General features: G+C 51.7%; 19 protein-coding genes across 19 annotated transcripts; 11 read left to right on the top strand and 8 right to left on the bottom strand.

The window, feature by feature from the left end:
* Positions 1 to 375: 375 nt before the first annotated feature.
* OAF3 (Oleate activated transcription factor 3) lies at positions 376 to 2,322 on the top strand (the record flags this gene model as incomplete). Its single annotated transcript, XM_036635164.1, has 2 exons — positions 376 to 2,224; positions 2,315 to 2,322. The coding sequence occupies 2 exons, from the start codon at positions 376 to 378 to the stop codon at positions 2,320 to 2,322; spliced, it is 1,857 nt and encodes a 618-aa protein (XP_036499471.1).
* A 520-nt stretch (positions 2,323 to 2,842) lies between these two features.
* Positions 2,843 to 4,291, top strand: Xyl5-0 (Beta-xylosidase; the record flags this gene model as incomplete). Its single annotated transcript, XM_036635163.1, has 1 exon — positions 2,843 to 4,291. The coding sequence occupies one exon, from the start codon at positions 2,843 to 2,845 to the stop codon at positions 4,289 to 4,291; it is 1,449 nt and encodes a 482-aa protein (XP_036499472.1).
* A 379-nt stretch (positions 4,292 to 4,670) lies between these two features.
* On the top strand, positions 4,671 to 6,177 carry Carnmt1 (Carnosine N-methyltransferase; the record flags this gene model as incomplete). The annotated part of the gene is made up of 3 exons (XM_036635162.1): positions 4,671 to 4,820; positions 4,901 to 5,164; positions 5,224 to 6,177. The coding sequence occupies 3 exons, from the start codon at positions 4,671 to 4,673 to the stop codon at positions 6,175 to 6,177; spliced, it is 1,368 nt and encodes a 455-aa protein (XP_036499473.1).
* A 4,128-nt stretch (positions 6,178 to 10,305) lies between these two features.
* On the top strand, positions 10,306 to 12,836 carry CGCS363_v003312 (uncharacterized protein; the record flags this gene model as incomplete). The annotated part of the gene is made up of 7 exons (XM_036635161.1): positions 10,306 to 10,323; positions 10,840 to 10,883; positions 10,951 to 11,083; positions 11,136 to 11,567; positions 11,811 to 12,140; positions 12,200 to 12,265; positions 12,834 to 12,836. The coding sequence occupies 7 exons, from the start codon at positions 10,306 to 10,308 to the stop codon at positions 12,834 to 12,836; spliced, it is 1,026 nt and encodes a 341-aa protein (XP_036499474.1).
* A 1,239-nt stretch (positions 12,837 to 14,075) lies between these two features.
* On the bottom strand, positions 14,076 to 15,328 carry GNT1-0 (Glucose N-acetyltransferase 1; the record flags this gene model as incomplete). The annotated part of the gene is made up of 3 exons (XM_036635160.1): positions 14,076 to 14,816; positions 14,879 to 14,959; positions 15,020 to 15,328. The coding sequence occupies 3 exons, from the start codon at positions 15,326 to 15,328 to the stop codon at positions 14,076 to 14,078; spliced, it is 1,131 nt and encodes a 376-aa protein (XP_036499475.1).
* Positions 15,329 to 17,005: 1,677 nt separating this feature from the next.
* gms1-1 (UDP-galactose transporter) lies at positions 17,006 to 18,233 on the top strand (the record flags this gene model as incomplete). Its single annotated transcript, XM_036635159.1, has 4 exons — positions 17,006 to 17,071; positions 17,121 to 17,150; positions 17,208 to 18,044; positions 18,099 to 18,233. The coding sequence occupies 4 exons, from the start codon at positions 17,006 to 17,008 to the stop codon at positions 18,231 to 18,233; spliced, it is 1,068 nt and encodes a 355-aa protein (XP_036499476.1).
* Positions 18,234 to 26,237: 8,004 nt separating this feature from the next.
* CGCS363_v003309 (uncharacterized protein) lies at positions 26,238 to 27,941 on the bottom strand (the record flags this gene model as incomplete). The annotated part of the gene is made up of 7 exons (XM_036635158.1): positions 26,238 to 26,538; positions 26,590 to 26,649; positions 26,711 to 27,093; positions 27,160 to 27,227; positions 27,282 to 27,503; positions 27,579 to 27,714; positions 27,816 to 27,941. The coding sequence occupies 7 exons, from the start codon at positions 27,939 to 27,941 to the stop codon at positions 26,238 to 26,240; spliced, it is 1,296 nt and encodes a 431-aa protein (XP_036500494.1).
* Positions 27,942 to 30,228: 2,287 nt separating this feature from the next.
* betA-2 (Oxygen-dependent choline dehydrogenase) lies at positions 30,229 to 32,775 on the top strand (the record flags this gene model as incomplete). The annotated part of the gene is made up of 5 exons (XM_036635157.1): positions 30,229 to 30,278; positions 30,636 to 31,035; positions 31,098 to 31,178; positions 31,232 to 31,289; positions 31,346 to 32,775. 5 exons carry the CDS (start codon positions 30,229 to 30,231, stop codon positions 32,773 to 32,775), a joined length of 2,019 nt encoding a protein of 672 aa, XP_036500493.1.
* A 725-nt stretch (positions 32,776 to 33,500) lies between these two features.
* CGCS363_v003307 (putative acyl-coenzyme A synthetase) lies at positions 33,501 to 35,435 on the top strand (the record flags this gene model as incomplete). Its single annotated transcript, XM_036635156.1, has 3 exons — positions 33,501 to 33,564; positions 33,628 to 34,967; positions 35,115 to 35,435. The coding sequence occupies 3 exons, from the start codon at positions 33,501 to 33,503 to the stop codon at positions 35,433 to 35,435; spliced, it is 1,725 nt and encodes a 574-aa protein (XP_036500140.1).
* A 286-nt stretch (positions 35,436 to 35,721) lies between these two features.
* Positions 35,722 to 36,399, top strand: CGCS363_v003306 (uncharacterized protein; the record flags this gene model as incomplete). The annotated part of the gene is made up of 1 exon (XM_036635155.1): positions 35,722 to 36,399. The coding sequence occupies one exon, from the start codon at positions 35,722 to 35,724 to the stop codon at positions 36,397 to 36,399; it is 678 nt and encodes a 225-aa protein (XP_036500497.1).
* A 74-nt stretch (positions 36,400 to 36,473) lies between these two features.
* On the bottom strand, positions 36,474 to 37,067 carry CGCS363_v003305 (uncharacterized protein; the record flags this gene model as incomplete). The annotated part of the gene is made up of 3 exons (XM_036635154.1): positions 36,474 to 36,703; positions 36,764 to 36,938; positions 37,005 to 37,067. 3 exons carry the CDS (start codon positions 37,065 to 37,067, stop codon positions 36,474 to 36,476), a joined length of 468 nt encoding a protein of 155 aa, XP_036500496.1.
* Positions 37,068 to 37,382: 315 nt separating this feature from the next.
* Positions 37,383 to 39,071, bottom strand: CGCS363_v003304 (uncharacterized protein; the record flags this gene model as incomplete). Its single annotated transcript, XM_036635153.1, has 1 exon — positions 37,383 to 39,071. One exon carries the CDS (start codon positions 39,069 to 39,071, stop codon positions 37,383 to 37,385), a length of 1,689 nt encoding a protein of 562 aa, XP_036500495.1.
* Positions 39,072 to 39,862: 791 nt separating this feature from the next.
* ltnD-0 (L-threonate dehydrogenase) lies at positions 39,863 to 43,374 on the bottom strand (the record flags this gene model as incomplete). The annotated part of the gene is made up of 3 exons (XM_036635152.1): positions 39,863 to 42,499; positions 42,556 to 43,040; positions 43,098 to 43,374. 3 exons carry the CDS (start codon positions 43,372 to 43,374, stop codon positions 39,863 to 39,865), a joined length of 3,399 nt encoding a protein of 1,132 aa, XP_036500501.1.
* A 604-nt stretch (positions 43,375 to 43,978) lies between these two features.
* Positions 43,979 to 46,125, top strand: prtT-3 (Transcriptional activator of proteases prtT; the record flags this gene model as incomplete). The annotated part of the gene is made up of 3 exons (XM_036635151.1): positions 43,979 to 44,081; positions 44,182 to 45,411; positions 45,464 to 46,125. 3 exons carry the CDS (start codon positions 43,979 to 43,981, stop codon positions 46,123 to 46,125), a joined length of 1,995 nt encoding a protein of 664 aa, XP_036500500.1.
* An 863-nt stretch (positions 46,126 to 46,988) lies between these two features.
* Positions 46,989 to 48,780, top strand: prlL-14 (MFS transporter prlL; the record flags this gene model as incomplete). Its single annotated transcript, XM_036635150.1, has 4 exons — positions 46,989 to 47,165; positions 47,235 to 47,270; positions 47,477 to 47,834; positions 47,888 to 48,780. The coding sequence occupies 4 exons, from the start codon at positions 46,989 to 46,991 to the stop codon at positions 48,778 to 48,780; spliced, it is 1,464 nt and encodes a 487-aa protein (XP_036500499.1).
* Positions 48,781 to 49,297: 517 nt separating this feature from the next.
* On the bottom strand, positions 49,298 to 49,864 carry CGCS363_v003300 (uncharacterized protein; the record flags this gene model as incomplete). Its single annotated transcript, XM_036635149.1, has 1 exon — positions 49,298 to 49,864. The coding sequence occupies one exon, from the start codon at positions 49,862 to 49,864 to the stop codon at positions 49,298 to 49,300; it is 567 nt and encodes a 188-aa protein (XP_036500498.1).
* Positions 49,865 to 51,455: 1,591 nt separating this feature from the next.
* On the top strand, positions 51,456 to 52,958 carry CGCS363_v003299 (uncharacterized protein; the record flags this gene model as incomplete). Its single annotated transcript, XM_036635148.1, has 4 exons — positions 51,456 to 52,068; positions 52,127 to 52,565; positions 52,625 to 52,699; positions 52,751 to 52,958. 4 exons carry the CDS (start codon positions 51,456 to 51,458, stop codon positions 52,956 to 52,958), a joined length of 1,335 nt encoding a protein of 444 aa, XP_036499390.1.
* Positions 52,959 to 53,350: 392 nt separating this feature from the next.
* nlhH-1 (Carboxylesterase NlhH) lies at positions 53,351 to 54,310 on the bottom strand (the record flags this gene model as incomplete). The annotated part of the gene is made up of 1 exon (XM_036635147.1): positions 53,351 to 54,310. One exon carries the CDS (start codon positions 54,308 to 54,310, stop codon positions 53,351 to 53,353), a length of 960 nt encoding a protein of 319 aa, XP_036499389.1.
* A 997-nt stretch (positions 54,311 to 55,307) lies between these two features.
* Positions 55,308 to 59,018, bottom strand: CGCS363_v003297 (Bifunctional cytochrome P450/NADPH--P450 reductase; the record flags this gene model as incomplete). The annotated part of the gene is made up of 7 exons (XM_036635146.1): positions 55,308 to 55,986; positions 56,049 to 56,823; positions 56,876 to 57,701; positions 57,752 to 58,444; positions 58,507 to 58,542; positions 58,597 to 58,715; positions 58,781 to 59,018. 7 exons carry the CDS (start codon positions 59,016 to 59,018, stop codon positions 55,308 to 55,310), a joined length of 3,366 nt encoding a protein of 1,121 aa, XP_036499396.1.
* Positions 59,019 to 59,274: the final 256 nt, after the last annotated feature.

The following is a 59,274-nucleotide window of genomic DNA, read 5'->3' as shown; positions in this document are numbered from 1 at the left end:
AATCACCTAATCGAAAGCTATCAATTAATATATTTTTTATTTACGCGCATTACGTACGCATAGAGGTATTAGTAGACAAAGTTTAGGGCGATTTAGTGGTTTTTCGGTAAAAAGCCCCTTTTTTTGCCTTTTTCGGGCTAAAAACTGCGGGGTGGACGCTATCAACGCAACGGAGTGTAGCGTCTTTAGGCGCCTTTTCTAGGCCTTGAAGAAGGGTGTCTTTTCTCGAGCGATATTCCGCGACGTTTTCCCCATGTTTTTCTTTCTCCAGCTTCCACATCACTCACCCGTCCCGCAAACGAACGAACCAGCTGCTTTCCCCACAGAGTCGAACCATTGCAACCCGTCTGTTTTCCCCAGTTTATCTGTTACCTGATGGCTGACCCATCTCCCCCGGAAAACCACGTGTCGTTAGCGCCTGAAGAGGCGGTTCCGGACCGGAGCCAGCCGGAATCATCAACGAAGGCCAACACCCGTCCGTCGGCTAGGGGAACGGCATTCTATCAACGAAAGAGAGCTGTGAGGGCTTGTCAGGTGTGCCGGGCTCGAAGGACGAAATGCGATAACCTGAAGCCGTCATGCTCGTTCTGCCTCAAGGTCGGGGCGACTTGCATACAGTCGCCTGTCGACTTGTCCAGCTTTGACCCAGCAAGTCTGAAGATCTTGGAACGACTGGATGATCTAGAGGAGTTGATGAGATCCGTCTCGGTTGAAGGGTCTTCAAATAAGACGAGGGTAGTCGAGGCCCCGGCCGAGCCACGTCTCGAATTACCGCCGCCGGTGGGGACTCCGATTCAGCTTGGCATGATTATTCCCCCTGGCCCTGAAGAGGTCATGTCGTGGCACGTATTCCAGACGATGAGGAGAGAAGCCGCAGAGAACCACGGTGTGCTACACATCGATCACCCCACCGCCGCTGCGAGCTCGCCGGCTTCAGTGCTGGGCGCGCTCGACATGGAACCAAGAAGGGTCAACGATCTGCTTGATAGCTTCTTCAGCTATGCCCATGTCAAAAATCCCATCCTGGACGAAACCGCCACGAGAAAGATGGTGTCGACAACCATCATGAACGGCATCGACTGGTCTGCCGAGTCCTGCTTGTCTCTCCTGATTTTCGCATTAGGGTCCATCGCGACACCCTTCGGCCCGAGTCACGAGACCATGCCCGGGACCCTGGCCCACGGCAACGCGCAATCGTTCTTCCAGGCGGCTCAGAAAAGACTCGGGATCCTACTGTCGTCGGACGACATCATTGCGGCTCAGTGTCTCTTCCTGTCAGGGGTTTACATGATGTGCATCTTCCAGCCCGTCAAGGCATGGCGATACTTCGTGCAGGCGCTCGCCAGTTGTCAGCAACTCCCCTTTCTTACCCCTGAATCTCAGCAACGCTACCACAACTACGTCGAGTCGGGCAACGAATTACACAATTACTCCATTGACACACTCCAGCAAGCCATCTACTGGTCTTCATGGAAGTCCGAGCGGGAGATGAGAGGAGATCTCTATCTACCCGACTTCTCCCTCAGCGACAAGGAGCTCGCGTTCTACCCTCCCTTCTTCCCAACGCCACCGGCCCCGAGGGCTGAAGTTGAGGCTGCCAGTGACCCACGCCTGGCACGAGAGAGGACCTCCTGGTACTTTTACCTCTCCGAGATATCTCTCCGCAGACTCGCGTCCCGGATTAGCGCCGAGATGGTGGGTCTCCAAAAAGAGCATCCCACGCGCCAAGCATACCTCGCAGCCCTGGCCACGGCAGTCCCGCAGTATGAGGAACAGGCACGAGGTTGGATCGCGTCACTTACACCCGGGCTATCGTTCAACGAGCCTCCGGAACAGGACGACGTGTGCAGATTTGTGCTTAGAGGACACGCCATAAACCTATTTGAAAACATCTACTGGCCATTTGTCACTGCGTATCTTGATGGCTTGGGCGCGAATCCGAGCTGTATCAGCGGGCCTCTACCAGACTGTTGCATTGCCTTTGTGCAAAAGGGTCTCGAAATACACCTTGAACGGCTGAGAGTGAATCAACCGGGATACTATCATCGCCATCATGGAACACTTCCGCTGATGAGGTCTTGTTCACGAAGTGCGCTAGTCCTGACGGCAGCCGCTATGCTTATCGAGACAGGGAGGAGCAATGGCTCTGAGGAAACCTGTCAGATGCCCTCTGGATGGGAGACTGGTGTGGACGGGATCGTGGACCTACTCGCCTTTTGGCAAGGTGAGGTTCCACAGGTGTCAAAGATACGGAGGCTATTGGGAGAAACACGCGCGCTCGCACCCGGAACATCCCCGTCGGCATATCATTTAGGATCATAGACAATGGTCCAGATTCACGGGTAAAAGCCTTGAATTACCCCACATAGCAATTCAGCCTGAACACATTCTCCATCGACGCTCGGCATACGAAGCTTGGAAACGGAGCCGATGTGACCTCTCTAAAGCAACCCGATTGCTGGGTCGAGCATCGGGAGTGAGCTCACTCGGAACAACTAGCTCCCCCGCCAACACCCCGCTGCCATCCCTGCTCTTTGTCACGCGCGGGTGTCTGTACCCCAGATCCGGGTTCATCCAGTCTGGCGTCCCGAATAACTGGGGAAAGCGTTCCGGAGACGACCCACTTCCACCCTCCATCGCGGAATGTCGCACTTAAGAATCCGGGACACCTCACCACCTGATGCGCGATGACAAAAGAGTCCAAGGACGCCCTAGGGCCCAATAATCGGGACCGTTTCCCGGCCCGTTGAACTCAATGCAATAAGCCGGGTATAAAGGACTCCCCTCGAGAAGATTAAGAGGCTCTACAGGCCAAACCAAACCTCAGACCACGTCCGCAATCATGTCACCCACCACACCCAACCCCCCCTGCACGATGCTCCGCGTCAGCGGCACCAAGATCGTCAACGAGAATGGCGAAGAAGTCATCCTCAAGGGCGCTGCCACGGGCGGCATGCACAACATGGAGAATTTCATCACAGGTTACACCGGCCACGAGCACGAGCACCGCGAAGCCCTAACAGAGGTTCTTGGCAAGGAGAAGGCCGACTTCTTCTTCTCCCGTCTCCTTCACTACTACTTCACAGAGGCAGATGCTGCCCTCTTCGCATCATTAGGCCTCAACTGCCTGCGTGTGCCCTTTAACTACCGCCACTTCATGGACGACGACAACCCGAGCGTGATCAAGAAGTCCGGCTTCGAGCTGCTCGACCGGGTTGTCAACTTCTGCGCCAAGTACAACATCTACGTCATCCTCGACCTCCACGCTGTACCAGGCGGTCAGAACCAGGACTGGCACAGCGATTCCGGCATCTCAAGGGCGCTGTTCTGGGAGTTCAAGGACTTCCAAGACCGCGCCATCCAGCTCTGGGAGGCCCTCGCCACCCATTACAAGGGCAACAAGGTGATCGCGGGCTACAACCCCCTCAACGAGCCCGCAGACCCCAAGCACACCCGCCTCATCGCGTGGTACGAGCGCGCCGAGAAGGCCATCCGCGCCATCGACCCCGACCACATCCTCTTCCTGGACGGCAACACCTATGCCATGGACTTCTCCGCCTTCAACCCCGAAAAGACTCTCCCCAACAGCGTCTACAGCTGCCACGACTACAGCCTCTACGGCTTCCCCCTGCCCGAGCAGTACGACGGCACCGACGCCCAGAAGCAGAAGCTCCGCGCCAGCTTGAAGCGCAAGGTCGAGTTTATGCAGAAGGCCGGCGTCCCCATCTGGAACGGCGAGTGGGGCCCCGTCTACCAGGACCCCGCGACGGACGCCAACGCCGCCGCGACCAACGAGAAGCGCTTCGCGCTGCTCAAGGAGCAGCTCGAGATCTACCGCGAGTTCGGCGGCATCTCGTGGAGCATCTGGCTGTACAAGGACGTCGGCTACCAGGGCATGGTGTACGTCGACCCGCAGAGCCCCTACATGCGCCTCATCCGGCCCTTCATTGAGAAGAAGCAGCGCCTCGGGCTCGACTTCTGGGGCTGCGCCGACAAGAGCGGCATCGACGACGAGGTCTACGGGCCCTTCATCGCGAAGCTGAAGTCGACGCTGCCGGAGCACCTGCACAAGAAGAAGTACCCCAAGACGTGGACGTTCGATCGCCAGGTCGAGCGCGTGGTGAGGGAGTGCCTATTGAGCGAGTACCACGGCTGGGAGTTTGCGGAGCTGTTCAAGGGAAAGACGGAGGAGGAGTTGGAGGAGCTGGCGGCGAGCTTTGCGTTGGAGAACTGTGTGAAGCGCGACCGGTTGAATGAGATTCTGACGGCGGACGCTGAGAGGGGGAACTGAGGTAAAGCATGATTATGAAAGTGACGACTAAAGAGGAGAAAGATGGGGCTCTTACGGGAACTTTTGCAGCGGGATGAGCATCCAAGAGAAATGTCGCATGTCGGCTGGGTCGTTGGTGGTGATTTTTCACGTTGGTGGTCTTGGCGGCCATCAGGGTTCTCGATCTCATACAGCGCGCGTAATTCAAATTTTAGAAATTTCAGCCTCACTCACCACAACTTTCCGCTTTTCACTTGATCCCTTCCAGGAAGTCTGTTTGCTTCAATTCAATTGTCATTATCTCATTTAACCACCATTTGTTGTCGTCGCTGTTCACGAACGCCGGTTCTCTACCTCGTGACCCAACAGCCCACAAGCACGACGGCCTCTCCAGGCGACCATGAAGTTGTCTCATCCAGTCTCATGGCTACTCACTAGCTTCGCTTGTGGCGTTCTTTGTGCAAATGATGAGGCCCATTTAGGAAGCGATGTGATTGAGAAGGTGGAAGGTGCGATTAGGGATGGTGACGCACAGGAGATCATCGCTTCTGTGAGTTTGCTGCTCAATATCGGCGTGTTACAGAAGGCGCTGCACGAGATCACAAATTTTTGGAGCTGATATCATTATAGATGCCACTTGACTCATTTACTGAGGTTCACGAAGTCTTGGTTACCCTCGCAGACGTCCCGGACAGGCCGAGTCAACGCCATGAGCAAGAGAAGAGGAATCTCATGAAGCGAATGAGCAAGTCTCACGGAAAGTGGGACACCAATCATCCTCGCCACCGTCTCATGGAGGCTCTTTTCGGATTCAGCCGTTACAAGGCGAGACAGATGGCCGAACTGAACCGATGGAAAGATCTATACACCCACGTCCCCAAGACCCAGAAGAGAGTATGTCTTAGCAAGCTCACCGAGATTCCACCCCTTTACTGACCGAATTGCCTAATCAGGTGCTGGAGAAGGCAATCGGGTACTCACACAAGTTTGAAATTACTGAACAGCTACACGACGTCAATCAACAGTTATGTGACGAAATTGTGCAGACTGCATTGGAATACTACGAAATTTCGCAGGAGGAGCTCAGTGCTCACAGCAAGGCCAAAGATGCTGCCAACCAGCTCGCGGACAGAGTCAGCGTTTCTCAAGCTTTGAAGCATTTCGTCAGGGATTGGTCTACATCAGGCAAAGGAGAGCGCGATGATGGTTTTCCTTGCATTCTCACAACGATGAAGTCTCTTTTCCCAGACCGGTCAGAGACCGAGGTCAAGGTCCTGCTCCCTGGATCTGGTCTTGGGCGACTTGGACACGAGCTCGCCGGTCTAAGTGGCTTCGATGTCACTATCAATGAATGGTCCATGTTCATGAACTTGGCATACCGCTTCGTGGAGACACATCCTGGCCCTGGATCAAAATCCGTGCACCCCTTCATTGACTCATGGTCTCATCACGCGACGAACGCCGATATGCTTCGCGGCGTCTCCTTTCCTGACATCCGAGTCAATGCCAGCTCCGTGCTACTTGTCGAAGGCGACTTTGTTTCGGAGTTCAAGTCTCATAAGGGGCAATTTGACTCAGTTGTTACCTACTTCTTCATCGACACTGCGAGAAACGTCATGAGTTACTTTGACACAATTCACTCAGTGTTGAAGCTAGGGGGTTATTGGGTCAACTTCGGACCGCTGTTGTGGGGTACAGGCCCTTTTGTTCAGCTTTCACTGGAGGAAATTGTGGCTGTTGCCAAGGAGATGGGTTTCGAATTTCTGAACACTGATGAATTATGTGGAGATCTGAACCTTGAGACGGACATGATCAGGGGGAAGCAAGCTGTTTACGGCTTCAACGATAGGGCACTAACAAGAAATGCCTATTCTGCTCAGGTTTGGGTGGCAAGAAAGATTCGGTAGACTTCTGGCTAGTCGTTCTTTGAATCGTTGATTGTCCAGAATTCATTTCCAGAAGTCAATTCTTACTCACTGCATTGAAGAGACCATTCATCAGACAACTTGATAGAGGAGAAGCGAAGGAAGCACGGCGTCGTAATGTGACGAGCCCACAAGTTTAGGAATATTACTAGTTCACTCGAACTTGAGGGGACTTGACTTTGACACTGAAGTCGAACTCAAGCAGTAGTTCAAGGGATTATCGTTCTGTTGAATTTCTCCCGTACAGTGAATAGCTCAAAGAAAGGAGACGAAGGAGTAATTATCCGACTGTGGCTGTGGCGAAAAGCATCCAGCCTCACGCCGCGTTCTGTATAACGCAAATTGGTGTAATGTACCACGTACCACTGCATTTCATGAGTCGTACGTAATGCAACGTTTCACATGTTCGTGTTTGAAGATAGGTTCCCCGTTGATATCTTAATGCTCCTTCGCTCATCACGTCATTTTCTTTTCAGCCTGCCCAGGCTGGCTTTCGGGAGATAAAACGTAAACATGTGAGGTCAATTAACCCCCTCAAGAATGCTAGTGCTCTTATGAAATCAACAAACATTTCAACTGCTGCCTCGGGCAGCCTGGCGGGTGATTTTCCGTGATCTGCAACTGCCGTTGCTTCTTTGCAGACTTCCCCCCCAATCAAATGTCTAGCACGAAAGACATTAATTACCGTGCCTCGCTGTCTCAGTGGCATTCCGTGCTCAAATGCGTCTCCCGGCTTCTCCATGTTGATGATGCCCAGATTATTGGATCGTTTCACGGCGCGCGGATTGGCGATTCTCAATTGGCCAAGTGTAATTGAAAGCTCACCCATTCTCACGAGTTCCCATGGCTGCAGTTGCCTTGTTTCTTGTTCTTCTCGGTAATCAGGATACATACACTGTAGTATCTGGTCACAAAGTGAGAATTGAGTTTCATATACGCGGGACTTTGTACCATGAAATCGACCCAGATGTCGTCCTGCTTTCTGACCTACCCCAGTGGGATTCATTTATCGTGAATGATTCAGCTGGCTTGAAACGGCTGAGTCTTGAAAGACAGACAATATCACAATGAAGGACAAGACTAATGAAGGCAACCCCTACGTCGAGGCTTTAGTACCAATGGAGTGATAAACACTTGTTACTGGCGGCCTAGATTAGCAAGAGCTACTCCCGGCTAGCTCAGATTGGCCTTATATCCTGCCGGGTGCTCATCTCATCTCCGCACATTCCTTTTGCATCTTGCTCAAAACACGCGATCATACATATATCCCCTGCATAAATACATAAGCCACCCAGCAGCTCCTTTCTTTATTCTTCAAGGGGCGGTGTGTCTTGCATAACTAAGGTACCTTAGCTAATCGATGTTCGGCAGGGAGCCGACACCGGCACAAATATTTTACGATCGAAATTCTACGCACAAAGCTGGAATAGCAACAAACAAAACCCCATTGACTGCCTGAAATCAAAAGCGGCCTGACTGTACGGTCGTCGTTTCGATCCCAATACACGTGGAAAGCTGTCAATTTCCGCTGTTCGATGTCCCATTGGAGTACCGACCCACTCGCTATCGGCGCTTCAGGGCTTGACCAATCGCGTAGGCCTCCATTGGACAGCTCTACGCATTGCCCCTCACGCACGTCAGCCCATCTCAAGCTTTGGGCTCCTCAACGTCTCGACAGAACGGCCGGGCATCATCGTCTGGACTTAGGCAGTATCCCAATTGACCTGACGTCTTTGATCAGGTGTCTAAGTTTGCTACTTGCAGGCATTGAATCAGAAGCCCCGCAGGTCGTGCAGGGAGCTGCTGGTCGGGACTCTTCATTCCTGGTCAAGCGTCGGAAACTCTCCTCCTCGATATCTATCAGCTCCGGGGTATCTCTTGCGTCTTGCAAGCCTTGCTCTCAGGAAGTCATTGAAGACACCCACGACTTAGTATCGCATCACCATTGTTGGACTTCCTGGATGTGCTTCGAACTCAACCGAATTGCCCACAAGCTGAGTCCTTGCTGCTCCAGCTTTGAGGAACCGCTTGTCTTCTCTGCTGCCGAGGGCATTGAAGGCTTTGAACCAGAATATTCCCAAAGGGGCCCTAAGCGAAAACAGATACTACTCTGGCAGTGTGTATGTAGACCACTTGGTCAAGCTTTGCCCCAACGCTAACATTGCCACAGTGCCAGTGTGGACAAGGTGGCAATCCAATTCGGCACGACAACTGCTATAATTGCCACTACCCACGCTGTGCGTATTGCCCCGTGCGAAAGGTTCGAGCCTGATCCTGGGCAGTAAAGAAAATGCAGTGTCGCAAAACACGGCATGCAGGTCTGAGTCCTTCGTGTTGTTGTGTTGATAACGATCTTTTATCTGACCGTAATTTTGCTCCAGCCGCTTTTGCCCCGATATGAACTCAGTTTCCCGTAGAATTTCAACATCATCAGCATCACTTGATGCTGCAAGATTGGGGATATATGAGTGGCAAATGGGAAATAAAAGCCAAAGATTTGTTCGCTGGTGGCAGCGGGGTTTCATGCCGTTTCCATGTTCCGACTCGAGTAAAACTTTGGGGGCAAGGAAAAGCCTGGGACTTGCATCTTTACTAGATTCAATTGAATTCATGGTGTTCAGGTGGAATACTCGGGGCTTAGAGAAAACTGGTAGAATACTAAGAGAAAGAAAAGTTACTCATCTTTCGAGCCATTTGTTCTCACAACAACCCGAATCGGCCAAAAGCTATGATCAGGAATCACCACTTTCTGCGACCAGAAGATTGATCAATTGAGATTCTCGGGCGGAATCCGGGGACGTGTAGTCTTTTCTACAGACTACAATTATGTTTGATCAATCACTCATGTGGAGCGCGGCCGATGACGAGTGGGGCCGGTTCCCGGCTCCGGCGACCCATGTTCGGCGAGATCCAGGCAGACAGGCGCCCTCGCATATCTATGGAAAAGTTTCTTTGCATCATTTTTTATTTTTGAATCAGTCTGCCTCCTACGGGCCATCCCGTTGAACGACGTCCAATCCAGGCACAGGGCAGGCAACCAGTAGAAGGCAACCGGATGCCTGGTATTCATTAGAGTCACAAGCACAGCCAAGTGACATCACTGAACCCCTACACTGTTGGTAGGCCCCTATGAATGGTTGTGCCAGAACGAGTGTGGCTGAGCTTCCTTCGATTGGGCAGTTCTGCACACCGCTCTATGGCATTCAGCTGACATTTTATAGCACATGATAAGATTCGGTAAGTCATCGGGGGACTTTTTCCCGAAATGCTCATGGCCTCATTTTTTTGGGACATGGGATTCGAGAAATGCTTGTAGGCCCGCTTTCGGCATTTTGCTTTCGCCGTCCTCTAGCGGTGATATTGCATATGCAGCGAGAACTTGGGACTACCGCCGCCCCGTCATAGTGCTGGTGCTGCCTTTTTTTTCCCCTGCACATTTACAAATGTCTGGGCAGGCATGCAGCCCTGCTTTCATTTGCTGGGTACCCGAAATCATTCTTGTGAGGTGTTGGGAACTTCTACTGATCAAATAGTGGGTGTAGCAGCAAAAGTCATGTCTGACGCGTGCGTGTTTATTGCTCGTTGGCTCCCAAACTGCTGGCTCACCCTAGTGCGGTTGCCTGACTTGCCTCACAGTCCGCGTAGAGAGACAAACCGCCCCGGAGTTTAGAGTATTGTGATGGCAAGAGCTTGGGACGACCGACATTTATGAGCACGATCGTGCCCCAAAGTGAAGAGAGCGCTTGTTGCGCGGCGTCAAAAGAGGGTTCTGGAGATTCAGTGACATACCCAGGGCCCTGGGCATGTGGTCTTATGCAGTCATCCTCCAACCCAACCTGCCACGTCGGGCCGCTTTGCAGATGCAATAGGGGGGGGCTGGCCAAGAGTTGCCTCTTTATTGGGCTGTTGTGATTCATTTAACCGGGCGCTTCTCCTCAGTAATTGGTCTTGAAGCAATTTCTCTGAACATAGTCCAATCGCTTTGGACTGCCAACTTGAGCTTTCAGAACGATGCTTCGTGTGGTCGAGTCCAATTTTGGGGCTGCAGGTCCCCTCACGCATTGCATGTATATCAGCCCGGATCAGCGTTTCATGACGAAAACCCTCAAAATGTCTTCCATCTTCTACGTGAGAGGTCGTAGATCATATTCTGTCTTTGCTCTAGTCATCATGTGCGAGCAGTATGAGTTCTTCGATGTCACGGTCCCGTCCCCAACGATCATTCAGATGGATCAAGCCCAATACGAACAGAACATCGGACAGCATCCCTTGGATTGACGGGGAGCTACCAACGACGCAGAGCTTCTTCGACTTGTTTCTGGAGGTGCTTGACAAGTCCCCCCGCCTCGACTACGAATGTCCAGTCTTTCGTCGGGTATTTGGCCCAGACACCCTGGAAAAGGTGCAGACGGGTGACTATGAACCTGAGGTCAGCTCTGTGTGGTTACACGACATGGATAAGAACAATGGTTCTCGACACTATAGTGGCATCAGTTCGATGAAACAATTTGATGAACACACTAGGTTGAAGGTACGAAGCACCCCAGCCATGATAGGCGCCTGCAAAGCTCATTAGCACTTTTGCAGGGGTTAATAATAATGCCCAATCATGTCGTTAAGGAACACTGACCTTACATGTTGCAGCGCATAGGCGAGGATGGCATGGAGAATGCTGTGAGGAGAAGAATGTAAGTTGAAACACACCATCATGCGGAGATAACTTCTGCATGTCGATAATCAAACTAAACCTGTCAGCTACATTCCAAATCCTTCTCCCACTGCCCTGGGCGTCTTGGCTCTTCGATCATCATATGAGCAGAAGCAGGTTATTAGACAGCTTTTGTTTGATTACCTAGATTCCAGTACCTCCGTTGGCCTCAAGTCAAGCGTATGTCCCGAATGGCTGATATTGTGTTGTTTCCTTTCTAATTCGTTTTCAGGAAGGAGATGACTTCATCTTGGAGTTTCACATGCCATGTCTGATCTGGCAAAAGGGTCAGCCCAAGAAAGACGACCTGGGTCGCACGACAAATATGGACGCTTTGCGTAAAACTATCGACCTCTCTTTCTTAGCGACATCGGTCAACCATAGTCAAGATGGTGGTCAAACACTGGATGAGACTGACTATTTGTATGAGTGTCAAACTTCATTCATAGTGACAGGATGGGATACTTCCAGCTGGACTGCCATCTGCCTGGTAGATTCATACTTCAAAAGCCAAACCGACGCCGAGGACCCGTACATGCTGCCGCACTATGCCAAAGACCCAGACGACGACGATCCAGACCTCGATCCACTGAGTATTGGAAAGCTCACTGCAGACAAGGTCGCAGCCGTGGATCCTCGAGAATACTTTCTTCTCATCATCAAGGTCCGTATCATGCGACTCCGGGAAATATGGATGAATGTAGTGTACCACCTTGGCCAGAGAATCAATCAATATGTGAGTTTATACCTCCATGATTATTGTTCCCGCCTTGGCCATGAATCAGAATTCTGATAGCTGGCGTACTACGATTTGAGATGACCCTGGTAGGAGAGTTGCCAATGGTGGTCGATTCTATCTGGTTTCATTTATGATCCTTTTGGCTAATCCGCATACTTGCCCATTTAGCTATCAAAGCCATCATTGTTATTGAGAAGACGCAACACCAATCTCGGTACTACAGATGGAGATTCTGCGGCTGTGGAAGGGAGTGGAGAATGGCTCAACCAAGTTCGCAATCTTCTAAATCGACTTATGGAGATGCTTGAAACAAGTTTGAAAGTCTTGCGGAAGTTTCTTGACAAAGACGCTTCCCGGATTGACGCACAAGCTGATGAGTCTACGTCATCACACATGGACAACTCTTTCGACAAGATATTGGAATATGTAGAAGATTTAGAAAAGACGTTTGAGAAGTTCAAGAAGTTGAAGGCTATTGTTGATAATTTCGCTTCACAAGTAAGCCTTTCACAGTCAGCATCTTGCGCTTGATCAACGACTGATATATCTGCTTGCAGCTTGAAACCCACATTGCCGTCGAAGGTGTCCGGGCTCTCAAATTACAGCACCTCAATGTTACGATCGTAAGAACACATATCCATAGCCTCAGACATTGGTTTGTTCTTCTTAAATGACCATTTGCTAATCAATCTACTGTGGTTAGCTGCAGGTTTTCTCTCCGATGGCGCTTGCTGGTAGTATCGTGCAGGCTGGCATAGTCGTTGGAAACGTGGTGGTCTGGTTTCTTTTTTTGACATTGATCTTGACTGTGGTAACATGGAGTCTGCACCCGGTCAGAAAATGGTATGAGGAATGGAAAGGTCGTCCTGATCAGTCGACTTTAGATGCAACGGAAAAGAGGTTGGAAATAGACGCCGGCAGCCAGGCAACGGGGACAGGACTCTCGACCTTTGCTTACCCATCATTCTTGCGGAAAAGGCGGCCGAAGGACCTGGCCGAGACGCTTCCTAGATGATAGCTCGGCCCCCGAGATCAATTTCGACAGTGCTAACGAACTGGGCGCCTGGTGTTCCATCAGTTTAATAAAAGAGCTACCCGTATCTACCGTCCTCCTTGACGACTCGTATCTTGTCCAAGTCTATTTATAAAATCTGCCACATCAGTGTTCTGCTCCCCAGCTTTGTGCGAAAGTAACACGAATCACAAATGCTAGGGGTTGGATTTGGCATTACGTCGTCTCACGATGCTACGTGAGATACCCTGTGAACAACCCATGACACCAAGAGCCGATCTCGGATGATTGGAGGCCGCCTATTGGATGCAACTAAAAATGCTTGCTTTTTCAGCTCTCCTCACATGCCACCCGGGCTTCACATCCCTGCAAGATACACAGACCAGGCAACGTACAACCTCAGCGTACTCAGATGCGAGGCACTCCGACCTTGTAGAGTACCTTTGCGTCGAATTTCATGATCTCTCGATTCTGCCTTGAGGCTGAGAATCGCTATCAATATATATCACGATCCTTTTGGTTGATTGTCCGCGAGCCGACACATTCTCTCGGAGCTAAGTGCAACTACTCTGAGCAAATTCATCTCTGCAACAGGACGCTGTCACCTGCCGAATCGATTGGCGTTATGTTCAAACTCTCCACCATGAACCTGCAAGAGCGAAGCCCTAAGAGAAAGACAGTCACAGTGTGGACTTGTGTGAGTGCAACCCATGGCTAGGACCTCGGAACCATTCAGATCGCGATGCTAACACGACGCATGCATAGTGCCAATGTGGTACTGGTCCTAACTCTATTCAATTCGATGCTTGCTTAAGTTGCAAAGCAAACCGATGCGCTTACTGTAATTTGCAACAAGTGGCCATCAAACAGGCGTGCCCGGAGTCGAATTTGGTCCTGGACTTGGAGCACGATACTGGCGGGGACAAGGAAGCTGGAATTCCAACCCACGCACGCTTTTCTCCGGCAGATGGCTGACACGGAACCACATCGTTGACAACTGTCATGAAGCCCAAATCTTCGACAAACTTGGAAAGAGTGTTACGGAACCAGCATCCACTCTGTTTTGAAGCCAGTGACACATGATTGATGATTTGCGATACTATTAGACGGTTTCTGGCGAAATGCGGTGAACGGCATGGCTTTGGCATAACGTCATGAGCGCAGATGCGCGTGATCTCCAGGTGTGGGCGCAAGCAACGATGATTCGTCGGAATTGGTATCTTGGTAGCATTTTCCGGGAAGGACCGGGCCTGGCGGGTAAAAACATGGCAGCAGGTCGAACCAATAGGGTGCATTTTGTCTGCAAGCTTCTTAGTGATTGATTGACTCCGACTTCTATGGTACCTTGACGCGGCTGACAACAATTGACGCACTGTGGTACACCCATTTTCAATAATATCGATAGAATCTCATATTAGGGTTCAGATAGAAAGGTTTTTACATTGTTCAGACTTCTCCCGGTCGTAATCCTCATAGAAGCCAGACCACATCACTCGGTCAGCACATCTTGGTCTGTCTTCCCTTTCCACGTCGTCCTCCGAGCATTCCGGCAAAGCCGCTTCCCATTGTTGCTTCGTCCTCGGCAACCATGGCTTTGGCAAAGGCCAGTCACTGAAATGAACCAGGAACGACCTCGAGACCTCTCCCATAGCATTCCACTCCTCGTCTTCTTCGGGTGCCAAATACTTTGTATGGTCCTTGGCGCGAAACTCCCCAGTTAACAAAGCGAGACGGCGATGGGGAAGGATCATTGCTGAGTCCTTGAACATGTGATTGACAACCTCCATGTCGAAGTCTCCGGATCGTAGAGCCTCATCCATGATCTTCTTGTAACGTCCTTCGTTCGGTTCGATAAGCATGACGTGTGATCCGAGAACTTGCTTCGCGATGTCGGCGCTCCTTTCGTTGAGCCAGTATGCTCTCGGGACGGCGACGGGTGCTGCCGGGCTCAGGAAGTAGTGGTCCATCTTGTTCAGGACGAGTGAATCGGAATCGAAGGCGAGGACTCGGGTCCATTCAGTAAGCGCAAAGGCGTGAAACTTCGTCAAGCTCTCCCGCCAGGTGGCGTCGCCCTTGGTCGTCGAGATAACATCGAAAGCTCGCATGTGGATTTCCGGTCGTTCTTCTTTGAGTTTCGCTAAAGCCTTTGCCTCACGAGACGACTTAGTAGAAATATTTTTGTTAGCAAAGCAACGACATGTAGCTCTGGGCCTTCGTAACTCACTCCTTCAAGCCATCCTTTAGGGTGAATAAGAACCAAGTCTTCCTTTGCGCCATAGCGCCGCAAGCGTCCGAAGTTGATCACCTTAAAAACAAAACAATTAGTGCTTTTTGTTCCATCCTTCGAATTCCGTATTGAACACACCGCATTGCACAGGTAGTCGAGACTCGTCGCGTACTGAGCATATGCAAACTTGGGTTCAAGTTGCTCCGTTGTCCAATATGGCTGCCAGGGTGGTGATTCGATAAAATCGTTGATAGGAGCAGGTCGATTTTCAGGTCCTAGAAACAGAATAGTCGTAGCAAATACGAAGACTGTGAGAATGACGGCGAGAAGAGCCTGTATCCTTCGGGGGAATGTCAGCCGTCTCAAGACTTGAAAGGTTCCCCTCCCTCGCTGTTCGGCCGAGGCCCGGCTGCCATCGCTGGTGATGGCATCTAGCGTCCACGGCATCTTCTAAATCACCATATAACGTCAGACAGCGACAAATAATCCAGACTCTCTGCATGTCGGGGCCAGTGAGATTAAAAGAACGCTGCTGCGGGACTGACAATCAAGTAGGTGTACCGCAGTGTGGGGGTTTCCCCTGGACCTAACCACAAGACCCCTCAGAAATACAGAATGTGTACAGTTCTGCGCTAGACCCTTTTAAGGCGGGCATGTAAACCCCTTGGCTCTTTTATGTTTACCGGCGCGCGTAGTTTTCGTTACTGGGGTTTAGCTAGGCTAGATTTCATGGGTGCCGAAAAGACCCTTCCGCCACAATCCCTACGAGCACGAATAAGAACAAGACTTGTCTCGTACTCAAGCTAAGTACTTGATCGCCCCTGCAAGGAACACCAGACGGCGCTTTTGTTAGCCACTTTTGGACACGAGGCCGGAGACACTGCCCCAGTCTGTACACTTGCTTGTGCGCTGGGCCGAGATGCGCTACGGAATTGTTTCTTTGTTTAAAAGCACTCATTCTCGGGAAAACAGCCGGCGAAACTCCTGTAGCATTTAAATGTGTTGTGTGTCCGCAATGACATTCTTGATAGTTGTGTCTTCCACGTGACATTCCACTAGCCTTTCAGATACCTACCTTAGGTACTGTCAAAGTGGTCAAGTGGTTGTGAACAATCAATTGGCAAAGTCGAGCTCGAACATCGGTAAATGCTCGTGGACAGCAGCCCATGTGCTAAGCTTGGGTATCATGCGCATTTCATTCAGTTTTGCCTATGTTGGTGCCTTCAGCGTTCAGCGGTAGTCTCTGCAGTTGATAGAAACCGAGACCGAGAGGCGGCTGGGATACTTGTCCTGTGTGGGTGTGCCAGACTTCTGCTTGAGATCTCGTATCCCTTTTGGTTGGTCAACCCAGTGTAGGCAAGTGTAGTTCAGCTGTGAGGCGCAGACTCTATCCCGTCTTGGCGCTAGTGGGTAACTGTCTTCAAGGGGTAATTTGCACCCGAGGTTCGATTATTATTTTCCAGAACTGAGATACATGTGACCTCCATGCTATCGATAGTGTAAGTCAGATGAGAGGAGATTTATATCTGGCGAGAAATTGTCAGATAATTGAAGTGAGATACAAAGGACTCACCATTTATCCCCAATAGAATGAGATTGAATGCGATTGATGCAAGCCCTGGTTGGAGTTGTTCGGAATGCGCCTGGCAGTTTTCTCCATCATCGACAGCGGCTTCCACACCTTCAAGTACTAAAAATGGGGCGACGCTAGGCAGCAGAATAGACTCCGCATTGACGAAAATAGACCGCGTTTGAGCCGAATCACGCCGCCATCGTACCCAGCAGCAGTCGGGTGCATGGGGTAGCTCGGAGAACATTTGACCTAGAGAGAACTCAAACTATCATAAATCGTGATGCAGTGGACCGGTGTAAGCGGCTCAAATGACAGCGGGCCATGTCTATGAAACCCGATGGAGGATGAGGGCAACTCATCATGAATCATACCTGCCTAAGGGGCACAGCCTAGCTGCTAGCAGTGCCTTAATCAGGGATGCATGAGCACATCCACCTTGACCTTAGGTCGGCATATCCCGCTAGTGACTCGGCCCTTGTTGCAGCCAACAATTTGTCTCGGGTTTTTCCCATTCGAAGGTTTCTCCCTTTTCTCGGAAAAAGGCGACCGCGATGTGTGATGATATTGAGACTCAGACTCGTTGTGCCCCCTGGGCAGCAAGCACCAGTCTGACACTGGTAGGTACGTTTTCTTGGCCGCAAGTTACAGAAACTGACCTCAATCAAGCTTGTCATTCAGAACTCCCTCTCGCTTCTCGTGCGTTCCCAATCGTCTCATGTCTCTCAATTGACTGCTTATCGAAGTTGCGGATAGTTGCTGCACAAAATTCAACAGCCGAGCCTTGACGATCAATACCGATACGAGCCCCTGACGGCAGTGATACTTTCTGAGACCTTGAAATTGATCGTTTGTGTTGTCGTGCTGGGCTTCGGGGGGGCACCGCAGCTAGGAAAAGTCAGCAGAATACAGCTGGCCACCGATAATCTTCGAGATGGCCATCTGAAAGCCGCGGCTCCGGCTGTACTGTACACCATTGCGGCCGTGCTACAAAGCTTGGGCGCCCGGAATCTAGACGGCATGTCGTTCGTTGTTCTTTCACAACTGAAGCTTATCTTGACGCCCATATTCTCTGTGGTAGTCCTTCGACAGTCGTTGACGATGTTGCAATGGCTATGTCTCTTCACGATAGCGGCAGGAGTTGTACTGGTCCAAACCACAGCGTCATCTACCGCGACTTTCGACTTGAAGTACGGCCAAGACATACGATTGGGGGCAGTTTCGATGTTGATATCCGGAAGTTGTGTTGCTCTTGCTGGTATTTTGATGGAATCAATCCTCAAGGGTCCCACAAAATTCATTGTACGGAATGCCCAGCTTGCGGCTTACGCGTGTCTCTGCGCAGGCCTGAGTCTTTTGACACGTTTTGCAACTACTATTACGAATCCTGGGGGCAATGAGACTGCTTCGTTCTTCAAAGGATACCAGATTCTTGTCTGGGCATTCGTGTTCCTTCAGGCAGCAGGTGGGTTTATAGTAGCATGGTCAGTTCGTGTCAGCAGTACTGTAGCGAAGAACTATGCGCAAGCAGTTGGCTTTATGATTGCTTCCATTGGCCCGTCGTTGCTTTCACCATATACAGCTTCACTCAAAGTGAGTCAACACTTACATTTACATTGTTGGGCTTCTAACACAATCACTGCTCAGACTTTGACAGGAGTCGGATTTGTCACGGCCGGCGTGCTTGGGTCTTTAGGCGACTATCGAAAGCCCACGAAGGCGGTGCCTGATATCGACATAAGCAAAGATGTAGAAAAGGCAACGCCTCCCATACGAAAGTAATTGTATGACATCATGCCTTGTCTCATCGATCAGTTCCCACCGTTGAATCCTTCGTGGGCGTAATTAATTTGTTCATAATGGCCGGCTGTTATCACAAAGATGACGCTAGCAATTAGGCCCAATCACTTGCTTCTTGGGCTTTCACCGCGCCTGAGCTCCTTGGTTCAACAGAATTCACTGTCCATAGTCATACCTTTCGTGGACCTGACCCGTTTAGGAACTTGTTGATTATCATGCCATAGATAGACCAATAGAAATCGATGCTGCGGCTTGAGATGAACCCCGATCCCATTTTGTGAAGAATTCTTTTGTGAATACTTGTATGACCAGGGATACATGAGAGGTCCCCCTTACTCCAACCACCCCCTACATGTCTAACCACCCCCATCAACTACTCCCACCCTTTCAACTTATCTGTGCACGGCCGCGTGGGTTGAGCCTCGGGATCTGAATATTGAAACGCACTTTTGTCAGGCAAGCACCGTTCAGTTCATTTTTGACGACGTTTTCTAGCGAGAGCTTCCATCCTGCACATGTTCTGTGACCACTTCAGCGTCGGTTGTCCACGGTGCGGGACATAAACCTCCGCAAACACCCAGTCCCCGACCGTCTAGAGATAGGGGATGATGCCCTCTCCGGCACCCTCCTCCACTTCTATACTAGAGACACACGTTAGGGGGCGAGTGTGAATACAACCCCGAGTTCGAGAGGTACTAAGGGTGTTTCTGAGGTTGATTTACACATGTAAGCTTGCGCTACGAGAGATCTCAAAGGACGCGATCAAAGCCTGCCTCTAACGTAGGTAGAAAAATATAAGAGCAAGACATGGAAACAACAATAAAGTAGTCATCTATCCAACTCACTACGGCCATACAGATTGAAAACACACGCTCTAGTCGACGAGGAAATTTCAAAGAAGGAAGATCCTGCTTTGGCGGATAGTAGATTTTCGATTCCTAGGCAGAAACCATATCAACGACTACAACAATCCCAAGCCTTACAGATTTGCGTCATCTGAGCGTCATCTGGGAAGAGGAGATGGAACTCAGATGATTACGTTGCCTCTAAAGGTGCCTTTGAGGTTTGGATGCTTCAGGCAGTCCATTGCGGGGTTGTGGTCGATATTGACTAGTGAGCTGTGCTCCCCGCGGTCTGCATGTCACAGAAGACGCTTCATACAGCGCATACCAAATTTGCGCTGCTTGCCGAGATTTTGTTCCGGGTTTTTATTCCGGGTGTTAGAAACACTGTCTTCTGGGGTGTACAATACTGCCTCTTTCCGCGGCACGGGAGAATACCAGTCCTTCATGTTATTTGCGCCACACTCCTCGATGTTCGGTGCACACTGTATCACGTGTAAACGTTACATTAACTGCATCTACCCTGCAACTCGGCAATACACATTTATGAAATAAAAACATTAAACTGTTTCTCGGCTCATCATACATCGAGAGGTCATTGCAAATTGAATTCTGTCATTTCCGTGCATGCCTCTTGTGTACGAAAACTAAATTACCAGTGATTCTTGCTCATTCTCGAAATTTTGTGGATTCACCTGAACACCACAAAGAACAAGGAACAAGCTGTCAAACGTATCGGCGGTATGACTTGTCCACCTTGGGGCTTTCAACGCCTACTACCTGGCATGCTCTGTATGGGTATCTTGAACGGTGTCAGTGAGCAACCTTAGTGGACCGGTTGACTTGTTGCATACTAGCTTCGGATGTGACATGCAGAGGAGATGTTGTTGAGACAACACATTAAGTCAGCCCACCCTATAACCGAACACACCCCATAACCGAACACTATTAAATAAAATTAAATAAAATATATAAGTTTTTTTAAATAGTCTAATTAAATAGAGAAAATTCTAATTAGTATAAAAAGCTTTTAATATGATTAAAATACTTAAAGATTACTAATTTATTTAAGTTTTTCTATTTTTAAATATTATATCTTTATTAAATAACTACTAAGTATATAAATATATAAAGTAATTTAATATTTTTCTAGATTTTTATTTATAATAATAAAGATATTATTTAAAGTTTATAATTATAAAATATTACTTTATAAAGATAGAATTTAAAAGTGGGGACTTTTAGAATTTAAAAATAATTATTTTTAAAACTTAAGTAAATAAAATAACTACTACTTAAGATTTCTAGTTCTAAGTAGAAATTTTATAATTCTTATATTTTTCTTTAATTTTAAGGAAAATATTAATTAAACTTATATAATAAATAGATTTTATAGAATTAGAAGTAGAAATACTAGTATTTACTATATAGAGAGATTATAGAATTTATTTCTCTATAACTACTTATAAATATTATATTATTACTTAAAATATATACTATATATACTATAAACTATATAATATAATTTTTATATATAGATATATTAAGTACTTAATTTAATATATATATATCTATTTTGGTGGGATCATATATAAAACGCTGTTCGGTTATGGGGTGTGTTCGGTTATGGGGTGGGCTGACTTAATGAGGGAATGGCCTCTGGTATGTGGAGATGATGCAAGACATTAGCATAGATGGGCAGCCGATCGGATTAGCGGAAGTCAAGTTCTTGAATTTGGTCTAGTCCAGAGCGGAAGCTGAGTAAGGCTGCAAAGGAAGAAGGGCTGCACAAAAAGAAGGCCGTCTCTCCAGCCACCCCAGCCTGCCAAAAAGCGCCCTACCGGGACAAAATCTAAGTCAAGTGTTTTTAAGTTGGAAAAATCAGCAGCATTCTTTCTCACTTACTAGATTTTCAAAGAGCGCAAATCATGGGTAAAGCTCAGAGGCATCCAAAGCCTCAAGATTATCAGAAAAAGAAAACCCGGGTGTGGACGGCTGAGGTGAAGGTGGCTAGCTGGTCGCTGCCGCGAACATGCGTCGGGACAGAATTCCACACAGCGGTCGGCCCCACATCGGTGAATGGAGTTCACCCAGCCCGGCCTCGTTGCACAAAGGCAATTGGTCAAAAACATGCGCTTCCCCCATCTATGAATTTCGGGCTGATCCTGGACCCTGGATCGAGTCTCCCAATATGGCTGGCCGTGACAGTGATGCCAGAGTCTTATTTTACACGGGTAACGAACCGTCCTTTAGCAGTATTTCGAATGTGAATGAACAGTCATTCAGCTACATCTCTCGAGGCGGCCTCCATGACAAAGCGCTGCCGCTAGCTCACCGCCGCGCCGCGTAAGATATGCCGCTGCGAACCATTTTGTGGCTTGTTATGACCACTGAGCATCGCGGACGCTAACGTAGACGCAGGAAACAATACGAGGGAGCCCATGTCCAGTACCCAGGTATAATAGAAGTTGGCCCCAAAAGGCAGATCCCGGTCTGGCAGTGCGTAAGTTGAAAGTTCACGAGGTATCTCGAACGAAAGCTAACGCGGTTGGATTCCGACACTCAGTGCTCTTGCGGCCAGTCGGGAATGCCTATTCGCGCGGGTTCATGTCAATATTGTGGCACACCAAGGTGTGCGTATTGTCCCGTCACCAAAGTGAAAATCAGGGCGCATGGGGCGTGCCCTCCTTAGTTTCCTCCATCCAGGATGAGGTGCCGCCAGGTGGAAAGATGGTGTGCAGGATGACGGTGTGACATATTCTGTATGGCCAAGTCTAAACCAATCCCAATAACAAGATGGCGTGTCAGAATGCAGGTAGTAATCGCATGGTTTAGTTGGACCAGACGGTCGGTCACAGGACCACCAATCTTCCGGCCAAATCATTATTTGACGGCTGATCTTCTTCTCAACGCCAGTGCTGAAAACACCCTTATAGCATTCCGAAGCTTTTCGGTCTTGATAACCACCATCAAACTTTACCCAAACATCGCATCAGATAAATGAGAAAGCACTGCTAGCGCTGGGATACGTATCGATCGATAGCACTGCTAAGACAATACCCTGAAGAGACAACTTTCTCACCGTTGTGAGGCGCGTCGGCTTCCGAGACCGTGTTGCAGCCTGATTCCTCCATCTATAGCCCAATGGAAAAAGGCATGCATTTCACCCACACAAGATATCGTGAGCCCTTCACCGACAGCTCCACCAACCGTTGCTCGGCAAGAATCCCTAAGGGGAAGTTGCAAGCTTGACATGTGAAGTGCCCAGTCAGAAGGAGTCCCGAGCCAAAGGCGACCGTAGCACTACCCCAGGCAGGTTTTATTCCATTGATAATGCCCGACTTTCTCGGGCTACCTTTAAGTTTAGGCTCGTTGAGCGTTGGTGCCTTATGATTGCCATGGTTCATTGCCGCGTCGTTTGTGCTCGCGAGATGGAGGGCAACGGTGTCACAAGTCGGCTCACTTAGCCGTCCCCTCTCGTGAAGAATCTCAAGCGATCTAAATGCAATGATTTCCTGTCCCGAGACATCGAAAGTATAAAAGGTCCAGCGATCCTCTTCAACATTTGGTATCACGAACGTCACATGCAACCCGCCGAAGTGTCTGTTGACCTGTCCCTTAACTTTTGGTTTCTTTCACTGCTAATGATTTCAAATGCGTCCCCTCATTGGGTTTAAAAAGCAACGTCACGTCCGTCGGCGTGTTTGTCGGTGCTTGGCGCATCCATCATTTGACTGGGAGCGTGAGATTCTATTCATCAGTACCGAAAATGAGTCTTTCATTAAGACAAAGTACGACGGAACCACAACCCTGATAAAGACATTTCTTGAAGATCAGCAGTATTCACCAAGAGTATACTATGAGTTGCCAATTTTCGTCACAATCTGCCCAGATGATGTACTCACTACATTGTACACGGGACGTATCCCAGCTTCCGGCTCGAGAGTAGCGTGGATCGACGAGAGAAATCAATGTAAGGGACCGCGAAAGGAAAATGGGCCGGTAACAATTGCCGAGCTCTATAGAAAAATGACATTGAAGGTATGTTGGCCAATTGTCTTATGGTTTCCTAAGAATTACGCTCATAAGTTGAAAGCGATCCGGTCACTCGCAGGAACCCGATGCCAACACAAGAAGAGTGTCAGAACTTTGAAAATTCTCACAAGGGTTGAAGCTGACAGCCTAGTAGTCATGTGCCAGATCCAGGCTCTTGGACACTAGCCGCCTTGATCTTGTCGGCCTCGACCATTGTGGCTCCAGCACTTCGAGACTTCATTCTGAGACATTTCACGGCTCAAAGACGGTTTCGTGCGGCTTTTACTGTAGGCGCTATCTCATGTACCACATAATTAGGCCTTAGACAGGTTTCCTAACTCTGGATTACCCTAGGACGGCCCCTTCGCGTTCACTTTGGAGTTCCACGTGCCCTTCTTTGCGCTGAGGAAGCACTCGCGAGTTCCACGTGATAGCAGGAAGAGACCGGATGGATCTCCATGTCGCAGAAGTATAGAACTGTCTTTTCTCACAGGCAACGTAAGTTCCACTGACCGTAACCCGACATCTTACTGGCTACATGAAGTTCAAACGTCCCTCCTCGTTGTCGGTAACAACAATACTGTATGGACAGCGTATCTCTTCACCGATACTTATCATGATGAAGGCTCCGCACAAACCAATCATGAAGATTTATCTTCATATCAGCAGCGTTCGAACGAAGACGAGCTGTTCTACGATCCTCTGACTATGGGACATCACGATGCCAATATACCGATCTGGGACCCGAGGGAATACTTTTGTCTGATTGTCAGAATCAGACTCGGGCTCATCAAAGAAGAATGGGCTTATATTCTCGTCTTTTTGACGGGGAAAATTGGATTCTTCGTAAGAAGCTCTCTTTATGCACCATTCTGAATTGTGCGAGGCCAAACTTTACCTAGAGCTGACACATCGTACATAGGAACTAGGCATTCCATCATTCCTTGAACCAACAGGTCTAGGCTCCGCTGAGGCACAGGCACGTGCCATTGAAAATGCATACGATTGGATTACAAATGCCTCTAGACTGCTTCATAGTCTGACTGGTAATCTCGTCAGAGTGATTCAGACGTGGTCATCCTTTGCCAAAGATAACATCGGGGAGCTTCTCGAAGGAAGCTCTAATCAGCTGAAACTATCACTGCAGAAGATCAGTGCTAGTATGGATGAGCTTCGTGAGATCCTTTCAGATATGAACGGTCTGATGCAGAAAGCAGAGAAATTCATCGAGCAGGTACGTAAAAGTACAAATTGGAAGCAGCAGATGAGGGTGTTCTCAGCGTAGCTAACTCAATACAAGTTGGGACTGTACGTTCCAGTGGCTGGCAACAGAGCTATTGGTCTTCACCATTGGACATTCAACATAGTAAGCACCTTCTTACAAACATTGCAAAACTTTTGATGCAGAGTACTCATTCACGGAAAACTAGGTACTTTTGATGTCTTCAGGTGGACTATCCTCAGGCATCATGCAGTCGGAGGTCATTTGCTTCGAACCTCGAATCCTCTGCTTCTTCGTTCTTTCCACCATCATAGGTCTGGCCATGTTCGCCGTTAAGCCTCTTTCAATCTATCTGCATCTTCTCTGTCAACCAAACCGTGTTGAGCAGGAGACACGTAGGCACCAGGACGCATCAGATATGGCTCTTATGGGGGCCCCTTGGAATAATGATTTTATTGCGCCCTCACATCCCACCTTCCAGCGCTCGAGGAAACGTACAGACACCTAGACGGGAACTGGTGGGATTTCTCAGTGCTACGTAGCAATCTTTGGAAACAACACAGCGATGGCACCAAATGGCTAGCCGCATGACCTCAGCCATGAACTGTTTGCATTTTGTGTACCTCAGGTGGTAGCATGTGACAGATAACTTTACGAGTGCAAGATTATTACGGCATCAATCCGTTCGACAAATCAATATTGTTCCGCGATTAATGAAACATAAAGCTTCCACATAGGAGTTCCCTATCTGTCATCACCTCTCCAGCTACCAATCACAGATCTACATGTCACCCCAAGGCACCAAGTTTGTTGTTCTTCGCAGTCGTGACGAGGCAAAGACGTTTGGATGGTTAACCGAGACACTAAGTAAAGATAAATGTCGAAAACAAATTGAGATGAGTAATTTTACGAAGCCCGCACAAAGATTTCATCTCTGCAAAAGTGAGAGGATTGGCTTCATCCTCGTGAGTCACGCCTCGCCTCGGTCGGACAACTTTGTTGCGCGAGGCGGAGCTGTAACATTTCATGCGCTGAAGTAAATCACAAGCGCTTTTCTCGAAGCCGCTTTGCCTAGCAGTCTAAGGTCGCTCTCGTCTGAATTGTCGCTTCGTACCTCTCTGTGATCCTCCTACATTTTGTCGATTCCCGAGCTCTCTGGGCAAGACCGCGTAGCTCGTCTGACATGCATAGTATCACTGCAGGTAAATGTGCTGCACCACTCAAGGATGATCGGGCCAATGGTTCTAAAGTACCCCGCCTAAGCGTGAGGCTGTACAGGTTCCGCATGATGTTCCTCTGTTCTCTGTCGCCCAAGGAAAGGAAGGAAAATGATCACGGCGAGGTGCAATCTGCCCACGACATTTCCACACCGAAAATGCATAAATTACAGCCTAATGCTTACACAGCCCTGAAAATTCGCCCCGCTGGACGGGACGTTGAACTGTGTTCGGACACCCTCAAGTGGCGTGAGAAATTGAAATGCACGTGATAGGGGCCATGCTCTCCAAAGAGTACATCAGAAACAACTATTTGGAACACGGTCTTCGCTAGTACCTGTTCACCCACATATGTGCCTCCGTGGTAGTCTGACTATTGAGATGTTGGTAGTGAGAAATACATCCACCGTACGCGATAATGAACGTCTACCTTGGTTACTAAAGGAATCTAGTATTTGATGGCGCCCAGAATCTGAAGGACTGTTGAACGCATTTTCTCTTCAACTGCCCTAGTGTAGGCCCCTACCGTTTACGATAACAGTTGAGATGCCCACAAAAGAAACTTGTGAAATTACTATGGATATACATTATCTCTTTTACTTGATACTAAATAACCCCATGAAAATATGGCCAGAAGCTCTATCGACGCAGAGTCGGCACCCTCCATCCGCTAGTTCCATCTCTGGCTCTTGCCACTTTCCACATCTGTTAGTAGTACAAACTCCGCTTCGGAACGCTTCGGCGTCAGTCGGCGAGCAATAGCATTTGAACCCAGGGTATTGCTCGTCGAATCTGTCGCCCCTGATCCTGATGATGCGCCAGAAAGCTTTGACTTGATGGTCGTAAATGTGGCGCTCTTAGCTGTGAGTCCGGAGAGGAACTTGTAGACGGCAGGGAGGGATGCTGTGATAATTCCGGCGTAGAGCTCAATGGTACTCCAGTAAGCGGCATCAACATAATCGTAGGTAATGCTGTAGAATGTTAGCAAGTGAGTCTCACAGAGTCATAGCATGAATCCTTACTTGGTGCTGTTGGCGAAAACTACCAACGTGCGAAGACGAATGACACTGGCAATCGTGACACTGAAGAAAGAGTAAGTCAATACTGGTCTCAAAACACCCTCGCAAAAGCTGTTGAACTCACAAGATTCCCAAGGAGAACACTACCATGACCATTAACTTCTTCTTCAGAGGCATCTGCAGAAGATACAGTTGATGCAGAGGAAGCACCAGGATGATGACGTCCAATACGATGTTGAACGCAGCACTTAACCAACCCTGAAGATGGATGTTGTTGCACCGACCCAGATGCTTCTCTTCCAACTGTAGCCAAGCATGGTTGATAGGCCAGCACTGGAACAGTGTCGCGAAGAAGAAAGCCGCCGCATAAGCCAAAACAAGACCCATGGTGACCCAAATGGCCTTGCTAAGGTTGTTATGCTGGAAGATGCGATTCAAGAAGAAGAGAATGGAAAGTTTGTTCATAGCCTGCGCCAGGAAGTAGAACAACTCGCCGAGGAAGTAGTACTGCGGGACGTGATATCAGTATATACTCTTGAGTACGAAGTATAACACCTAAGTATAATAGCATACCTCAAGAACATTCTCAATGTTCTTCAGCGGAAGAGTCCACATATCCTTGCCCAAGCCATTGTCGACCACTAGAAAACACAGTCAGCATTGCTTCATACCTGAAAACCCATGCAAATTCTTACAAGTAAAGGCGAAAACAGTCGGCGGGACGGTGAGGATAACACATGCAATGATCGTCCAGTCATCCCAGCCAAGCTCTCTACCAAAACCAGGCAGGGCAGAGCAAAGACGCAGAATGAAAAAGACAAGCGCAAGTGCAAACCCAACTCCTGCAACAAGGGGCGGCTTCAGACTCTCGTCTCGCACGGGAAGACCGCACATGGTAGCGGAGCCATTCTTCGTTTCTAAATGCGACAGAACAGTCAGTTATCACCCTTCCAACCGATTGGATACCCCAAATGTGACAGGCAGGGACTTACTCAGTGCGTCCTCATAATTGCAACCTTGCAAGACACAGACACTCAGGTTGGCATTGAGGGCCTCGTTCGTACAAAGGCAAGTCGTGTCCGTGAGTGAACAACCTGATGTTGGGACAAGCTCAGTCAAGCAGACGAGCTGGTTACCAAAGTTGGTATACGATCAGCGACACCATTTTTGGTCGACGCTAGTGGGGGATCTAGCGTATGAAAGGGGCCAGTGCTTCATCGTCTACTTACTGCACATGCCGGGTATAACTTCTTTGCCATGGCCAGTGCTGCGGCTGCGGCTTCTGCATCTGTCTGGGCCATGGTGTTTGAAGCCATGAAGGAGGCGGCTAAAACCGCAAGCATGGAGAACTTCATGATGCCGGTGTTCTGGGTGACAGCAACTCGGGGACGCTCTCCAAAATGGCACTGGTCGCTTGGCAAAAAGGCCTGAAACGGGGTTAAATAGAAGAGGGCAAGCACAGAGAGAAGGGTTACTTGACCACTTAAATCCCATGTCACACTCTGCTGTTCCTCCATGCATGAAATTGCCTCGCAAACACTCCTTTGATCGGATTCCTGGGAGTAAAAGCACGCAGCACTACTCCTCCAGGCCCTACCATGCTCAACGTCTTCCGCGTGAGGGCGAGTCATTCCGCTCTGACTTACGAAAGATCTGCCTGGATCGTCGCCCTGGCATGGGGACAACACCAAAGGCCCAGCCAGACCCCGCCCAGCAGATGAGCACAACTCTATGTCCCTTGCACCGGCACTTGGGAAGAAGGACCGTGTCCTGTGGAGCGCGTTGGGCTGCCAGGTACCCGGCCGAATGGGAAGACATGCCAGCCAGTTACCATGGAGGCGGTATGTGCTAACGGAGAATTTGGGCAGATAGCGCAAGAGATGCTTGTTGAAACGGTTTTCTGATCGTATTTGCGCCAACATCAAGACTTTCGAGAATGCTTCGGCGGGCCCTTTGTCTATCGTGCATGACCAACAACTCACGGGACATGACCAACTCCAGAGGGACGCGCTGGAACGCGTCTCGTATGCTCTGATACAGTTCGCCAAGTGCTGTGCTCTCATCCCACGCATCCCACTATCTCCATAACTTCAATAAGTTTATTGTTTAACAGCGGAAGTTTGATGGCGGACGTCTCTAATCCGCACCTCAAGCTTTGAACACTCAAATCCCGTGCCATCCGTTGTTCGCTTGCAGACCGCGTATCTTGGCCTCCCCCTTATGCCGTATTTCCTGGATCCCGACCGTTGAGTGGACAGTTTGCTGGGCATAACCTAAAATGGAGAGCACGACTCACGAGGTTACACTCGACAATGGACGACAGCGGATCAGAAATTGTAAACTTTTTAATTTGCTGTGGGCTACCACGCCAGCCGAAAGAGTGAGATCTTCGGCGGCCTCCACCGGGATCATCCCGGCTTCAGCGAACTGGTGGCTCTGGTTCTGGTCCTGGTTCGGGCCGTAGTTGGTGGCATCGGACCACGGCCCTCACTGTGGCCAGTTGCTGAACAGACGTTTGGATGATGAAGCCAATTCCAAGACAATCGTTTCTCAATTTGCAATGGCTGCGCAGCGGGTGTTTCTCCCGGTCGAGCCGTTGCGATGTGGCTTGGAATGCCTTGTGCTCTGTCCTAGCGTTGCATTTCTTCGTTTCGGTAAACCATCCCTGCTGATGGAGACCCTTGAGCCCTACGTTGTCGGCGCGTATGGCGGTGTCAGAATAGGCAATTAAGGTAGTCGATCGGCAGTGTTTGAAAGCATCGCTTAGAAGTTGTCTCCTCATTCTTCAACGGCGTTTCCCGTACGCGAGGAGCACGCACTCGGGTCCCTAGTAGAGATGACGAAGAAGACCACGATGGACGATGGGGCTTTGCATCGACGGATGACTTGGGAAAAAAGACACGACGAAGTCAATTACCAAAACGACAACGACAGACGTAATTCGACGAACAGCAACACCGAATCAGCCATTTCGGGTCGATCAGTGATAACGGACCCCGAGAACGCTTGCATGCAGCCTCTTTCGGTCTTTGCTCATTCGTTGAATTTGGCTTTACGTCTTGGAACTCACAGTTGTTCGCATACGCCCCGCCTTAGTGTGGGATGCCATGCCGTGTTGGCCGACTGACAAGAAGACAGGGGCCACAAGAAGAACGAAGCACCCCGGACTGCCCCCTGGTTTTCTTTCCGATTTGGGCAGAACTCTTCTTTTACGGGGGTTTCAAGGGGTTGCGTGAGTGCTGATGGGGCTGGACTGGGGGCCAAAGAGCGTTGTAACGACAATGGCACCCGCCAATGAAAATTGCGCGAGGGGATGATTGTCATATTCTAGAAATGAACTCCTGCTGGATGGGTTGTCAATTAATTTGCTGCTTTTCGTAAGTCACTTATCACATCAGCAATGCCGATCAGCGGGGAAGTCGTCGAGAATGCAGCCCGGAACTTGGGAAACCACCAACCATACTTAAGATCCAATCCCGATGATACTGCAGCCTTGGCTCTTGAGACTTACTCGTTCTCACCAACTTACAGCCTTTGGGCGTCCGTCACTCTTTTTATCCAACATATTCCACCGGCTATTGCACCGGCTAGTCATTCATTTATAATAATTTACGTTCGTTTTAAGACCTGCTCCCTGTCGCCATGAAGTTCCTCGCGCCCGCTGTGGCGCTCATTGCGGCAGTCAATGCTGCGTAAGTCTTGACTTTTCCTATCGTCGTCAGGATAATGCTCTTCCACGATGGTGGTGGGTGTCTTTGTCATCACCAACGTGGCTGCTTTGTCCACGGATCTTCAAAGTTGTCGGCACTACTGCGGATGCTCCAGTCGGCGCCTCCATCGAACTACCCTGTTATCTTTGGTCTCCGCTATCGGTGTTGCCCTCATCTTGTTTCCTCATGTTTCCTCTTTTCCTCTATCTTCGCTTTGCTGTCACCGACTGCTTTATTCTGGTTGTGGGGCGAATCCTCATCGGCATAGCATTGATTGTGCCCAACACCTTTCGTCATCATAGTTATGTTGCGCATCACTTGACTTACATGATATCGCAGTTTTGATGAGCCCCTCGGCCCTACCATCACTGCCAAGGGTCCGGTAGCCAACTCCACCTACGACTATGTCGTCGTCGGCTCTGGTCCTGGAGGTGCTCCTCTGGCTGCTCGCTTGGCCTTGGCCGGCTTCAGCGTTCTGCTGATGGATGCTGGAGAGGACAGAGGAGAGGATGCCGCCGTTCAAGTGCCCGCTTTGCACGTTTTGGCATCTCAGCATGAGCCCATCCAGTGGGATTTCTTCGTCAACCATTACGAAGATCCTGTCCAGGCTCAAAAGGACACCAAGTTCTCCTGGAGAAAGACCGATGGCGAGATCTACGTCGGCACTAACCCGCCTGCTGGCTCCGAGCCTCTCGGTATTCTGTACCCTCGTGTCGGCTCCCTTGGTGGCTGCGCCCAGGTTCGTGGAATCATTGACATCCGTCTTTCGTACGATCTCACTGATTGCTAACGAAATTCTAGCACAATGCTCTTGTGACCATTTTGCCGCAAGACAGTGACTGGAACAACATTGCCACCATCACTGGTGACGACACCTGGGAGGTCAGTAACTTTTCAAACATGACAGGGAAATTCTAGTGCTAACTTAGGAATAGGCGGACAAGATGCGCGAGTACTACAAGAAGCTGGAGAAGTGCCACTACTTGCCTGGTGGTAAGTCTAAAATCCCCATAGGACAATCCCATGAGACTTACATGTTCCCATCGCAGGCCTCGACTCCTCTGTCCACGGTTACGATGGATGGCTCGAGACCCAGACAACCCCTGCGATCCTCATTGTTGAGGACCCCAAGGTTCTATCTCTCGTCCTTGCCGCTGCCACCACCATGGGCAAGAACATCTTGGGCAAGATCATTACTACTGTCACCGGTCTTCTTGAGATTCTGGTCGTCGATGTCAACAACGATGCCCCCAGCCGTGACAAGAACGACGATATCTACCAGATCCCCCTCGCCATGAAGGACCCTTCCTTCACCCGCTCGTCTCCCCGCGACTTCATCTACGACGTGTACACCGCCAAGAACGCAGACGGCTCCAAGAAGTACAAGCTGGACCTGGCCCTGAACACCCTAGTCACCAAGATCAACTTCGATGAGTCTGGCGACAAGCCCAAGGCCACCGGCGTCGAGTACCTTTACGGAAAGAGCCTGTACCGCGCTGATCCCCGCGCTACCAAGGAGGATGGCGGTGTTCCTGGCCGCGTCTTTGCCAGCAAGGAGGTCATTGTCTCTGCCGGTGTCTTCAACACCCCCCAGCTCCTCAAGCTCAGCGGTATCGGCCCTGCTTCCGAGCTCAAGTCTTTTGACATCCCTGTTGTCAAGGATCTCCCTGGTGTCGGCGGCAACATGCAGGACCGTTACGAGGTCGGCATCGTTGGCAAGGCTCCCACCGACTTTGCCCTCCTCAAGGACTGCACTTTCCTGGACATGAACGGCACCCATAACGGCGAGGACCCCTGCTTCACCAACTGGCAGAACGGCGTCGGCGGTCTCAAGGGCGGCTACACTACCAACGGCATTGCCTTCGGCTACTTCAAGCACTCTTCCGTTGCTGACGCCGACCCTGACCTGTTCCTCGGCGGTGTCCCGGCTTACTTCAACGGCTACTTCCCCAACTACGCCGAGCACGCCCTCGCCGATCTCAGCGTCTGGACCTGGCTCACTCTCAAGGCCCACAGCCGCAACAACGCTGGCACCGTCAACCTGACCAGCGTCAACCCCCGTGACACCCCCAACATCACCTTCCGCAGCTTCTTCGAGGGCGTTGGCGGTGAGGAGGATCTCCAGGCTGTCTACGAGGGTATGAAGTACGGCATTGAGGCTTTCGAGAACCTCATTCCTCTCGACGGCTCTTTCGAGCGCATCTGGCCTCCCAAGAACGTCTCTTCCGAGGCTGACCTCAAGAAGTTCGCCCAGGATGAGGCTTGGGGCCACCACGCCTCCTGCACTGCCCCCATTGGCTCCGATGATGACCCGCACGCTGTTCTTGACTCCAACTTCAAGGTCCGCGGCGTTGACGGCCTTAGAGTTGTGGACGCCTCCATCTTCCCCAAGATCCCTGGCCACTACATTGTTCTCAGCATCTACATGGCCAGTGAGAAGGCCGCCGATGTGATCATCGCCGAGGCCAACTCTGCGTAATTTGTCTTTTCACATGAGATTGCCATCAAGGGCTTGTCTCAATCCAGGTCCCGTTGCCACCTAGTTGTCTTAACATCAAATAAACATTTTTTTAATTCAACCCAATGATTTCGTGGTCTCTGAGATGTGTCCGAAATGAACCTTTGATCAAATTGCCAATCTCTTTAGGCAGACCTTCATAATCATTGAAAATAAGCATACGCTACGGCAAAGTTCATGATGAGAATTGAAATTGAAAAATCAAGCACACGGCCAATTACGATAACATGGAAATCGGTGTTACGCCAGCGTCAAAAATGGGATTCACGATACCCACTCAGATTGTGATCCATCTGACTCAGATTGCCATGATCACATTTTCATGATCGCGAGCCGTAAATCGAAATCCAGATCACTTCCTTTATGGGATATTCTGGCGACATCACGATTCTCTACTGTGAAGTAAACACGAGCAGGTCCACTAAGTTAAGGGAGCGGTCAATAAAGTCTAACCTAACTCGGCCAAGAAAACCGTTGAATGAAGATCTGCCAACGACCCTTGCAAGCGCGATGCAGGAACAAAGTCATTTGGACAAGTCCGGGGTGTCTCCGAAAGTCCGGGGGTCTCGCTGGGGGAGCATCGGAATACTACATCAAGACCAAGGAACTCGCCTCATTCTGGAGCATGTCGTCTGACTTTCGAACTTTAACGCGTCGGCAGACAGACAAGTCAGTGAAGAGTCAGAATGATCTACGGCAACCTGGAGACCGGGGCAGTTCCGAGTCTGGACCTCCTCACCCTCCTCTTCGGTAAGTCTACCCACAGCCTCAGGCACAAGACGTCGTGAGTGCTCACCTTCAGTGTCACAATAGACTCCGAACATTGCCTTGCAAAAGAAGATACGCCACTCCACGCCGAGGCTGAAGAGCCAACAAAGTCTATCAACAAGTCCGAGGCAAGGCTTCTCACCAAACAAATCGCACACGTCCTTCGCGTCGAATATGGCATAGGCGAAGATGGCCATGGAAAGGATATCGTTGCATCAATCTGCAGCGGTCAGTCCCGTCTACCGTGCTTCTTCTTTGGCGTCGTCGCTGCTGGGGGTGTCTACTCGGCCGTGAGCTCAGCAATCACTTCGAATATCGATAGTTTCAAGAATGTTCTTGCCGACCCAGATACCAAGGTTCTGCTTTGCAGCGCCGACACCAAGGAGTTAGCCCTGAAGAGTGGCATGAAGCCCTCCAACATCCTCGTTTTGGAATCCTATCCCGAAATCCAGTTGAAGAGTGCTGATGGCAATATCAAATGCAACTTTGCAGCCGCGGGACCAGAGAATCTGTTGGACTGGAAGACGGTGACAGATGCAGAAGAACTACGGAAGACCCCTGTTTGCCTGATTTACTCGTCAGGCACCACTGGTGTCCCGAAAGGCGTCCTTATATCGCACGAGAACATGGTTGCAGAAGCAGTCCTTCCTTCGACCATCAACCGGCGTATCTGGAATGGATGGGCTGCGTCCGGCAAACTCATTGGCGAGCAACCTCTATCCAACGGGTACAGAACCCTCGCACATCTCCCACCAGCCCACATCTCCGGCATTCAAGGCTACTTCGTCAACCCCTTTCTCGACGGCGGCATAGTCTACTGGGTCCCGAACGGACCATTCGACATGATGAAGTTCTTGAGTTACAACAAAAACCTCAAGATCACCACCTTCTTCACCGCCCCACCCATCTACGATGGCATCGCCAAGCTTCATCAATATCGGCCAGCCCTGGTTGACGGGGTGTTCCGATCTCTTCGCGTGGCATACAGCGGTGGCGCGGCCCTGATACCTCAATCTCTCCTCGCGGCCCGAGCCGACCAGGTCCTGGGAGATGCAGAGCAGGGCAAGCCGGTCTTGATCAGCCAAACCTGGGGCGCGACGGAGACGACAGGCGCGGTGACGCACATGCCGCCTGATAGGGCTGGCTGGGACACGCTGGGGAGCGTGGGCGCACTCCTCCCCGGTGTGACGATGAGGCTTGTCGATGAAGATGGCAGGGACACGCAGCCAGTGGGAGAGGCTCTCCTGAAGGGTCCCACGGTGATGCTCGGGTACTATAAGAACCCGATGGCCGACAAGGCGGCGTTCACAGAGGACGGGTGGCTCCGGACGGGTGACTCCGTGAGGGTTCAAGATGGGCTCCTTTATTATGTGGACCGCATGCAGGTGAGTTTGCAATATTCTCCGGCGTCTCTTTGATCACTTGCAGCCCGGTTCTTCCACCTGAAACGACATGGGAATCGGATGCATCCGAAGACATCCACTTAGTCTCTGAAGATGTCAGGTTATTTGCTAATTATACTCCTTGTCTAGGATGTCATCAACAATGGAACCTCCCGCGTGTTTCCCTCAGAACTGGAGACAGTTCTACGGGAGCATGCCGCCGTATCTGATGTTGCAGTGATCGGTGTGCCTCGTGGCGATCAGGGGAGCGCACCCAGAGCTTTCATTGTCCTATCCCCACAGGCGACCAGCCAGGGAGCAACGACCGACATCATTGAGCAGCAACTGATAGAATTTGTCCACCAGAAGACCGGCAAGGGTCTAGCTGGAGGTGTGCAGTTCGTTGAGGCCATTCCTCGAGCCCCTGTAGGAAAGATCTTGCGTAGGGAATTGGAGAAAATGGCATGCTAGATTTAGAAATGAAGTATGTCAGTCGGAGGCCCTCTTTCCAATTGTTCCCCATCACGGGAGAAAGGCTGTCGTTAGTCACAACTGGACGTGTTCTGTGTCCCTCTATTGAACCAACAACATGCGTTTACACGTGTCTTGGCGGCGCGGACCCAGGTTGCTGCCTAGCGACGTGGACCCACGCTGTTGGTTGGCTCTTAGATATAAATCATGTTCACGGCATGAGCCAGCATTGTTACCTGTCTTCTCATCCCAAACCTTCAGCCGCCTAGTCAAAATCCTGCACCAAATGTCCGAAGTGCGTCCACGAAGACCGTCAACCGGCGGCAAGGCCCCAACTAAGGTTCGTGTTCGTCTCGCCATCGAAGAGGCACCAAGCCATGACGGCACACCCTGCTTCAGCATATGGAGATATTGCGATCCCTTCCACCTCCCTGAGAAATGGCCTCTCATAACGCCCCCCGCCTCCCTACGTCCCAGACGGGCCCTCCAGATCTACGACACGACGCCAGGTTCCGATGACCCGGTCCACCTCAAAGCCTTGGCCGAGACATTGTACGGCAAACTGGACATGTACAACTTGGACGAGGAGACCCGTATCGACGTTTGGTGCATGCCACTTCCTCTTGAGGCACCCGATGAGGACAGAGTCGCCAAGTGCCATGCTCACTCTAAGGTCGAGATTGTCTGGCGGAGGATTGATAGTGACGGGGAGTTTCGGATGCCGCCACGCAAGTTTGTTCCCCAGTGGCACCGGGTCATGCTCATTATAGACCGGCCCATGACCCAATGGGACGAAGACGAAGGCGGAAGCTTGAGCGTTGCATGGGATCCTCGCATAGAATATCTTCAAGAGCAGGCAGGCTGGGGAAATTACGATGTGGTACCGGAGAGGAGACTGATTAGCTACGATCGTCGCCAGGTGACAGAAGAGTTGGAGTGTCTAGTATATAGCCTGTCTGGGTAATCCAATAATTCGCTCGAGAAAAACAGCTGTGACCTCATGGTGCTTGACAGCTCTGCAAAAGCCCTCCTACCGGTTTAGATTGTGTCTCCCTCCTTGTCATTTAGTCTCGAAACATACTCAATCCTCTCTAAGACCGGTCTGTTGTCTAGGAAAACCTGAAACCGAGCCAACTTCCCAGCCTCCTCGCCTTCCGTGACCAGGTGAGCGAGCGCAGATGCCGGAATCGTGATTGTTTGGTTTTCGGGGTCACCCTTGGCTCTGTACGATATTTTGACAGTGAACCAGACCTTATTATCTACCTTATCTGCATTAAGGCGTGAGATCCAGCTCTTGAGGAGGCATGAGGGGAGCAGAGACAACCTACCAAAGGTGACAGGCACATGCTTCATGTACGAGAGAGCACTGAAGGCGGGCACAAAGCTTTGCTGGATCGCCTCGATTCCGTGGAGAACGGGGTTGTTGGCGAACTGCAGCTGTGCGTCCTTCGCGAAGATCTTGGGATGTTCCGTGATGTCCAGGGAGTCAAACGCCACGAAGTTCTGCGTAACATCAATTAGCTTTCCGGTCACTTTTGATTACCACAAGGTCCATGCGGTTTGACAGACATTCAAGAGCCACGCCTCAACTTCATGTCGCGTGTTTGGGAGCGTCGATGGAACAGCACTCATGTTGATGAAGCAAGTTCGGGTGATGAAGCAAAGTTGGACACGATATCTGGCAAGAAAATGGATGAGCCTATTTTTTCTAATGTGTAGGTACTTCTTTTATACTCTAGCAGGCGCGCCTGTCTGTATGCGTGGCTGACACCATCTTCCCGCAGCAGTCAGCTTACAAATAAATCTGATTGGAATCCCTCCGGAGTGGGCAGCGCGATCCTTTCAGCCCTGTCCCCTCCTAGCTTAGAAATCCGAACCCCCCAATAGTTCCCTCCCAACATCCCCCTGCCGACATTATTTCAATGGCGTCAACAGAACGCCCGATGATTAGTGTGCTGACGCGGATTTAGCCGGCCCGTCAACTAGGACCTCCCCCGGGAACGGGATCTTGGCTAGTCCTCTGGCCCAATCCAACGCCAGAATAGGCGCCGTTTCCGCGTCCCTCGACCACCGCAGCTTCTTGACGAGGTTTCCCAAACGGCGCACTGCGTGGCGATTGCAGGTGATGGTGGTGTAGCCTGTCTTCCAGCCGAACAAGAAGGACGAGCAGTTCGTTTCGTTCAAGGTCGGTTCTACTGCGAGTGCCACCTTTGGCAAATTCCCTTTGCTGACTTCCTCTTGGACATGTGGTCTTCGGAAATCCTCGACGATGCGGATTGGCAGTTGGAGATCTGCAGGTACGGGATGGCAAGAGTATTTCTCCAGCTGGGCGATGAGCTTCTTTCGACGCTCCTCCATGGCTGGGCTATCTTTTTCAGACAATGGCCAGCCGTCTTGCTTGAGGACGCGTGCGAGGAATGACATTTTGTCATCCTGCTTCCCTCGTAGGGTCTCCTGGCCCAGGAGGATTTCTAACCTGGCGACTTCGTCTTCGGTGGAAGCGTCATAGACCATCCGCAGACACGTTTCTGCAGCTTCACGGGTGCAGACGAGGGTGTGCCCTTGCAAGATGGGGTAGAGGGAGTTTCCAAGTCGCGGTCCATGCTCGGCCTCGTCGGTAACGTCTTCGAGGATCTTGGGGCGCCATTTCCTCTGGGAGCCGTGATTATGGCAAATGTCGGTGGTTAAAGCAACGAAAATGGAGGTGTCTATGTTGAGAGTTGGTGTCAATGGCGGCGGGTTGATCGAGCTCCCAAGATCCAGCAGGTTCGTTATAGCAGTTTCCAGGGGTGGAGGAGCGTGATGTGTTGTCTCGGCACACTCGATAACTAGAGAAATCTGGTCATCCCCTAAACTCTGCACCCCTCGGAGAAATCTGTCGATAGCCGGCTGGCGACCACTATAGATGTTTGGTAGAACCATCCGGATGCGATGACTGTAGCCTCCGTGAATCTCTCGGGCTGCAACTAAAAGTGACTTCACAGACTTGAGGATTTCGATCTGTGTTTCGTAGTCATCGATGACTTCTTGCAACTCGGGATCGTCATCCTCGTCATCTGGTTCGTCCCAAGGGAAATCTGCCTCGGCCATCTGGACCAGCAACCCCCTTTCCGTGGTACTGAGAACCCTCAGCCACTCATGGCCATTGTCTACTATGGCACTCACGAAGACTGAGCTCTGCCCAGAGGCGTCGGTCTTGCTGTACGGCACGGCATAACGGAACCACGTCACCGACCGACACTTCTTGATGGCCACCCAATGGTTCTCATAGGAAGACAGCTCGCCTTCGAGAAGCCTGAAGTCGCGATGAAGAGCCCCCTCGGCCTCGGGCTCTTTCAGTGGCTCCTTCGTGCGTTGCAGAAGCGCTTCTGCTCGGGTTTTCTGGTTCGAGTTTGACTGCCAGAACGTGCTGAAGCCGGGGATGTATGCGTGCCAGTGGTTGTTAACCTTTTCGGCCTCTTTTTCGACGGCGGATCGGAGCAGGTCCAGCTCTGCGCAGAGCACTGTGCTGCGGTTGAGAATGTCTTCGGCTGCCTTGACAAAGCTTTCGTCGATGACTGAAGTTGCGACATGCGACGGCCTACCATCTGAGACCCGACCATCTTGGTGATCTGGCTGAAGCTGGATGCCATGCATTTTTACTGACGTAAATGCCAAAGATGAGTGTGAGATGTCCGTTTTCGTGCTTCACAGAGGCCTTGTGACGCCTTCACTGACCTAGCAGTACCTTTTTTCGTTGTGATTTTGCATGAAAGGATTATAACAGTGTTGCTTTAAATTCAATTTTTCGTCTTCTGGTGGTGAAAAGGGTTGGATTTCACCGAAGAGGTCGGATGCAGGTCGGGCGGGTTCGTGTCGTTGTGACGATGTGGATGAGTCATGATATGGTACAAACTGCCGATTTCTTGGGCGTTGTAGACCAAATTCTACGAGCAAAAAGTCGTCTACAGCTCAATGGACATACATAGGAGTCGTGCAAGCAGTCGCAATGTGCGGGTGATGTGAGTCTTCGGGATATTGGATGTGAACGATGCATGTGTCAACGGAACATGACGATGATGACCGTTGAAGCCTGGAGTGGAACACCCATGGAATAGCGGAACCCAAAGGCACCTAGCGAGTGTTTTAATTGGGTGGCGGAGGTGATCCGTACGGTGCGAGCACAGATCTTTGTCATTGGGCACCGTGAAGACCGGATGACATAATCTGGGAGCCTTACGTCAGCCATCCTTCCTCTTCCTCGGACTTTCACGATTGCCTCAACCCAAACAGGCAGGGACCAACACCACATCTCGGCTGACTATGCGAATGGCATCGAAAATAACAGGATCATTATCGTCATCATTAAATCTGTCTAAAAAAGAACATCTTGTTTCCCGGTGTACACCAATGGTATATGGCTCGCTTATGCCGCTTTCATGCAATTTCTATGCAACGCTTGCAATCGACCACGACTCAACAACATCGGCAAGCGTCTGGTCGCTTCCGACATTACCTGGGAACACGACGTACGGCACTCCGCGATGCCGGCTCGTTTCCTCGTCGCATCTCCACAAGGGCACGCCCGGGGCTGCTTGGCCCAGGATGCGCGCCCTCCTCATCTTCAATCCCTTCGTCGCCGCGTCGGATGATGTGATACCGCCCTTCGCAATCAGATAGCGCGGCCTGACATCAATCTTCTCGACCAGCTGGACGAGCGCACGAGCGACCTTCGATCCGATCTGGAGCGAGCTCAGGGCATCGTGACCCTTGATGAGCTCTCGGGACGTCATGACGAGAACATCCTCGCCCGCGCTCAGCTTCTTGGTGGTTTCCGTGGCTGCGGCCTCGACGACCTTCTCAGCTGCCTCGTCAGATGCGACCAGATCAGCAACGTCCAGCTCGATCACGGCTAGCTTGTCGCCCCGTCTCTCCCGAAGGACCTTCAGCTGGGCTGTCGTCTTCGGCACGTAGGACCCAGCGACGATCAGTCCACCCGGCTGCTTGGGCTCGGTGACCGACACGCCAAGGTCAGCCATGGTCAGCGGCGGAATACCTGTGATGCCGAGACGCGACGAGACAAAGGCAGCGCCGGTACGGAACAGATATCGCCTTCCGCTCTTGTTAGCCTCGAGCAGTCCGGCCACGAAGACGTGCATGTCAGACTCCGCAGCGGCGTTGACGATGACGACCGTGTTGGATCCTGCAGCCGCTGAGAGCAGCTTCTTCGCGACGCCAGCAGGCCCACCGAGACGGATATCGTCGAGGGTCACCGACAGGAAGGAAGACTCGTCAAACCGATGACCACACTTCTCCAGGATGTACTTGCGGAGGTTCGAGTTCTTGTATCCAAAGGTGGCATCCTGCGCAAACGGTGTGTGGCTGGCAGGCACGAGAACATCGCCCTCCTTGACGTAGTGAACGTCGTTGATGGTCAATCGCCCACCCTGGAAGAAGAAAGGTGTCACGACCCACGCATCAAACTTGCCCAACGCCTCCTCAGCGGCCTCTGGCTCCTCCGGAAGATGGCCACGAAGAGTGGAGTCGCCTCTGAGCACAATCTCGAAAGCCCTGCCAGCCTTCTCGGCAGCTTTCTTCACGTTTTGGCAGATCTCAAGGATCAACTGGCGCGCCTCAGCGGAAGGAAGAGCGCGCGAGTTAGTCAGAATGAAGAAGCCCTTGGGGTTGAGGCTGAACTCGTGATCCAGGGTCGCAGCATCCCAAACAGTCAACACGTCAATGTCGTTGCAGGTCTGCGTGCCTGTTGGGTCGTCATCCAGCGCGATAAGTACGGGGACTTCGCCGTTGTTGACAACCTTCTGGGTCGAGCTGATGACGTCGTCTGAGTACTCGGCGGCCAAAGCGTCGAGTGTCTTTTGGGCTGGCAGAGCCTCGTCTTGGTCAACGACCGGCGAGGCAGCGGCATCGCTCTTGTTTTCCTGCTTGGGTCCAGCGTTACCAGACACAGAGATGCCGGTCAGCTCCCATAGCCTCACAACGCCAGCATCAGATTCCTTCGTCCAGCCATGAGCAGCGCCGGAGAGATACAGAGTGTGGGCGGCGGACGAGATCGGGGCGAAGTAAGTGAGGCGCTTCGCCTCGTCAAGCACAATACCGAGATCCTTGACGAAGATTGCCAAGGCAGAGTGCGGCGTCCAATCGGCATCGAGCATTTGAGGTACCCTGTTCTCAAACATCCAGCTCCAGCCAGCAGCGTTACCCAGGAGGTCGAAGACGCGTCTTGTGTCCAAGCCCAGGCGAGCAGCGAGGGCCATGGCCTCGGCAGCTGCCGCGATGTGAACACCGGCGAGCAATTGGTTGATGAGCTTGACCGAAGATGCAGCTCCAACACCGCCCTGGACATGGCAAAGGTTGCTGGAAGTTCCAGTCATAGCCATCAGGGGAGCGTTGACCTTTGAAATGATGGCATCGTCTCCAGAGCAGATAATAGTCAGGGTACCGTTCGCGGCACGAACGACGCCTCCACTGACAGGCGCATCGATCAAGCTGATGCCCTTGCCGAGGTTGGTGAGCTTGCTCTCAAGCTCCCGCACGAATGATGGCGGTACCGTGGAGCTAAGGATGACAATGGCACCATCCGGGAGTACTTCAGCAGCCTTGCCAGATCCAAACAAGGCATCGTCAGCCTGGGCGGCATTCTGGACCATCAGAACCAAGAGGTCGGCGCCCTTTGCGGCATCGGAGGGGCTGCTGGCCTTGGTCGCTTTGCCGCCCGTGGCCACAAACTTGTCAATGGCTGGCTCATAGACGTCGTAGCCGTGGACCGGGAAGCCAGCGCGTAGAAGGGACCCCGCCATACCCTGACCCATTGCTCCCAGGCCAATCATACCGATCTTGGAGATCTCCAACGGCGTGCTGCTGGGGGTAAGCTTTTCTTGCGAGGTGCTGACCTGGCCAGCCTGCTCCTTCACTAGTTCCGGGTTTCCGGGGAGGAAGACGCGCACGAGACCCGCATCGTCATCCAAGCCGAGTCCTTGGGCGGCGCCCTGGATGTATAGCTGCTCTGCCGTTGACGCGAGTGGCACTGGAAACTGCAGCGTCCTGGCTGTAGAGACGACGATGCCCTATTTGATTCATTTAGTTAACCATGCAGATGCAGAGGGCCGAGTATGATGCTCACCATGTCCTTGACGAAGATGTTAAGAGCGGACAGAGGAGTCCAGTCTCCGTCAAGCATGTGCGGCACGCGGTTCTCGAAAGCCCATGAGTTTCCAGCCGCATTCGTGATGATATTATACACCTCACGGGTGTTGAGGCCAGCCTTCGCAGCGAGACCCATGGCCTCAGAGGCAGCGGCAATATGTGTACCAACTAGGAGTTGGTTGACCATCTTCACCTTACTACCGGCACCTGGCCCGCCGGGAATAATGTACAGTTTCTCCGACATGTCGTGGAGAATCTTGTCTGCACGCTGCAAGGCTACTGAGGTGCCGGCAGCGAAGATTGTGAGAGTACCCTCGGCAGCACGCTTGGTTCCTCCCGACACAGGGCCGTCGACGACGAGAACATCGCTTCGGCCCTTTTTGGCAATGCGATCTGGCAGCGCCTCATGATACGTCGGCGGCACCGTCGAGCAGAGCAACATGGTCGCATGCTCCGGTAATGCTACAGAAAACAGGTCAATCAAACGCTGCACGGGCTATGACCAAGGCATTCACTCACTCTCGAGAGCACCCGTCTGATGATTAAAAAGTATGTCATCGATCTGCTGCGCATTCGCAGCCATGCAGACAAGGATGTCGCTGGTCTTAGCGACCTCCCTTGGAGACGACCCAACTGAACCGCCTTGCGCGACGAACTTCTCTGCGCTGGGAGGATACACATCGAAGCCCTGGACTTGGTATTGCGGCTTCTTCACCAAGTTGCACGCCATGCCGAAGCCCATGGCCCCGAGGCCGATGAAGCCGACGCGGGTGACGTCGGCGCCGTTGGAAGCCATCTCGAATGAATATTATGTAAACTTGGCTCCTTCGATCCGCGGGCAGAGGGTCATCCGAAAGTCACAGCAACTTTCCCGAGACCGGCGGGAACATTGGAGTCGCAGCGATCTTATACCCTGACTGCATTCCCCAGGATTCGGTCAAGAGTCCGGAAATCAGCGGCCGGGAATGTCGCGCAGCCAGCATACCGCAGCGACAAGGGAACACCACATCCGAGGCCGTCCACACAACTCTCCACACGTCTCGTTGCCGCAGCCGCAACCCCTCTTGTTAGAGGCGAGGCACACGACAGACAGATGGGACGAATAATGGAGCCGGCACTGGGCCACTTGACCAAGTGCAAGCACGAAAGGTCACTAACGGCGCCAACACTTCTCTAGGAAACCAAGAGTGGACGGATTGAGTTTGAGCAGGTGGAGGTTTGGCCACCCCCGCACGGCACGAAGTCCGCCCCGCTTATAAACAAAGGAGATGCACGCTGCCCGGCGAATCTTTTCCCTCTTTTCTCCCCTCGGTCATCTTTCCGCCTGTGCGACTTTGTCCACTCCGTCCACCTTCCTTTCCAAGACCCAGAAATCTGCCCGGACTTCCTCCCTTCGGACCATGAAACGTGCGAGAATCGACGGTCCGGACAAGACCCCGTCCTCGGGGGGCCAAGCCGGCCAGCAAGTCCACATGCCAAAGATCTCTAGGAAGATACGCGCCTGTAAGCTCCGATGCCTCCGATTCACTTCCTCCGAGCTGTGTCTCCCCTGTCTGGCCCTGTCGCCGTGGAAGAAATTAGCTTGCTGATAAGAGGAACACAGGCCAGGAATGCCAAAATCGTAAGATCAAGTGCGGCATTGAGCCCGGCCAGCAGACGTGCGCCCGCTGTTCGCGTCTCGGTCTGCAATGTGTCGTCAACAAGAGTCTTCAGACCCTCCTGGACAGCGAGAATGAGTGGAAGACCAAGATGGAGATGCAGCTGCAAGCTCTCCAAGCCTCCATGATTGAGGTTCAGCGCCACCTCAACATGCCGCCGGTCATGCCTCTCCAGGGCTTTCACGAGGGCGGGGGCATGTCTCAGAGTCCTGTGAACGTTGCTGGGTCACAGAGCAGCCCCGGCACAGGCCCATCGCCAATTCGCCCTCCAGACGTCACGGCGATGACGAGGGAAAACTCACCAGAGATTCCCACCGCACAAGACAATGGCGAAGACCAAGCTATCGTGAGTGCGCCAATGGCTAGCCTCTTCGAAGTGACCAAGCTACGGAACATCCGGAGCGACCCCGGGGCCCGGGCCCACCTTCCGGTGGATCGGACCTCGAAACCCGATTTCTTCGACCAAGGCAAATTTAGCCTCCAAGAGGCGGAGCAGCTTTTCTCCACGTTTCGTGGGACCCTTAACGCCTACTTGTGGGGAGGCATCGCACTAAGACACGATACCCTCGCGGCTACGCGCTACGCCTCTCCCCTTCTCACTGCGGCTATCCTCGCAGTAACCGCCTTACACGCCCAGGACGAAGGCCGTGCCTTTGACACGTGCTATCCCATCTTCCTTGAGCTAGCGAGCCAAGCAGTCTTTGACCGATATCACACGTTGGACGATGTCCGAGGCCTCTGTGTGGGGGCGTTCTTCCTGTCGGACTTGAGCTGGAAGCTGAGTGGCCTGGCCGTTCGGATAGCCACCGAGCTGAATCTCCATCAGTTCTGCGCCAAAGCGCTCAACAAGGGGTCATCAGAGTATGTCGAGCATGCAAGGCTATGGTACTTCTTGTATGTATGCGACCACCACTTCAGCATCGCCTACGGAAGGCCGCCAGTCATCAACGAGGATGCCAGCATCGTCAACCATGAGGACTTTTTGAAGCTGCCGGGCATCACGCAGGCAGATCATCGTCTACACAGTCAGGTTGGTGTCTTTATCATTTTGAGTCGCGTTTTCCATACGTTTGGCCCGGACAGGTCAAGACAAGTTGGCAGAGACGAGTTCGTCCAGCTGAAAAAGTTTGATGATGAACTTTGCTTCTGGAAGACTAAATGGGAAACTCGCCTAGGTATGTCCCCCCTGGCTTCTTTTGGAAAAGCAATTTACTGACCATCCCCAAGAAGCGGATAAGTTCATCTCAAAGTATCCCGCCAAGGGCGTCATACTTCACTATCATTTCGCTCGTCTCCTATTGTACTCCGTCTGCTTACGCGGCCTGAACGCGTCGAACCCATCAGACCAGTATGCTGTCTGCGACGAGCGCCGCAGCTTCATTAACACCGCCATCACGAGTGCGTCGGCCGCCCTGGAGCTGATTTTAACAGACACGGATATGCGCCGAGCAGTCATCGGCGTACCCCTGTACCTGTTGACCACCATCGCATACGCCGCCATGTTCCTCATGAAGGTGTACATGCAATGGAAACCGGCCAAGGTGGACATACGTTACGACAGCGTCGTCGACCTCATCGAACGGATCGTCGTCTTGTTGAAGGAGCAAAGCCGTTGTACCCGCCATGTGGCCCACTACATTGGTCACGGCCTCAACAATATGCTGCAGAAATTCAAGGAGCGAGGTCCGCAGGAGCAATATTACATCGCGAGCGGGCAACAGCCGGGTGCTGTCGGAACCGCCATGCCAGGCCAGCCTGTGCCTCAATGGCCAGAGCAGATGGAGCCGACCGACTGGGAAGGAATTTTCAACGGGGGTATAATGAATTTCGGCATGCCGGAGCAATATCAACAGTACGGGCTACTGAGCGACCTGAATTCGGGATTCTAAGTGTCGTCATCAATAATAATGAAATCACGATATCCATCAAAAACACCCACTTACACCTCGCTTTTTGGCGTTTCGCATGCAAACATGCCTTCTCGTGATGCCTTGTCCCACGCGATTGACCGCGAGCGGGCAGAAGTCCGCGCGCCAAATGCCTCGGACTGAACACCGCACCACACCCAAACACGGCATTTGGACTGCCGGAACAAAGACCGCGCTGTCTTGGCCCCCTCATTTGGTGGATCTAGAACACGCGCTGGTGTCACCAACAGTCCAATCACGCCTCCCCGGCCCCAGCATCCACGATCAGGCAGACTAATCCTGCCAAACGCCAGACTATTCGCCCACACCAGGTCCGGAATGGGTTCGCTTCACGTTCGCTTCTGGTTCTAACGCGGGTCCACGAACGCCTCCCAGGCTCCTCCCCCAACAGTCTACCCCGTGGGGGAATAGGGACGTGTGTCCGGAATACCCCGGGTCCCGCCAGTCGCCAGCACAAGACACACGCCAGACACGACTCGTGTTTTTGACGTTATATATCAGACGTCTCGTTAAGAAGACCTTTTGCCACAGTTCAGCTGAAAGGGCCAGGCAAAAGTTTCATCGGTCTTTTTTCGAACCTCTTTTCCCATCCTACCGGTTTTTTTGGTCGACCAACAACAAGCTGCGAGGTCGCATTTTCCAGGCGCATTGAACAGACTGCGACCCCTGTTTTGCGCTCCACTTTCCCTCCTTTCCCAAGGCGGTCTGCCTTTTCGAAGAGGGAGAAACCTTCCCTTTCGCGTCTTGTTTTTCTTCCCACGGCTCAATTGACACGATAACGACGACGACGAGACAGCCGCGTTGGACGGAGAGAAGCAGCGACAATGAGCGAGGAGCACGATCGGAAGCAATCCGTCGAGATGAAGGAAGACAAGAACGCCGTCACCGTCGACGCGGATGGCGAGCTTGCGGAGGCGCTGAGGAACTACGTCCCTGGCACGCAGGAGGAGAAGGCTCTGGTCCGCAAGATTGACTTCTACCTCATGCCGATTCTCTGGATTGTAAGATTTTTCTATTTCTTTGGAAGGTATTGGTCTTTCCCCGAGTATTTTGCTGACTTGTGATATTAGATGTACATCTTGAACTACGTCGACCGCACAAACATCGTAAGTTACTCCCTCGAGTGAAAAGTCACCGGCTGGCATCCAGTGTCGCATGGACCACCGCACCGATGTGGCGAGTCACCCACTCATGGCGTCGTCCATGTCCAATGTCAACTTCAGGAGATCTACTTGATCGATCTGCCAGACAATTTGAGCCTCTAGAGGGTTCTTCAAATCATGAAGGACACAATGCTGACCCCTATTCATAGGGAAATGCCAAAATCGCAGGCATGCAAAAGGATCTTAGCCTGACCGACGACGGCTACGCCTGGGTTCTATCGATCTTCTTCTTCGGCTACCTCATCTGCGAGGTACCTTCAAACATGATCCTCTCCCGCAGTCGGCCTTCTCTCTTCCTGCCGGGAATCATGCTCGTCTGGGGCGCACTCTCAGCTCTCATGTCGGTCTCGAAAAGCTACGGCGCTCTCCTCGGCTTCCGGTTCGTCTTGGGCTGCATTGAGTCTGGCTTCTTCCCGGGTGTCCTGTACCTGCTTAGCTGCTGGTACACAAAGGCTGAACTGGGCAAGAGATTTGCCATCTTCTACACTGCCGCGGTTCTCTCTGGAGGTAAGCTGCCTTGATCATATTCACAAGAAAATCTCCTGGCTAACCCTTCCCAGCTTTCGGCGGTCTCCTCGCCGGTGCAATCACTGCAAACCTGCACGACGCGCACGGCATCGCAGGCTGGCGCTGGCTCTTCATCGTCGAGGGCGTAGCCACCGTCGGCGTCGCCCTCTTCGCCTTCTTCATCCTCCTCGACTACCCCGCCACCGCGAAGCAGCTCACCCCTGCCCAGCGCCAGCTCGCCTCGATCCGCATCATCGCCGACGGCATCGCCTCCGGCGCGCAGAGCACCCACCGCCTCACGCACTGGCAGGCCTTCGTCGCCGCCGTCTCGGACCCGCGCACCTGGATGTTCCTCGTCCTCTTCATGCTCGACGTCGGCGCCGGCACCATCTCCTACTTCATCCCCACTATCACCCTCACCCTCGGCTACGACACCGTCACCGCGCAGTACATGACGGTCCCCATCTACGCCGTCGCCTCCGTCTGCCTCAACATCGTCGCCTGGAGCTCCGACCGCCACGTCGAGCGCCGCTGGCACGTCGCCGTCCCGCTCGGCGTCGGCTTCGCGTGCGCCGTCGTCTGCGCCGCCGTGCAGACCCCCGTCGTCCGCTACGTCATGATCTGCTTCGTCGCCGCGGGCATCTGGTCCGCCCTGCCCCTCGTGCTGTCCTGGACCAGCGGCACCATCAGCCTGCCCGCCGAGAAGCGCGCCATCGTGCTCGCGCTCGTCAACGCGTTCGGCAACTTCTCGAGCGTGTACGGCAGCCGCATCTGGCCGAGCAAGGACTCGCCGGCGTACCACGTTGGTTTTGGCGTCACGGCTGCGTTCCTTGGTGCGGGCATGATTATTGCCATCTTGATCCCGATTATGATCAAGATGGTCAACTGGAAGGGCACCAAGGCGGAGAGGGAGCTTGCTGTTGCGACGGAGGTGGAGCGGGATTAAAGAAGGGGGAGGGAAGATACCTGGTGTGTTATTTGTTTGATTTTACGACTAGGATACCTTTTGAGGCTGTGAGCCTATGACGTTTAATGAGTAGCTTTGTGCGCTTTGCCCAATCACTTGTCTAATGAATGGTGTGAGGTGGTGCAGCTTGCCTTGATGAAACTTGTTTGTTTGCCACAGAAACTCATAGATGATACAACTGCCAACTACCACGGCCACGGTAACAAGCTGTTTCACTGCTGACTGACACAAGATCAAGAAAAACACAGAGTGTAGAAACATAGTGCTTTATTGACGGAAATAAACAAGATTATTATTAAGGCAGCCAATATGGGTCCACCGCCGACTAGTATCTGCTGGTGGACTTTCTCTCAAAACCACATGGTAAGAAAACCAGTCAAACACACAATAGTATTTCCTGGACCGTCCCGTTTGCTTCAGTCCCTCTACGCACACTTCAGACCAGCCGCCAGCGGTTTAGACTCACTCCAACGCCGTTCAGTAGACGCAGTTGCACTCATATCCTGCCGGAGTTACATTCTAAACAATTGTCAGTACTGGCTTTGAGCTTGATTGCGAAAACCCGGGATGTCAGGGAGGGTAAGGGTGTTACGTACGCCAAGGGGGCGACCGGGGCGGCGGTCTCAGCGGAGCGAGCCGCTTTGGTGATATATACGGTCTCTTTCACGACGATGGCGGGGGCGGCGGGAGTCTCAGCGGCCTGAGCCAACCGGGTGACATATACAGTCTCTTTCTCGACGGCGGGGAGCCGAGGTCGATCAGGCTCCCCGAGTCCGCTCTCGATCGCAGGCGGAGCAGGGCTGTATTGGTCCGGGCTATATTGTTGACGGTATGGCCCTTTCGGTTGTGGGTTCTTCTTGGCGGCGAGGTTGGGAAAAAGGAAATCGAAAAAGCCCTGGACCTTGACCTCATCCTCCTCAGCCCAGTCATTGGTGCCGTTCACATCCCGCTCGTACAGGAAATCTGGCTTGGCAGCAGGGGCCGTGGCGGTCGCGTCATGGGGAACGCGGGCAACGACGCTGACCGTGGCGACGGCCACTGCCATGAGAACGGAAGTCTTCATCGTAAGGAATGGGAATGATCTGGGAAGGCGGAGAGAATGGCAAACGGGAAATGCAGCTGAGAGGTGGTGGTTGGCGGTAGAGCAGGCGACATCTGGGACCAGAGGGGGGGGGAATTTCTGTGCTTTTCATAGTTCATGGGAGCATCCGCCAACATCCAAGGCAATAAACTTCACTGCTTCAACCACAAACACATGGACGAATGTCACGATCCATATCGTGTTATTGGAGGAACCTCGCGATCCTCTCAAGTCCCGGAGAAGATGCTGCACGTCGTGAAGGCAAAGCAGCCACGCGTCCGGCACTTTGTTTAAGCTTGGCGGCACATGTTTTGGCCATTCCCGAGGCGGAGGGATGCTTGAGAAAAGGCTCACCTTCCCCGGCTCACCCTTTGAGACGAGGCTGGTGATCAAGCTTTTGGTGTGCGTCTTATTGATGCCAATCACACCTTTGGGTTCAATAAATGCCCAAGAGAGATTTCCAGCGCGACCTAGGCCAATTCGTCAATGAGGTGCTGAAGAATCTGGAAGGGCCTCTTCGAGGCCCACTTTACTTTAAGTTCGCATTTTCAATTTATTGCCATTTCACTTCCAAGGTTGGCCATGTGGCGTGCATGATATGAACATGCAGCCTGATACCCGCCTAAAGTGAGGTCTGGCCAATTCTGGACTCTTTCACTGATATTCTAGAACTAGCATGTCCAAGGCGATGGTATGAGACAGGATGGCATTTTGCTAACTTCGCCTGAGAGAACTTCTTGAACTTCCAAAGTACCCAGTACCCGGTTGAGCAGAGATTTCCCAGCCCATTGATAAAGCCAAACAAGCCGGAGTTTGGTGTGAGTACCGAATTGCGAGATGGCGTGAGTTTTCGATTGAACCTCGGGGTCTCAAAATCACATTACTGGCAAGATGAGGGGTGGGATTATGATGTTTGCTACAGTCATGGGTGCATCATACATGGTTCACAGCATTTGGCCTGCTAACATACCTAGGTTAAGGGAAACCACCATTTTGGCCAGGAGAACATCGTAGCTAGAGCCTTTATAGCCCGCAGATGCTATTTAGGGCAGTGGAGTTTTGAAACGAGCATAATCGCCATGTTACAAACATCTAATCAAACGGCATCCGTGAATCTTCATCGCCAAGTGACCAAATGGGTGTTTGATTCTCGCAGATTTTGGTTCTAATTGAGAGGTGTACATGATTGGATGATTTCAGTGTGTCTCTCGGCTTGTGCATATACTGTGCGACAAGGTCAACCAGCGGTTCGCAATACTATTCATGTAAAATCAATCTGCACTCGCAAACAACAAGTGACACGCATGAGGAATGACTGTTAAAAGAGCACAGTTCATAATCTGACGGTGGGAAATACTTATTCCCGATGTCCAATATAAATATGTAGGTAAGCTGATAGATCCGCCTGTTGGATAGCCATGGGCACATGTGGTCTTGATCACAGGATTTTCAGGCCTCACCGCCTACATTCAACCCTCAGAGACGTGCAATCTGCCAGCTCCACCGAAAAACGTGAGCTTAACGCTAGAGGCAAAAGGCTTCTCAGTTATTCGGCGACAGCCAGACCATCAATATGGAACCAGAAGAAGCCCGAAAGAAGCTGGCCAACTACTGCGTCTTGCTTGAAGCTCTCCAGATCCTCATGGACGACGACTACAACCAAACTGTTCACAACCGGCCCATTCCTCTAGGACTGCTGAGGTTACCGCGGCCCACCCCAAACAGGAGGAACGACATCCCGGAGACCTTCAAGGAGTTTCTCAACGCACTAGCAGAGGTTTGTAGCTTTCGAATCGGACCTGATATGGTTACTGCTATCATTGTAGAGGAGAGACCGTCAGCAGAGTATGTGTTCCATGTCACACGTAACAGTTCGGCTTCGAGACATGATAAAAAGGCAGACAGAGAGGGGCTGTTAGGCTTTTTGAAGCAAATTCTGGAACAGATACGCGGCATTCAGGAGACAGATGAGCGTGTGTTTCTGCAATCCGAAGCATACAAGCAACTGCTGTGTACCGTCATTGGAGACAATATCATCAAGATCAAGTATTACCGAAAGCATCTGGAAAAGGCCGTGAAAGATTTCATGGAAAGATTTCAGCACTCCATACTGGACAAAGATCTCAACGAGACACTCGAAAACATTCTTCTCGATATCGAGACCTCAAAGACAAAGTCAGGAACTGGTAAGAGTTATCAGAACCTTCAGTAAATATGCGATTTCCCACTAAACGTTTGCTGCAGATCGTCAAGAGTATCGCGATCTTATTCTAAACTGCGGAGTCCTCATTGGGCACGAGGATAGACTCTTCAAATGTTTGCGCGATGCAAATGTTGAGATACCCGACTGCTGGGGTGCCATTTTTCATTACGCAGAAAGACTTCAGTCCTATCGTACCAGTGTCAGAGCCTTCTTTCAAGCCAGAAATGAATACGATGAATTGTTTGCTCACCCTGTGGTGAACTTCGTCACACCCAAAACTGCAAGGCAAGTACCAGTCGAGTGGACTCTCCAAGATCTCACCAACTACTTCAACAGTAGCGAATACCGCAAGAATCTCTGGGGCTCAGAAGACATTAGGAAAGTGCACGCTGAGATTCAAAGGCTCTTGGGCGAGTCGCGTGAGGGGAACGAAGTCGGATTCCACCGCATCGTCCACGCGGAGGTCGCCCTAACACATTGGTTCTACAGCGAGCGGCCCGGGAGCGGTATTTTCTCTGAGACCTCAACTCAAACACCAGCAAATTCTTCGGCGACTATCACTATGTTGCGACGAGCAAGCCATGCTGCCTCATGTGCAAGCAATTCTGTGATTTGTACGTTGCTGGCATAAGATGCCGGCCGTTTCACACTAGGATTTACGCAAGGTGGACTCTTCCACACTTTGAAGATTGTTATACGAAGGAGGCCGAAGAGGAGCTACTGGGGATATACATGTCAATGGCGCACAACTTCGAGGAAAATTGCTCTCTCATCCTGGCCAAATGTAAGCCCGAGTTCGCCAGAAGTTCGTTTGACGAAGTGGAGCATTTCGACTACGACGATTTCCGTAGGCGCACATCTCTCGAGGATTGAAATGTGTATTGATGTCCTAGGACATAGTCGAGAAAGGAAAAACATGGTCTTGAAGTAGTCTCAGTATAGTAACAACCACGGAATAGAAGAATACCTATGCGTTGTCAAGACTTACATGTCTCCGTTCCAGTAACAGTTGGGACACTGTTGTGGTGCAACATGAACTCGCCAGGACTTCATTCTGAGTACCTTATAGCCCGTATGTAGAATTCATTGATTTGAAACTAAATTCAAGATACCTTTCAGTAAAATCAAGTTCTTATGGCGCCTACGTCGTACCCAGTGTAATTATGTTGATTAGTCTAGCGATACTATCAATTTGTTTAGTTGACTCTAAACTCCGGCTGCGCGTTGACAGATGTGCCCCACGTTACTGAAATCATCCATCTCCATTACAAAGTTTTTGCTGCCTTTAGTCTATTCTCCTTCGCTCGCTGTGCGAGCTCAATCTTCGAAGCGTAGAGATCAAAGATGTGCGGCAGCCCCGGATAAACGTGCAACTCCACCTGCACGTTCGCTGACACAAGTCTGCTCGCGTACGTCACTGACTCTGCGCAGAACAAATCCAGCCCCCCAACGTCAATGTATGTGTTTGGAAGGCCTTCTAGGTTCGTTGCTCTTGCGGGAGCAGCGTATTCTGGCACATCCGCCTCCCCTGCCTTCCCTCCCAGGTATGCATTCCACCCAAGTTGGTTCTGCAGGTTCGTCCACGTCAGAAACTGACACAGCTCATTGTCCTTCTCCACCTTCGTCCTATCGTCCAGCATCGGATATATGAGCATCTGTTTCGCAAGAGGAGGCGACAGACCTCGGTCGCGCGCCATCAGAGCCGCTCCCGCCGCGAGTCCACCACCAGCGCTGAGCGCATAGAATCCCAGCCTCTTCGAGTCGATGTTGAGCTTCTCGCTGCTCTCACTGAGCCACTTCAAGGTCGCGTAGCAATCTTCCGCGGGAGTGGGGTGCGGAAACTCGGGCGCCAGGCGGTACTCAACCGCAAACATCTGAACACCGGTCTCTAGGGCACACGTCGCAGCAAGGAGGCGACTGTACGGATCGATGTCGCCAGCTACCAGGCCACCGCCGTGAACATAGATGAACGCTGGGTGCTTGACTGTCGAGTCCACATCCTTGTGCGCAAACTGGTACACCACAATCTGCTCTCCGTCAAATGAGGTAATCTGGTGTTGTGTCTCGACGATCTCATCGGGTATCGGCCCTTTCAACAACGAGGCCAAGCCTACGTTGGTTCTCGCGCGCAGCTGAAGAGCTGTCCTAGCTTGCCCTGGAGGTCTGATGGCAAGCACCGGGCCAGCAGCCTTCCAGAATTCTCTGTCGAAGCTCAATCCCGGCATTTTCGCAGCTTCATGAGACGTCAAATACTAGCTTGGGGTGGTGGCAATGATTGATGGCAGCTTCGGAGGACCGTTCGGATGAGGCAGCTGTACAAATACCGGGGAACGCCTGGTACTTGAGAGAAAGAAGTTTCAAATCTTGGCAACCAGGCCGGGAACGCGGGAATTATATCATTCGGCATACGCACACTTCTTCCATCAGCTCAGCCACTCGTGCTGGACCCCGCGTGCAGCAACCAGAACAACCAGAGTCGCGGCAACTTCGGACGACGAGCTGTCCCATGTTTCAAATGACCGCGGGCCGCTGTGACGAAGTCTGTCCGAGCGGCATTACGGCATCACAATCAATCGGTGACGACTGAAAAGCAAAGTTTTCCGTCTTTCTGCGCTCAGGCGAATCCATCCGTGCCCGCCGACCTCAGGCCAGGAACGAACCACGCCAGTCGGAGATGCGCGGGAACGGCGACGCTTGGCTGACTGGGTCGTGATCCTGCCACGTGCGATTGAGTTTGGCTATGCAGGCCGGACACATGAGCTTGTGCAGTGCTTGCGTGTCTAGCTGGCTTTGCTAGATTGTAATGCGTATTGGAATAAGATGCATTAGAATGCTCATTTGGGACATATGACCTGGATCGTGTCACCACGAACGTTTTCCGCGGCTTTAGTGGTGATTGTTTGTGAAAAAGCAACATGTTTGAGTCACACGGTCAGCTCCTGTGAAGGCTGCTATCGACTCGGCTAATGAAGGATATGCAATCGGTCCATGCGCAGTGACGTGTTTCCGGATGTAGTTGGAAATCCGAATGCGAAGGATCAGAAAGGAATCGGGATGGCGGGGATGGCTACCTGTCACAGCGATAAAGTATTGGAGTAAGCGGGGACTTGGCAGGCATGAGACGGAGGAACTTGAGGTGGAAGATAGGAGATAATTCGTAATCATTTTGTCTATACTGTCCTAAACTCCGAATAGCTGTGAAAAGTAACTATGAAGGGTTGTTCAGTCAAAGACATCGGTAGCATACCGCTCGTTGCGGATATTGTTGAACCACTCTTCCGCCTCCTCCTCAGTCATCGGTTTTCCGTCGTCCTTCTCGCTCTTCTCATGCGCAGCCTTCAGCACAATATCCCTCACGCCCTCAGCGACGTGATTAGAGCCACAGACATAAACTCGAGCACCTTGATCCCAAAGGCTGTAGAGCATCTCCCTCTCCTTCCAAATGCGGTGCTGAACATACTTGCATCCGTCCGAGGCCTTGGGCTTCCGGCTGTATGCCCGGTAGACCGTGAGTACTCCTGCAGCCTCCCATCTGTCAAACTCTTCGCGATACAAGTCGTCCGCGGCCGGGTCGCGGCACCCGAAGAAGAGAATAGCGGGCGCTAAGGGCAGTCCATTGCCAATGAGGATTGCACGCTCCTGAAAGAAGGCACGGAAGGGTGCCAGACCAGTCCCGGCAGCGACACAGAGGAGGGGCGTCTTGTCCATGTTCGGGGGCAGCTTGAAGCCTCCTTGTGCTGGGCGGACAGCAATCTGCACCTTATCGCCTGCCGTCAAGGATGAGAGGTAGGATGAAGTTACGCCGATGTGTCTGCCTTGACCTGAAAGTGCGGGCTCGTCCAAGACACCATATGTGAGCGTGGCGACACCAGGGTCTGCCAGTGGTGACGATGATATCGAGCTTCGAGTACCTCGTGGTCAGCATTGTGGCCTGAAAGAAGATGACAAATTGTGTATACTCACTATTGACGGACCCGCATGGGCGGCAGCATGAGAAGAAAGTGATTGAAGGGAATCGTCAACGCGGGAAAGCGCTCCGCGATATCAAGCACAGACAATCGCTTGGTCTTGATTTCAGAGTCGTAGCTATCGCTAGCGAGGTGTTGAAGCTCGCTGCGAACCTTGTCATCCTTGGCCAGCTGCGCTAGCCCCGAGATGTTCCTCTTGGTTGCGGTTTGACACAGCTCAACGTATGAGCTGAGAACGTCCGAGACGGGAATGCTGTTGTTGATGGGCAGCGTAGTTGGGCCCGAAGCCTGAATGATGACGTGCGAGTCCCAGGTCAGATGGAAGCGGCGCATTACTCTGGCGACTGTATCCTTTGGGTTGTGCGGGAGCACAGCCATGTAATCACCTGCCGAGTAGCGCATGTTTGTTGGTAACTGAATCTCCATATGCCTCTTGACAGGACCAACGTTTCCCTGGACAAGGGGGCGGGAGTCTAGGACGAGTGCGTCTCTAACATCCTGGCGAAGAGTCGATGTTCGGGGAGTTGAGAAGGAGACCGAAATGCCCGCCTCAGAGAGGTTGGTGTCATCTGCCTGAGTCTGGCCACCAAAGCGCTTCACCAGGGCGGGCCACAGCATGTCGTCTTCCCATGCTTCAAAGTCGGAAAACATGTCGCGGTCCTTGGCATCAGTCGTCTCGAGAGGAACCAGCTGGGTTGCACCACGCTCAGCTAGCGATGAGTCGACGAGCTTGGGAATGCGCTGATGTGTTTTCACCCAATCAGCATGTCCTAGAGACTGTCAGCGAACGACTTTGCGTGTTAACTAGTAGGAGAGACTCACCACAACCGTAAACGGCATATGAAACGTTCTCAAGCTCCTTGCCCTTCAGGTTGGTCAACCAGTCAACAAACAGGGCTGCGTTGTGCGGTGGCTGTCCTTCGTAGGAAGATGTGACGATGACCACGGGACGATCAGTCGGAAGAGCCTCCCGGGCGGTGTCGAGAGAGTCGACTGTGGCACTAAAGCCGTGCGATTGAGCGTCACTGGCAAGTCGTTGAGCCATGAACTCGCACGTGCCCGAGTTCGAACCGTAAAACACAGCCAGATTCCCGCCCTTCGAGGTGCCGTTGCTCTTAGATGTGGTCTTCTCGACTTGGGTCTTTGGTGCAGCCTTCGCGCTGGCTCCTGTCGCAACGATAGAGCCCGCCAATCTCGCTTCAAGAAGCGCAGGTGTAAGACCTTCTCTCAGAATCGCGCGGATGCAAAAGTCCTTCGGCTTAATGGTGAGCGTCTGGGCGACCTTGAGATCGTAGTTGGGGTTGTGAGCGACAAAGTTGAAGTTCTGGAATAGAACCGCCAGGGCGAGCAGCATCTCTTGCCAAGCGAATGCACGGCCAATGCAACCACGCATGCCTGTGCCGAAGGGAGCCCAACAGTTGGGGAACTCCTTCATCAGACGGTCAAAGTTCTCATCCAGCATCCTCTCGGGCTTGAACTCGTCGGCATCATCACCATAGACCGCCGGGTCAAAGTGGGATTTGGCCAGGTTCGCAACGATCATCTCACCGGCTTTGACGGGGTACTTGCCGCCGATGATCTCATCCTTCATTGCTTCTCTACCGAAGCCCGGGATAGGAGCACTGAAGCGGAGAGTCTCTCGAAGTACCTGAGTTGAGGTTAGTACTGATACTAGGAAGGAGGCCGTTGACGACTCACAGCAGACAAATACTTCAGCTTGCTCACATGCTCCAGACGAATAGGACCATCTCCGACGACACTATCCACCTCTTGCTGAACCTTGCGGTACTCCTCCGGACGCTTGATCATCCAATACATGGTGAAGGCGAAAGTTGCTGCAGTCGTCTCGTGGCCGGCGACGAGGAAAGTGATCAAGTTGTCAATGATACTGTCATCAGTCATCTTCCGACCGGTGACAGGGTCGGTAGTGTTGAGCATAGCCGTCAGCAGATCTTTGCGTCCGTTCGCGCCGGTCGGGTCCGAGCGACGAGTTTCTAAAACCTCTCTTGCTGTAGTGCGCAGCATGTTGATGTTCTGCTTGAACTTCTTGTCCTGCTTCTTGTAGAACACCTGAGGGAGGACTCGAAGACCCTTGTCGCCAGCTTCCTTCAACACTGCGTACATGGCAGTGATGAAAGGATGCGTTTCTTCGCGGTAGTACGAGTTGAATCGGAAGCCCATGGAACATAGTGCCACAGTGTCCATTGTGAGTCTCGTCATGTCTTCGCCGATTGGGATGGGCGTTGAAGACCCGTGTCGGGCCCACTTCATAGCCAATTGTGCAGCAATATCGTGCATGTCGTCGAACATTCCTCTGATAGAGAGTGGACCGAAAGCTGACATCAGAACTCGATGGGCCACTCCCCAGTTCTCTTCTTCCACTCCTTTGGACTATGCGAAGTTGTGTTAGAGACTACCTGATTATCAACTTTGTTGACAGGGAGATTACTTACTGTAAACAGACCATCGTGTACTGCTTCTCTCAGAATCTACAATAGCTGGATTAAATAACCATCAATGCCAAGATATAGGGCAGCACTAACCTCCAAGTCGCCCTCTATACTCTTCTTGAATCGCTTGTCGTCACAAATTTCGTTAACCAGAACGTGTGTGTTAACCCAGACCAACTTCTGTCCGAGAATGTCTACTCTATAAATGGGGCCTATATGAGAGTTAGCAGGGCTGGATGCAACGCTACTTGGTCAAGTTCAAGTAAGGGTTGCCCACCATATTTGTTAGCGAAGTGGAGGAACGATCCCAACGGGTACTCCATGTCAATGTCCGTAACATTGCCGAGGAGCGGCACGCGGGGCGGCTCCGGGATCTCGACGGTCTTGGCCGCCATGCTGAAACTCTTTCCCGAAGACCTCCGTGATAGACTGAACACTCTGCGTCGCTTCTCGGGTGTTGGGTGTTGCTTGCTCTCAAGGGTTGGTTGGGCTTCCGGCTTGGTGATTGACGACATGATGGGTTACCGGTTCCAGCGACAGACTTTGAATCATATATAGCAGTTTCAACTCGCAAGACACGGCTTCCTGGCCTTGGACTATTTGACGTCGAGGTGAGGTCCCGCTTCATCGCTCGGTGCGCAGTATCATAACGACCGTCGGAGTGACGGAGACGGAGCAGCGGGTAGGGAGTTATTCCTTCGGTGTCCTCGGGATAGAGTGTTATGTGGCTGAGGGAGCAATATTCACGGCTGATGAAATTAGGCCTCAGTT

The sequence above is a fragment of the Colletotrichum siamense genome (assembly GCF_013390195.1).
Source record: "Colletotrichum siamense strain Cg363 chromosome Unknown KSG_Cg363_contig02, whole genome shotgun sequence".
Taxonomy (NCBI): domain Eukaryota; kingdom Fungi; phylum Ascomycota; class Sordariomycetes; order Glomerellales; family Glomerellaceae; genus Colletotrichum; species Colletotrichum siamense.
The sequence above is the reverse complement of the archived record's forward strand: the minus strand, read 5'-3'. Positions and strand labels throughout refer to the sequence as shown.